Below are 65,684 nucleotides of genomic sequence, written 5' to 3' on the forward strand. Positions count from 1 at the left end.
TTACTGGGGAAAAACATGAATTCTTAATAGTGTTTGTTAGATTAAAAGCTCTCTTGGGTGAGAGGGATCCTTACAGAATGAAATGCGTTTTAAAAGGAGAAAGGCAAAAGTGAGCGAGAGTGGAAAATAATTGTACTCTATTTAAAATGGTTTTATCAAAGAATAGGAGTGTGGAGGTGTTAGGAGAAAAGGCTGCCCTTTTCATTCCAGGTGTTTCTAGATGGACGGATAAACTCACCTAAAGGTTTTGACACTGACAGCTTATACAGCGACTTAGAAATATATTCTGAAACTTACCTAATACTTACCTATTTTTTTTTTTTTTTTTTTTTTTTAATCAGCAGTATTTGCAAGAGATGGCCAGTTTTTACTTTGTGGGTTAGAACTCCTCAGTTATTATTGTGGGTAGTATTACAACCCGAATTCCGGAAAAGTTGGGACGTTTTTTAAATTTTAATAAAATGAAAACTAAAAGACTTTCAAATCACATGAGCCAATATTTTATTCACAATAGAACATAGATAACATAGCAAATGTTTAAACTGAGAAAGTTTACATTTTTATGCACAAAATGAGCTCATTTCTATTTTGATTTCTGCTACAGGTCTCAAAATAGTTGGGACGGGGCATGTTTACCATGGTGTAGCATCTCCTTTTCTTTTCAAAACCGTTTGAAGACGTCTGGGCATTGAGGCTATGAGTTGCTGGAGTTTTGCTGTTGGAATTTGGTCCCATTCTTGCCTTATATAGATTTCCAGCTGCTAAAGAGTTCGTGGTCATCTTTGACGTATTTTTCGTTTAATGATGCGCCAAATGTTCTCTATAGGTGAAAGATCTGGACTGCAGGTAGGCCAGGTTAGCACCCGGACTCTTCTACGACGAAGCCATGCTGTTGTTATAGCTGCAGTATGTGGTTTTGCATTGTCCTGCTGAAATAAACAAGGCCTTCCCTGAAATAGACGTTGTTTGGAGGGAAGCATATGTTGCTCTAAAACCTTTATATACCTTTCAGCATTCACAGAGCCTTCCAAAACATGCAAGCTGCCCATACCGTATGCACTTATGCACCCCCATACCATCAGAGATGCTGGCTTTTGAACTGAACGCTGATAACATGCTGGAAGGTCTCCCTCCTCTTTAGCCCGGAGGACACGGCGTCCGTGATTTCCAACAAGAATGTCAAATTTGGACTCGTCTGACCATAAAACACTATTCCACTTTGAAATAGTCCATTTTAAATTAGCCTTGGCCCACAGGACACGACGGCGCTTCTGGACCATGTTCACATATGGCTTCCTTTTTGCATGATAGAGCTTTAGTTGGCATCTGCTGATGGCACGGCGGATTGTGTTTACCGACATTGGTTTCTAAAAGTATTCCTGGGCCCATTTAGTAATGTCATTGACACAATCATGCCGATGAGTGATGCAGTGTCGTCTGAGAGCCCGAAGACCACGGGCATCCAATAAAGGTCTCCGGCCTTGTCCCTTACGCACAGAGATTTCTCCAGTTTCTCTGAATCTTTTGATGATGTTATGCACTGTAGATGATGAGATTTGCAAAGCCTTTGCAATTTGACGTTGAGGAACATTGTTTTTAAAGTTTTCCACAATTTTTTTACGCAGTCTTTCACAGATTGGAGAGCCTCTGCCCATCTTTACTTCTGAGAGACTCTGCTTCTCTAAGACAAAGCTTTTATAGCTAATCATGTTACAGACCTGATATCAATTAACTTAATTAATCACTAGATGTTCTCCCAGCTGAATCTTTTCAAAACTGCTTGCTTTTTTAGCCATTTGTTGCCCCCGTGCCAACTTTTTTGAGACCTGTAGCAGGCATTAAATTTTAAATGAGCTAATTAAGTGGATAAAAGTGTAAAATTTCTCAGTTTAAACATTTGCTACGTTATCTATGTTCTATTGTGAATAAAATATTGGCTCATGTGATTTGAAATTCCTTTAGTTTTCATTTTATTAAAATTTAAAAAACATCCCAACTTTTCCGGAATTCGGGTTGTATTACGCTGGAAAGCATGTCTGGAGAATGGCAAAAAAAGATTTTTTGACAGTCTCCACATCAGTAATCCCAAACACAGTCAAATTTACAAGGTTGCAGGTAAAAATAAATGATAAGATGGACTTGATAACATTGAGTCGATTTCAATCCCAATGAGATTCAGATCAGACATTATTCTATGCTAAAAAAAATAAATGGCATGGTATCTTTAAGTCTTTTAGGTTAAGATCAGCTTTACACAATTTTGCATTAGTGTTGCAAGAGAGGGACAATTTCTATTTATGATCGCAGGTGAAAACATGTGAAAGCATGTTCCAAATCAAAAAATTCCAAACTGAGTCAAATTAAAAAGGTCAAAATGACAAGATGGACTTCACTATTGAGCCAAACCCTTACTCTCAATCCAAATTAGATTCTTTGGTATTATTTTAACATTGCTGTACAAACCCGAACAACAGATTTTCCAAGAATAATGCATAATCACATCTGATATTTTCTAAAGTTATGTTTTTTTTTTTTTTTTACATTTTCATTAACAAAAATGAATAGTTCTCTCAGAAAAAAAGGTACAAAAGTTGTCACTGGGGTTTCAAAAGGCACAACTTTGTACCTAAAGTGTACATATTAGTGTCTAAAAGGTACAAATGTGTACCTTTTGAAAAGGTAGTGCCCCAGTAACAGCTTTGGAACCTTTTTTTCTGATAATGCACTTTATGTGAAAAAAAAAACAGAAGTATTTGACCCACAAAGTATGTATTGCTAGAAGGCCAATTTTTTAATGTTTTGATTACAACTCCTCAGTTGTTATTGCAGGAAATTGACATTGAAACATGTGAGTGCATGTCTGGAGAATGGAACTTATTTTGCCAAATCAATAATCCCAAAAACAAGGTCGAAGCCTTGATCTCAGTCCAAATGGGTTTGGTATTGCATTAGCATTGCAATACAAATCTGAAAAACAAATTTACCAAGAATGACACACAATAAAACCAGAGCAGGGTGCAATGCTGGTTTTATGAATAAAGAACAATGTCACATTAAAATAATTTGAGTGTCAATGCTTTTAAAATGTCAATGTCGAATTTGTAATTCAGCAAAATGAGAGAACCGTAAGAAGTCAAGTCTTTTAATGAAGAATTCACACCTCAAAAGCACAAATATCCAACACAACAGCAAACGCAGACTGAGTGCGAAGAAAAGACAGACTGAGTATGTGCAGAAAGAATGTCTTTTATTTCTTTCATAATTCAGTTTTGAATGCATGGGTCCTTGGTTTTTTTCATCGCACAGTTAACAGGGTTAATGCTTTATTCAGCTTCGTGACATTTACTTTAAACAGTTTCCAAGAGGCATCTGGCAGAAGGAAATAGGCGTTGAAGTTATACTTAGTTCAACATCACGTTTTGTATAAGTGCAGAAGGTCAGACTAAAAGACCCTCAAAACTCACTTTTCTTCCCATATAATGGACTCGGAAGCCTTAATGCGAGAGATTCTCTTCTCACGGTTCTGCTGAAGTCTCCGGAGCACTGGGGCACTTCCACTCTCCCCCGACCAGGGCAAAGAGCTCGAGACGGACACGGCTGCGGGTGGATCTTTGAGTGGGAGAGGAAACATTAACTTTAAGCTTTAGTTAAGTGGCTGCGTTATAATGCAGCTTGCACAAACATTCATAACCAACCAATAAATGAAGAAGCTGCTTTTAAGCACCAACGATATATTTCTTCTAAGTGCAACCAATTTGACCAATAAATCTGATTCTAAAAAAATAAAAATTGATTTCCTTTTCAATAAGCTAATAATGCTATCCCAAAATATATTTTTTTACAATAAAAAGACATGTCTACAAATTTTAAGGTAGTGTTCCTTGAGAAGCAAAATTGCATAAAACATTAAAACTTGTTTTCAGAGAGTGTATTTTCTTAAGCATAAACCTTGCTACATATTTGCCAAATATTCTATTTCTTATTTACTTAGACAGCTCTGCCTTTTGGAGGTTTAGTCTACTTATGAACAGTTAACGTAAAAATAGACAAATACACATGTTATGTATCTATAAAAAAAGAGATAAATTAATATGTTTTTTATGTTTTGTATACATGTATGTGAGTTGGTTGATCAGTTTTTTTTTTATTAATTCCTAAAAACATTTGTTAAATATTGTAATTTTTTAAAAACATTTATCAGTTCAGTCCCATTTTTTTATTTATACATTATATAGAAGCTTATATTTATATATATTTATATATATATACACACACACACAAGCTTGTATATAATGTTTAAGCTTGTATTTATTACAACACGGGGATAAAAGATGATTACAAATGTTAAATCTGGATAACAGAGAATTGAAAATACATGATAAATCTGCAAATAAATTCAGAATTCACTGTTTTAGCTTACAGTATGCTGATGTTTCCAATAATAAACTTTAGGGTTGACCAGTTTCATATAAGATGACGCACATTTAAATGCATCAGCAGTTTAAATGATGCTTTTCAGGCCTTTGATAGAGTAAAGGGAAAGATGGTACCTTTAGGATTGGATGGAGAAGGAGGGCTCCCTTTTTCATCACCCATGGCCCTTCTTCTTCTCTGGAGCACCATCTGAAGCTCCGCTTCCCCAACATTACGGCTGAAGCGCTTTTTAGATTCCACCCTTCGAGGGCCAGACCTCCTCATGCAATCCTGAGGTGAACCAGCCATTAAAGTTACATTAATACAATAAGCCATGAGAGATCATATATGATATTGATTTAACAGTGGTTAAGGGGTGTTTTCCCTAAAACTACCTTAACTGTGGTAAAAGTACTAGCACACAAGCCTATTATAAAATGGATGCAAACAGTAATATAATAAAACATTACCAGTGTTTAATAAATACAATTAACAGTAACAGGTATCACTAAAGACTGGAGTAATGATGCTGAAAATTCAGATTCGCATCACAGGAATAGATTACGTCTTAAAATACATTTAAATAGAAAACAGTTATTTTATATTGAAATAATATTCCACATTGTTTGTCTGTATTTCTGGTCAAATATATGCAGGCTTGACAAGACTCCAGAACTTTGAACTGATGTGTGTCAAAATATTTGCACCCAGATTTTATTTCCTTATCTGTCGACCTTGCAAACAGCTTGTCTGAGTATTAAAAGTAATCAGTAGTCCACATTTTAAGAGATCTTATTTTACCAGCATCCCCTGTAACTCCAGCACAGCTGATTTCCGGTTCTCAGACCTCTGCTCCTGTTAACGTCAATTATTTTGATTAATAATATTTTGTAATTTCTGAACAGTTACTCTATTAATATATAATTCACAAGCAATGTATGTATTTGGTTAGGCATGTCACCACGCACACACAGAACAGTAGTATAGAAATAGTGTAGTATCACTTACCTTCCATGCATTTTCATCCTCTGACACAGCCTGAAAGTAAAAATATTTAATTTTTTTTCTGTTTAAACAGGCCAATATTTAAGGAATCTTAAAAAGGTGTGTTTTATTAAATCACTGAAATTGATGTCCTACTGTGAGAACTGTATGTGATGCACACAAGCTCATGGGAATTTTTTCCATCACTCATTTGATTTTTGTCATACAGACAGTGTTGGCGAATAAATGTACAATTTATGTTCAGCAAAACATGTAATAAGTAGCAGACACACCTGTGGCGTTCTGAGAATAGGTTTGAGGATAATGCCTTTCTTGATCCTTTCCATCATTTCATCCACAGCTCTTGACTTCACATCCTCCGTAATTGCGGGATCTGTGAGAAAATGAGCACAGTATTCATTGAGGATGGAAGAGCAGCGCTTGTTGTCTTTTAAATTATTGTATTGTTTCTTTCTGTCAGCTGTTGATTCATCCTTTCACATAGTACGGATGTAAGGTATGACTGTCTTACTTGCAGTTTGAGTGGTGTTGTTTCCTCCCTTCTTTCTGTTCCTCAAAGCCGTTAATGGGCTAAAAATACAATGGATCTGCTTTTGATAAAGTTTTGGAGATGCTTCCAGTAATGTATTTTATGGTTGAAATTAACATAAAAATAAGGTGTTGAAGACTTACTCAGTGACAGCTGAAGATGAAGGAGGAGGTGGTGGAGGTGGTGGAGGAGGAGGAGGAGGTGGTGGTGGTGGTGGTGGCGGTGGCGGTAACAATGATGGAGGATCAGCTGAATTTTCGTTTGTCTCATTCAACTGGTTAGATTGGTTAGATTGGATGGAAGAAAGTTGCTCCATCTCTCTCTGTTTATTCTTGAGCAGCTTGACTAATTGCAAAATAAACAAGTAAAAATGTCTACTATTACTCCCCGGTGGGAACATTCAATTGCTTAGCAATGGCTCTTTCAAAGCTCTGAAGACATAACCGAGGTCTCAAGCATGTCTAATGTAGGCATCAGCTTATTTTACTCAAATTGTCTCTGGTTTCTCCTAAAACTTTGTGAGAAATGAATACGAGTCCATATTGAGACTTTGATTGCAGACTTTATTATTTAGGCCAATCTGAGTTGGAGACATTGTTGAAATCTCTTTTGAAGAGGGACATATGTGAGATCTTTTCCCTAGAGAAAAATCTGAGAATTCAGTCTCCACCTGCCCTACATTTCAACTCATCATCTTAGTGAAACAGCTGAGATCTCATGTGCGTTTTGTCTTTCCATTAAGGGTTCTCTCAAGAAATATAAGGTCCTAACACTTTTTCAGCATCATAATATAGATAACTTTGCAGATAAGACTTACTTTCCTCCTGAAGTGCATTAACAGATTGTTGCGAGTCTTTCAGCTGAATCTCAATCTCGCTCTTCTCTTTCTCGCTGATCTCCAGCTTTGTTCTTACTGCGGCCAGATCGGACAGAGAGTTGAGATCCTGAGCCGCTGTCTGAGAAATCTGTATAGACGGATACAATTAAAGCTAATTCAAATATCACATGACACTGGTTGATGTTTTAGGATAGTTTCAATTGAAAATCCACAAGCTACCTCCACACAAAAAAGTAATTATTCAATTATTATAATAATTATTTAAGTGCAAATAAAAAACTTGGTACAAGTATAGTGTAAATAAAAAAAAAAATCAATTATTTAAAGTGGTTTTTCACGGCTTTTATTTATACGTACAAGAAATGAAGTAAATAACTGGGGAAAACTGGATTGGGAATCGATGCAATGGTTTGCCAACCACATCAGCATCACAACTCCACATCTCTGATATGAACACCTGTATACATTGACACACTCACCTGGTTTTGGTAACAGAGTCGTATCTCTTCCAGAGCTTTACTGATTTCAGTCACTTGACTTAGAGCCTGTTTTAGTTGTTTCTCAGTCTCTGCGTTCTGAATCTGTCTCTGGATTTCCTGCTGTTTCACCAGCATCTGTAAGGAAAAACCAATCTTGATCAATCAGTCTATCTATCTATCTATCTATCTATCTATCTATCTATCTATCTATCCATCCATCCATCCATCCATCCATCCATCACCATGCCAAACCTCAAATCTCTCTTCAAATTTTCACACTTACACTACAGAAGGTCTAAACATCCTTCAGACTCATTTTTATACGTCAACATCCAAATTTCATTTCAAAGACCTTTCCAGCATTTTATTTTATTTGTTGAGCTCAGTGGGCATGTTAATTATTCATGTGAATTATCAGAAAGTTTTCATTCAGCACAAAACCTCAACAGAATCAGTTCAGTTTGGGAAACCAAAAATCATCCATTATCTCCCTGAAATTGTAGATAACAAGAAGCGTACTTGTTGAAAAGCAGAAATGGCGATCAGGAAAGGGAAGTGGAAGTTCGTCATGTGTTGGACTGTTTGGACTCTCACTTCTCATCTCCATTCACTGCCCTTTCGTTCAGCTCGCAAGAAGAGCAGACCTAAACCACCAAGTGTGACCCCTGTGGAGGTGCAATTACAAGGAAAAGTGCATGTGCTTGGCGAGTAAACGGACGCATCTCTTTGTGCGATGACGGCCTGTATTTTCTCCCTTTCGAATTAGTCCGTCATTAGGCTCTCTATGATGGGAAAAAAAAACACTGAACGTGATAAAGATGAATGTGTTTTCAAAACACAAATGGAAGGAGTGGCGATAAAGAATGTCATTCAAGCTGTGTGGTGTGTGGCCGCACATTCAGAATGAGTTTGAGTGGTGCGCAAACCGTCGGGGTCCCTTTCACAGGTGAAGGCCCCCTGTTGGGACCCCATTATGTCTGTGTCTGCAAATGGGGAACAATATACACAAAGCTGACAAAAGAGATGTCGGATAGGAAGTGTCTAACAAGGACAGGGGTTTAAAGAGCTGCCGAATTTCAAACTGCTATCTTGATGGGTGCTAATTAACGCAGGAAGAGACGAGGGATGCAAAGACAGATGCCACCTTTATGCGGAGATGCTCATTTAGACTGAATGAACACTAAATGGACTAGTATTAACAGAGCCAGCTGGACTGGAATGGTCAAAGAGTGTGTGCTATCCCAATCCAGTGTTTTCTCTTCTTTGTTTCGTGTTTGTTTCATTAATGAAGGTTCAACCAAGGTTCAAGACAACCCACTACATCCATTCTACTCTCTATTGATTCAGATATTGACATGTTGTCTGCCAGGGCATGTAGGCCTTTGGGCGAGAAGTGTGTTTTTATGTCCAGATTAACTAAACTGTTAGGTAGGCTAACTATCAAACGATTATGTATCATATGTTTCTTGCATTTTTAACAATTTGTTTAATTATGAGTTTATTTCCTTATGCTTCTGTTATAATTATTTTTATTTTTTAACATGTATAAATAAAGCACACTTTGAATTCCAATTTGAAATGTTCTATACAGATAAAGTTGTTCTGACTCAAAAAAAGTCACTTTTTTTCACCAAACTTTGTGGCAAAATCCAGTCAATCGTGTGATCAGAGGAGTTTTGCTAGTGTTGGCCCCTTTAAATTGTTATTTAGTAACCAGAAGTATGTCGAGCCTTTGATTGATTGATTGAATAATTTGATATAATAATTTATTACAATAAATTATACATATATATATGAAATGCCCGCTTTTGAAAGATCCAATTCAAACACACTTCCGCGGCGCATGAGCGTCAGTTGAGGTTAAATAAGAGTCCAACGTTTTTCCGGAAAGTGGTTTCCGCTCCATTTTCACTAACAGACACAAATAAAGCTGTTATCGCCTCGAAAGCGGTTATCACTGAGAATTTGTTACAAACTTTATCATCAAGAAACTTAAAGTAGCCTACATGAGGAAAAGGGTTCGTATTTACATCTGGATGGAAATGAAGCTACGCGGAATTGAACCCAAAGACCAAAGTAGGCTATATAACTTACTAAATTTAAATTTTGTAAGATTTGCCGAATAGACAGTTTTAATTTGTCTGTCACTGCTTCTGGATTGTGGAATTGACAGACGTCCGTCAACGGGTGAGTAACATTATTTGCGCTATTGTTGTTTGCTGCTTTATGAAAGCCAAATTGGTAAAATAATGTTTTTATAACGTATTTTCAGTCAACGCGGTAAACAAAAGGCGACAGACCACATGTCAAAACGTTAAAGGTAAGGCTTCAAGTCGAGACGTGTCACAGTCCAACGTTTGCGTAATATCTTGTCTGTTAAACATGCAGATGTTTGCTTCTCCACTTTTAATATCCCATGAGCCTCTGTGAGGTTTGCGGTTGCTTGAAAGAATCAAATGGCTTCTCAAAGGGCATTTGAAAAGGAGTAAATTCATTCAACGAAACGAAAAGCGTTCGTTTTTTAACCAATGGTGTGGCGTTTTGTCTTTTTTCTGTGTTTTGCTACCTTGTTAGTTTTTACTGTGCACTTTGTTTATGATAAAGAATCAACAGTTTAAATGGCAGATCTGCAAATATAGTTTTTTTTTTTACATTTTATTTTCATGCTCAAATGAGTTGTTGACTACTGTCTTCATAATTTACAACTGAACTGCATGAAAAAATTGCACTCACTACTTCTGACAACTGTGATGGTTTGATGTTAATATATATATATATATATATATATATATATATATATATATATATATATATATATATATATATATTATATGGAAGTGTTCATCGAGTTTGTACAGTGTGATCATGATAGATTTGTATGGAAACGCATGATTATTGGAAAAAAAGCAAGCACAAAGGTCCACCCCTAGCATCAGTAGGGATGTAAGCAGATTGTAAGAAAATTTAAGAATAGGATCCTTGCCTGAGATTGTGTTGGACCTCGTATGTCAGAGCGTCCTAAACTTGTACATGCTCAAACCATTAACTTTTATGGCTGTGTTCATACATAACACAGAACTTTTCACAAGTAAGAAAACTTGAGCTGCAGCTGATTTGCTGGCATTTTGGCAACTAAACAAAAAAGAAATTGTAATTTATAGATGAGGGGTATACTGTATGTGACAAAGCACCCATTCAATGACTGAAGTAAGAAGTTTTTGCAGCTTTATTTATCTAAAATCTGTTGTCATTTTTTGAAGTTTTGCCAAATTATATATTCATTATTTGAGATTTTTACATCTGTAATTCAAAGAGTACCTGGTGTGCAAAAACTTCAGCATGCTGCCTTAGTCCTTGCTCTATTTCAAGTTTCTGAGACATCTCTGTAAACTCTTCTGTAACCAGCTGGGACACTGGGGTATGAACACACAGAGAAACTGCCATCAACCTGTTGTTCTGTAGGTGCTCATTAATGGTGAAATATATTCGGCTAACTCACCTCTCTTCATTTTATTCACAGTCCTGCTCTGCTTACTGAACTTCCTCAGAAGGGCCTCTTTCTCGCCGACCTCCAACACCAACTTAAGAATAAAATAAGAGTTTGAAGTTTCTTGAATTCAGTGTCTTAGAATTTCAACCCACATATAAATGAAAGTAGGGCATTGACGAGACCCATAAAGATACCTAAATTAAAGTAACATTGGTAACATAGTTTCCATTGCAATTTTGGGGCTAATTGTTAATTGTTTTCTCAGACATTTCTGACCACATGCAGGCACCTGGCCATTATACCTTGTCCTTCAAATCTTCCTTCTCTTTCTTAAGAAGCTCCACCTGTGCAGTGAGTTGAATTTTTTCCCCGAGTAACCGGTCTACAGATGACTGAAGTTCTGTACAAACACATTGGAGATTTTTAACTGTTTAACTGTTTCTATTCTTAGACAAGTTTATGCATATTTCAACTGCTTTTGAGGCTTGTTAAATATAGAAATTAGAATACCTCTAATTTGATTCTGACTCATGAGAAGTGGATCTTCACCGCTCTCTTCCTCAGAGACCAGCTCAGAGCTGGGATCAGCCTCGGGGTCCAGGTTCAGGATGGAGAAGTTTTCTGGCATTTCTGGAATCAGGGGAAGTATAGCCTGGCTTTGCCTCTTTAATACCTTGAAATCTTTATTCACCTGTGGGTTCAAAAGTGTTACCATGTTAAGCATCAAAATCCCTTGCCCCTTTATTTATTAATCCAATAAGAACAATATACTATACAATTTATAATGGTGAATGGCGAGTGACTAAATTTGGGAAAAATGTACACTGCCTCAGGCCATCCAAAAATGAGTTTGTTTATTCATGGGAACAGATTTGGAGAAACATAGCATTGCATCACTTGCTCACCAGTGGATCCATTTGGAGTGAATGGGTGCCGTCAGAATGAGAGTTTATAAAAGCTGATAAAAACATCACAAAAATCCACACAACTCCAGTCCATCATTTAACGTTTTGTGAAGCCAAAAGATGTGTGTTTGTATTAAACAAATCGATCAAGAAATTGTAAACTTCAAACCACTGCTTCCGGGTAAAATACGAGTCCCCTATCAATAAAAAAGCCAAAGCAGTTCTAAAACAAATGTGTGTGGATTTAATTATTTAAAAAAAATAAAAATTAAATCTTTTTTTTTCTCAACATGTTAACTGATGGACTGGAGTGGTATGGATTTCTTATATGGATTTTGTGGGTAATTGTGATGTTTTTATCAGCTTTTATAAACTCTCATTCTGACGGCACCCATTCCCTGCAATGGATCCATTGGTGAGCAAATGTTGTAATGCTAAATTTCTTTAAATCTGTTCTGACAAAGAAACAAACTCATGTACATCTTAGATTGCATAAGGGTGAATATATTTTTTTTAGCAAATTTTAATTTTTGAGTTAACTATTAACTAGTTTGGAGAACATCATAGCTTGTAATTAATATAGGGGATGTGAAATAATCAGCAAAGCCGTTAGATTTGTGAGAAAAGGGAAGTGTGGCTACCTTCAGTGCAAAGGCCTCTGCGGTCTCCCGGCATGATCGCTCAATCTGAAACTGCATCTCTAACACATCCAGCTCCTTGAGCAGTTGAGCAGAGGCTGCAAGTAGTTATATAAATCAAATTGACACATTTTCAGTGACACTTAGTAGTTATGGCAAGGTGATAGTTAGTTCAATAACAGTTAAGTTCTCAGAATATCTTCCATTGTGAGACTACTGTTTTTCCTTCTGTAGATGAGTTGAAATATAAGGATATTGCCAAAACACTCCCGCAGATATCTCACCCTCCTCCATCCTTGACAACTTTTCATTCGCCTCATCTCGCTCTTTCTCCAGAATGTCACACTGTATAACAGATTATACAATGACAAATAGTTATTTTAATACTTAAATCCATTACTGAAATATTGAGCAAAACACTTAAGCAAGTATTCAAGTGTTTGTGGACAATTATTGCATACTAGCATAACAGGACAGAAAATTAACCATTATGTGCAACTTTATATTGTATTTAAGACTCTCACAGTTGAAAATGTATTTCCCGCAATTGTGATATCAGTTATTTAGCCATTGCATCTTGTAGCTGTAACAAGAAGGGGCCTCCAAAGAGGCTGGTTTTATTTGCTTCCACAATGCTTTTGAAACTTCTATAATTTACAGTAAGAATTTCGTACACAGCTAATTTTCTGCATTAGCCGATGACCAAAACGTGTGGCATACAGAAGATCGCACTGTGTAGAATATCATATCCCATAATGCATTCTTATCAACATTGACTTAAGCATGCAACAATGTCATTTGACATTAACGTAGTATACTGCTGTTTAAAACATTTATCATTGCATGTTAAATGTTGTTTTACATACTTTTTTTTTTAATAGTGTACACTAAAAGTGTGAACACAGCCACTCTCGGATTTAAGCAGAAATTACCTCAATGTCTCTTTCATCTTCTGAAGACAGGATGTTCTCCTCTTCAACATCTAAGAGGCAACAGATGAAGTTTTCACACTGTTCATCTGTTTCATACACTATATTTACAGTATTAGTAAAAGGCAACCCTTTTGTTCTGTAAGTAAAGTAATTACATCACTGTGTTAGGATCACTGGACTGACTAGCTGACTTTTATCAAACATATTTTATTACCCAGCTCATCCAATAGACTAAAAATCTATTTTGAGAGTTTAGAATGTTTAGGCAATTTTTAAAGTGAGAAATAGTGAATGTATCCAACCTGAAATTCTTTCGTCTGCTTCAAGATTCCACATTATTTCTCAAGCTTCTTTTTCACGTCTGATCTTCTAGATCCTTCTGTGTTTCTGTGTCTGTCACTCTGTGTTTGACCATGCAGTCAGGAGGAAGAACTGAAACTAACTTTAGTGTACTCCTCTGCTTTTACTTCTTCCCATTTTATTACGTAAATTGATACAAAAGTCCATTCTGCTTTGCCCTTTATGGTTAACAGAGTCAACAATGGCTATTTAGAAAGGATATGATAAAGTAACAATCATCTTTTGTCTGTAGATGTCCTCGACCCTTGGTGAACCTTGGAGCCTTGGTTTAAGGACCGTGCAATTTTTTTTAAAACAAAATACATTTATGCATTTAGATGATTATTTGGCTTTTGCACTTGCAATTTCTCGAAATGGGTGCATTTTACAGTGTAGAACTGATTGTTTGAATGAAGCTGCAAAAAACTGATTAAAGAATTCAGTTGCAATGCAAAGAGTGACTAATTCATGCCATTACCATTGCTTCCGTTACACCTTTAGACCGGAGACTTGGAGAAGATGTGTGAAAAACTTTCCTAACTGCTCCCCGGGCGCCGCAGCAAAAATGGCTGCCCACTGCTCCGGGTGTGTGTTCAGGGTTTGTGTGTGTTCACTGCTGTGTTTGTGTGCACTTTGGATGGGTTAAATGCAGAGCATGAATTCTGAGTATTGGTCACCATACTTGGCTGAATGTCACATCACTTTCACTATATTTTCTCTCACATATAAAGAACACATTTGTCTTCTATTTTGGAATGTGTTGATAGTTTCATGGTGGAGCTGTTTTATATCTGTACAATACCTAAATGGGATTGCATATTGGATAATTTTAAATTCAGCAGTTCCTCTGTTCATCATATACTTTGTTCCGAAGCAAAAGCAAAATCCGTATTCTTTTGATAATCTGTTCCATAAAAATATATATATATATATATATATATATATATATATTAGTCAAACATTGTGACCTTGAAAGTCCAAGCCAATATGAATGCAAAGGGCAGCAAGAGAAGTCGATGCAGTCTGACTTGTAACATTAAAACTGAGCTTATTCAGTTAGTTTGGTCTTAGAATTATGCTAAATCTAAAAGATAATCAAAAGCTTGCCTACACATTCAGTGTGTCTTGTGAATACCAAAAGTACATCTAGATATCAACCTTCTACGCACACCTTGACAGAATCTAGTAAATTCTTTAGTTTACTCGCCAGACTGATATATTATTTTATATACAGTATGATTTCACCAAATCAGCTTATCTTTGTAAAATTACACAGCTTCTTAAATCTTAGCTTCTATTATGATTTTATGATAATTAAGCACTATTTAATCTTAGAACTATAGTAATTAGAACTAAAACTTGGTAACCATTTATGAATGAATATTTGTTAATCTAAAGGCACAATAAACACTTTTCACAGTGATGTCAGCTAACTTCCACTTTCCTGCACATTTGTATTATCTGTACTTCCGTTATATCTTTAGACCAGAGACTTGGAGAAAATGTGTGAAAAACTTTAGGCGTTAGTTAAGAGTTAAGACTAATAATGTGAATGATTCGGGTGCAAAGATTTTTATATACTTTTTTTTTTTTTGCATTTAATTTAGATGGGTGGCTTGCTTGCCGCAACTGCTTGCTTTCAAATTTGTATGACAACGATTATGTGTCTACACAAAATACATACTTGAAACCTTTTCATTTGTTATTTTAAGCTTATGTTGAACTATTCTTGTACATACAGTACATTGGACATACATTACTGAATGAAAAGGCTTTCTGTAACCACATGTACATGTCTAAAACAGTTTATTTGAGAAATATATCTAACCAACTTAATCTAACTGCAATAAAGACAGTAAACAATGCGTGAGAGTCGCAGTGCTCTGTTTTCAACTCCTCCCTTGACTTCAAGCGGCAAATCTCGATGATCGGTATTCGATATTCGGTAAGACGCACAGTATGCTTCCTTTACATATTTAGTATTTTGTACAAGCTACACCTTTAGGTATATTTTAAATTATGAATTAAGACATGTAGTGCCTTTATGATCCCTTTTTTTGTTTGTTTTATTTTTCTTGTGAGGACATCCCCACTTCTTCTGATCTGTTCGGAAATTTTGCCTCCAGGTTCCCAGAAGCACACATACTCAGAGTGCAACATTACAGAAATGAGAGTACATTAGGATTAAACGTGACGTAAAGAGGCTGACTGATAGGGTGTCACGACTGGGTCATATCATCATACCACGCGAGGGGTCCGATTTATCGACTGTTTACCCGAACACAAACATACAGCGAACATTGATTAAATCAGTTAATGTGTGCTTTACAACATAAAGGGCCAGGGTTTTCTCTTGTTTCGATATGCATAAAAAACGGGACAGAAGGCAGAGCGAGAGGGAGGAAGAGGATGGGTCAGATTCAGGGCTGTAAGATGCGATGCGATGTGATGTGATGTGACAGGGCAGCCTGGAAGATACGAGTGGCCCCTCAGTGACTTCACTGCGCTTTGCAAACAAACCTAAATTTGGTGAAGCCAGAAGGGCAGGTTTTTATAAAAGTAGAATCACACTTTCTGTTCAGCAATAGAAGCTTGTTTATGAGCTGTTTGTCAAAAATAACTATTCATAATTAATAATTAGTCATAAATTCATCTTCAGCTGTTGATGTCAGAAGGGTCTCCTTTCTGTTTTCTTCCCCTTTACTGAATCATAACTACATTTCTTATTCTTTTGCTCTCTTTCAAGCACTGCTATTTTCTTTAGGAAATACAAATCTAGCTGCTATTGGTTGGCTGTATGGGCATTGTCAATGAGATGATTAGGGTATTGGCTCTTCATTGGTCATGATTGCACTTGGCCTGTAGGTGGCGCTCTGGCCTTGTGTGAACGGAAACCTGTTGCTTGTGTCTCCCCTCATGAGTCTGATTCTTCTCGCCATGATTCTTTCAGCATGAAGTGCTTGATTTTAAGAAAACCGCAGTGGTATTGAGTTGGTTGATGCTTGTTTACTTCTTGAGCTGTTCACATGATTTACTCAGTTCTCACTTAATAGTGTTCAGTTTCACTAAAACCACCCATAAATATTCCTTTATTTACATCAGTTTAAAAGAATAGGGCACATATTTGGTGCCCTGGTATTTGCACAGCTACTATACACTAAAAATCCCATTAGAAGGAATTATTATATGTTTCATAAACAATATCAAACATAAAAAGGCAAATCCAAATTTATTACAAAATCACCCCTGCCTACAAACCAACATTTGATCATAAAATGTAATATAGGCTTAATTTACAATCCTGTTTTCATTATTATTATTATTATTATTATTATTATTATTATTATTTTATTTTAAGCGATTTAAATTAGGATTTTCTTGAAGATTTTCAAACCATATTTTGCACCCTGTTTATGTAAAGTGTCTTCCTGTCAAGTGTTGTACAAAAATCAAACTAGAGCTTGGCAGTCACCGATGGGATGCGATTGGGATTTTGTTGTGCACGCAATGGTACAGACAGTATGTCACAGTCTTTAAAAGATGCTGGCTGGGACAGAGGAAGATATCTAGACAGGGACAGACCGGCCCTGTGTCCCGATGGCAACGTCACAGGAAGCAACGTCTGGCCCGGCACGCAGTGGTACACTCACCAGACAGCTGTGACTCATGAGAGAAAGAGACATAGACACACAGTGAGCAGGTGATGGATGAAAAATATTGTCATGTTAACTGTGATTTATTGTGATTCTCAATAGGGAACAAAACAGGAAGTCCCAGCCGACTAGGTTTTTTTTTTAGTGAGTGTGATTTTTCCCTGCAGGGTATCAACACCAGTCTGCCACCTGTTTCAGTCCATGTCTAAGCCCCTTTAAGACCTTTGTCTCCTCCTCCGTCCCGACATCCGTTCACTGAGCAGGATGAGGATGTAGCCCCATATCAGCGGGAGTGAATGTATGTAATCCAGCCCTATTGCTCACCCTCTTGTTCTTCCCTTTTTCTAGATTTCTTTCGTATCTGTTCTCACTTTGTTCTCTGTGCTCTGTTCTCACTCAGTTTCAGTTCACATTCTTTATCTGTGTAACAAATAATCATTCATTCATATTGGTGAGGCATTTGCTGCTTAGTAGTGTGTGTACAAAGAAAATAATAATGTAAAACAAAAACATTCTTCAGTACAACCCTACTTCAATAAAGATACAGAGAAAAGGTAAAAAAAAAAAAAAAAAAAAAAGTATTTTCTACTTTTAAAAAAAGTTAGAAATAAAGTTATTATAATTTTGTAAATATTTTTTAGTACCTACTGTTAAAAATTATTTTAAATAAATTATTTTATTCAGCAAGGATGCATTAAATTGATCAAAAGTGAGTGTAAAGACATTATAACATTACAAAATATTTTGATTTTAAATAAATGCTGTTCTTTTGAACTTTTCATTTATGAAAAGAATCCTGAAAATAAAATATATTATGTTTTTTCCACAAAAATATGGAGCAGCACAACTGTATTGAAAAATTTTATAATAATCAGAAATATTTTCTGAGCAGCAAACCAGCATTTTAGAATAATTTCTGAAGGATCATGGGACACTGAAGACTGGAGTAATGATGCTGAAAATTCAGCTTTGCGTCATATAAATAAATTAAAATTTTAAATATATCCACATATAAAACAGTTATTTAAAATTGTAATAATATTTTGCAATTTTTCTGTTTTTACTGTATTTGTGATCAAATAAATGCAGCATTGGTGATTATAAGTTTATAAGACTCAAAAACATTAAATCTGTCATTTTGTTAAATTATGTCTTTACCTTCCATCATTTAGTTTACATTGTTTTGGACTGTTTTATTTGTACACATACAAGTGTAATTTTGTTCAATTTTTGAAAATGTTTGAAAAAAAAAGTGTAAAATATCGTTAATTGTGCATATAAATGATAAACACAAAAAGTATTGATATGGAGTATATTTATGGTATATTAAAGGGATAGTTCACCCCCCAAAATATTGTCATTTACATAATTATAACGTTTGAATATTATATAATATTTTGAATACTGTTGTAAACAAAACAGTTGTTGTAATCCATTTACATCCATAGTATTTTTCTCCCCTGAGTCTGTTTGGTTACCAACATTTTATAAAATATCTTCTTTTGTGTTCAGAACAGAAGAAATACACGTATACAGGTTTGGAACAATTTAAGGGTGAGTAAATCATGACAAAATTCCTTTTCGGATGAACTATTCCTCTAAATTCTAGATTTGAAATGAGCTTTAGCCAGTAAAAAGAGGATTTTTTATAAATAAATAAATACATTAAAAAAAATCAAATGATAGTGATTTCAGCACATAACTCACTTCTAACTGGTTAAACTAACAATGCAGCACTGCCCTCTTTTAATACAGAAGAGCAATAATAATGCTGCCCAGATGTTTAGTGAGAATAGAGACTCTCTCTCTCTCTCTCTCTCTCTCTCCGGTCTCTGTTGGGACTCTCTCAAACCTCCATTAGTTCTGACGTGCAGGACCACTGATTGTGTAAAGGTCAGGACCCCGCGCTCCAGGTCTTGGCAGGGTTTCAGAGCAGCATAATCACACATCTGCGTGCGAGAGTCCAGTGCTGCCCACTGAGTTCCTCATCTTCTTCTCTGCCGCTACGCGACATGCTTTCACACCCAACAACTCACCGACCGGCTCTCAGATTCTCTTTTGTGCGTGTTTTGTTTTTGTTTTGTATTATTGTGAAATTTTAATAGCAATTTCTGAGTGCATTCAGTGTAAGTGGTGTTTTCTCAGAATGCTGAGTTATTGTAGTTGCCAGGCAGGTCCTGTTTGGTTTCTCTGCTGTTCTGGGTAATTTCTGGTGTTTGCTTGGGTATACTCGTGGTGGTTTAGGGAGGTATCCAGGGTGTTCTGGGTGATTGCTGTTTGCTTCTTCCCAACTACCTAGGCAGCCTAAGTTGGGGTGTGCAATATTTATTCTCTAACATAATATCGTAATTGTTGTTTTAGATATCTTACATATTAATGTAAATGCATTAACTTTGTATTGACTGCTCATAGTTCTAATAATAATCACCATAACTAAACCATTTTCTCTTCTCTCAGCTTCCTTAACTTCCTGAAGCTTCCCATGCTGCTCCTGGAGTGCTGTAGCCCATCTTTCCTCTCTGACCAGGCAGCAGCTCTCGGCTGTTAATGCCTGCCAGGCCTTCTTGCCTATTCTTGGGGTTTGCACTAAGGGGGCCGTTGCCCTCTCACAGGCTACGTTACAGTCTGTCACATGAGGCGGACACTCTAGTCCTGCCGTGCTTTATTTGCTGTGGCACTGCAGATTACTTCCACAGTCTCTGTCTGTGCTGCACATCCAATTCAATTAGAGCCCATTAGTGCTTCCCCCGCCTCGCTGTACAGCCCCTTCTCGCTGCGTCTGTTCATATATCTGAAGAGCACATCGCTAAGCTCAAAATGTGTTACTCTAATAAGCACTGAATTTTGAGTGACTGATTTTATAATACTTTTCAGTATTCAAAGGTTTTAAGTTTATGAGTATAGTATTGCAATGCCTTTAGTAATGTTTGCTTAGAATTTGCCCAATAACAAAGTATCTTTTGAAGCAACATAATGTTGATTTTTGCTTTTTTGAAAAGTCTATGCTTCGGGACAAATGACCATGTTGCCTAAATAATAATGAAACAGAGCTATAGCATCATATGTTGAAAAAACTTTCGATGGAAGACTGAAATGCCTGTGCAAACAAAAAACATAATGCAGTGTTTATAGATGATCACATACTAGATTTTTACATTTAAGTAAATCTGTATGTTTTTATCCTCTAAACAAACTCTGATCACTTAGAAAAGTACAAGAAAACAAGATTTTAAACATGCACATTTTACAAATTATGTTGTGCAAGATATGCACCAAAGTTATTAATTTTTTTGTTGTATTCATACTCAAATAATGATGAAATGTTTGGCTCTGGTCTGTTCCATCCCCCAAACTCAGCCTAGGGATGTTCATCACTGCTTCCTGGCATGATTTTCTGATGACTCTTGCAATCTTTCCTCTAGTTCACTGCACGCCCCCTCCGCCCAGCCTCTGCACACCTTGTCCTGGCAAATCAGTGCGTAAGAGAGGGGGCTGCTTGGGTCTTTAAGCATTCCAACAGAGCAAGAAGTTAATGATGGGTGTTTCAGTTCAGCTGATGGCGGAAAAAAAAGAAAATCGACGACAAAAGAAATTCTGGTTCTTTACTTGCTTCCATAGTTCCATGAAGAACCTTTAATACCTTTAGAACCTTTACATTCCAAAAAAGATTCTTTATAGTGAAAATAAGTTTTTCAAATGTTTATAAAACTTAGAATAAAATGTGGTTTCTTTTAAGAACTGTTCACTGAAAGGTTCTTTAGGGAACCCAAAATGGTTCTTTAATTGCATCGCTGCGAAAACCTCCTTTTGGAGGTTTTATTTTTAAAAGGGAGAGCTTCTGAATGTCCTTTTTACTTAGTTTGACACTGAGCTTCCTCTTCTATCCATAGCTATTTGGTATTCAGTGAATTATGTCTAACAGTGATAGAATTAATGTGAGACAAGCTAAATCAAAAACTGGTTTTAGTAATTTTACGTCTAGATAATTGAAATTTGCACCACATTTTCCCCTTCCTATCCTTCTTTTTTTGTCCTCTAATAAAAGCAGTTTATATGCCCGCCTTCTCTGCAGGGTCTAATCTAGCCTGACAGCTTCCTCTCGTAATTGGTGCTAACACCCAGATGGACGGGGCTCTAATTTGCAGTTCCCAATAAAGAGTGGCGGCTGAGGGTGCGGTGGAGAGGGGGGAGGCCTTGATTTGTTGGTTACAGATACAGAAGCAGTAAACACCCCAGGCCTCTGGGCCGACAGTTTGAGCAGGCTTTTGTTCACTCGTTTGTTCAAAAGAAGCGCTCTCTTCCCAACCTCCCCCTCCTCCGGCTGCCTTTCTCTCTTTTGCTCACACACACACATACAGTCTATTTCCTCGAACCTGTGTGTCTTTGTCGGTGTGTAGATGGGTGACAATAACCTGATCATTTTTCAGGGCAACTTTTTGACATCTCGCTATTAATGAAGCCACAGACAATGAGCTCTGGGTCAACGGTTAGGTAAAGAGAAGATATGAGGTGTTTCTTTGACAGCAGACATATAATTGAGCTGCCGTCACACTCTTTGTTTATCAGCTTATCTATCTATCTATCTATCTATTTGTAGTATCTGTAGTTTTGTCTATCATTTTATCTGTCGATTCATCCATCCATTTCCCAATACATTCAAAGTTTGTCTTGAATTAGTCATAATAATTTCTTCAAATTTCATTCCATTTGAATTCATTTCCTTAGGCTCAGATTCAAATTACAGTTCTGAATTCTGTTTGCTTACTTCAATTCAAATTCCAGAATTGGATATTAAAGTTCGCTGCACCACCCTGCTGTGTCAGATGAAGTTTAAGGAACATGAAACTGCTTGATCAAACCGACATTAACTTTCATGCACAAATTCTAGAAAGTTTAACCGAAATTGATGTTAGTTGGGTGACTTCAATGTGTTCGTTCAGTAGGCAACTCTTAAAGAAAACAGTTTGATCAGTTCATAGTACCGTTGATCACAGGAAACTGTTTAAACAGTTATTATAGAGTAACACGAAGACTGCACTATGAAATCACAGCCTAGCTTTTGAAGTACTGTTGTGTGAGGGCCGCGGTTCAGTAGTGCATCACACTGCACTGTGCAAAAGAAGCTGGAAATAATACAGAGATTCAAGGTTTAATTGATTTTGAACAAATGTTACAGGACACAAAGCAAATTCATAGTCTCTGTGGAGGAGACTTGATCACACAGATGGAGAAAACGTCCTTGGCTTTTATAGTAGAGCTTCATGTAAAATTGGGGTCATTGGGTCTAAAAAAATGGGTGGATTTAGGTGAGGAATTGACTTGTTTTCATAGAAAAGGTGACAATCAACATTTTATTCAGCACACTGATGTTTCCATTTGCAGAAAACCAAGAACAATCTTTTTTTTATTCTACAAATTAATTAATCATTGTAATATTGTGGGCTAGATGTGAGAAGCATTAAAGCAGCATATGCTTATATAATACACACCTTAAAAAAATATGAAAGGTTAAAGAGTAAAATATATATTTCCAGGATAAACAGTACATGAATGTACCAACATTTTTAAGTGAAGGTTTTACACATTTCTTCCCATTGGTAGGAAATTTGAGCCATCAATATGAGAAACTACTTTGTTTGTTCAGTAACAGAGAAACTAATGACACTCCTCTTCTTTTCAGCAGGTGCTCTTCGTTTTAATGCCGTCAACTCTCTTCAGCTCTCAGGAAATATCTGTGTTGTTGTAAGAGCCGCTGTGTGTTCTCAAACCCAAACGTTTGTTTCTCATTCTGGCCGTCTGTGAAAGGGCTTCAGGTTTGGAGTGGTGCTCATCTCACTGTGAACCAAACCTTTCAACTCAACCCAGTCCAAACATGTACACACACATCTCCTGTGTCTTAAAGAGCCCCCAAAAAAAGAGTTTCAAAAGAAACGAGGAAACAAGAACACAATTTTTTACTTTAATTTGCTGAAGAAAATGGCAGTGGTGCTTACGTGAATCTCACTGCCACAATGCTGGGGTGATGCTGGTCATTTGAGGTGTTGCTAGGATGATGGAATGCGGTAGCTAAGCTTTGAGATTTTTTTATCACATTAATAATTAGATGTTTACTGATTGATCGGTTTTGTCAATTAATCAGATCCGATAACCAATTGCCGGAACAATTGGTTATCAACAAAAAATCATGCAAAAAGTTTTTAAAGATTATGTTCATTGCTGGAGCAGCTGAGAAGGATCCAGTGTTGTGCCATAATCTGCCAGGAGTGAAAGAAAATTTGGCAAAACACCGGTACCTTTATACAGTGCGAGATCGGCCACTAGAGGTGGAATCACTGACACCATGTGATGAATGTTTTGACTATTGAGTGAAAGTGAAAAGTGACGTGACATTCAGCCAAGTATGGTGACCCATACTCAGAATTCGTCCTCTGCATTTAACCCATCCAAAGTGCGTGCACACACACACACACACACACTGTGAACACACACCAGGAGCAGTGGGCAGACATTTATGCTGTGGTGCCCGGGGAGCAGTTGGGGGTTCGATGCCTTGCTCAAGGGCACCCAAGTCGTGGTATTGCCGGCCCGAGATTCGAACCCACAACCCAATTGAGGCTGCGCCCTGCACAGAATGGGGAGTTTCAGATGTGGATTTAAAGGGGTCATGAATTGAGAAATCCACTTTTACTTGAGCTTTTGATTATATAAGAGGTCATCATACTAAAATATGAAGTTTAAAAATTGAAAACGCCATTGTTACTGAAAACAAAAGCTTTTATTCCCACCAGGCCCAGCACACACCAGATCCTGGAATCTAGATAGATTAAACAACACCTCCACAGAAGAATATCAATGCCTAATTATGTAGCCCCGCCCACTTTTTTGCTAATGACATAGTAGGGAAATAATGTAAGAGGCACTAAACAGGATTGAGCAACCAAGCAATAAACATGCTGTTTAAGACCGCAAAATATTTGCAATGTTATAATAAAGTTCAGCATTGTTTAATTTGAAATGTTATTTGTTTTCATTCAGTATCCATTGTAAAAACTATCGGTTATCGGTTAGTGTTGTCCAGCCTAGTTAGCGTTATCGGTAAAATAAGTTGACCTCTAATTACTATACAGTTTCTAAGAAGTTTTGAATGGTTGCTAGGGTGAAGGAATGCAGTTGTTATGGTTTCAGAGTTATCTTTATCACATCACTATACAGTTTCTAAGGTGTTTTAAGCACTTGCCCTATACCAGATAGTTTCTACAAATGGTCCGTGTTGCTCTTTTTATTATCCGCCATGTGAACATCATAACTTTGATTGATTAGAAATGCAACAGCAAACCTTTTCTAAACCAAGCACACAATTTGATATTTCATTCAGGTAGCACAAATGAAGCAGGACAAGTCACATCCTGAAACTGAAGTTTAATACTTGGGGTTATGGGTTTGTTGGAAGGGATCATCTGATCATTCTCTCTCATTGTGTGCATGCCTTCCTCCTCCTCTGCTTCTTTCATGACAGGGTCGACCACTTGCGCAAAGTCTGTCAAAACAAGCAGCCTTCATCTTTCCTGAGCTGAAAAATTCGACCCTTATAGCGCACCCTCCTCTTGCTAATCTGAAACCTTTACAGCTGATTCGTACCCCCCTCCCCGTGACCTCCGACCCCACGCACCTCTCCCTGGGTCACATGACTGGTGCAGGTGTGGACCCCGGCCCCGTTGCCCCCCAATTAGCGACCCTAATTAGTGACAAAACCTCCTGCAGGGTCACTGAACAGGGTCTAGGGAGCGCAGACGGGAAGAGTGAGCGGAAGGAGGGAGTGAGAGAGAAAAGAATCACACAGGAAAAGGGAGGGTGGCGGTTGGACAGTAATGCCTGGTTAAAGGCGTGAAGGCCAAAATGGCTTTTACACTGAAAAGGAGAATATTGCAGATGCTGATGGACAAAGTTGCTTTAACATGGCTCTTTTTTTTTAAGCCAGGGTGGTGTTTGAATTGTTGCCAAGCTGCACTATTGAGTGTGGATAAATACAAAGTTTTTCTTTGAAATCAGTTCCTCATCCAATCATTTTATTTATTTTTTTAACTAAAACCACCAGGCCACCCATCCAGTCCCCGTTCCCTCCATCCGTCCACTCCCATGAAGAAAAGATGGCAAAGATTTTAATTGGCACCCTGGAGTTGATTGTCCAGGCGAGACTCTGAAAGGGAGAGCAGTGCAGGGAGGCGATCGAGGGGACTAAACATGCGATTAAACATATTGTGGCCGCTTGTCTACCATTTCCTGAAAAATAACCATGCCACCCCCTCGTCTGGAGAAAAGAGCTGGAGGTTTTGAGAAAGAAGAACTTAATACCTAAACAGCCTAAACTGATATAATAAATATCAAGAGCGATGTAAATATTTGCATAATGCTGTTTTGAAACCTGAAAAAGCTTTTACTGATGGTGTCTCATATATATATATATATATATATATATATATATATATATATATATATATATATATATATATATATATATATATATATATATAATAGTGTTGTCAAAAGACCCGGTACTTCGGTACCAAGTCGGTACTAAAAAAAAATTTATGTGACGGTACCAGGTTTCATTAAGTACCGGTAGTACCGAGGTCCCGTTCAAACCCGGTTCAGCGCTATGATTTCCGCGCTATGTGTTCTGCGTGTCTCTGTGTGAATTAATGAATGGCAGAGACGTGCGGGTTTGTTTACTACATAGACTGAAACGCATGACGCTTGCATTAATTTCAGCATCTGAGCTTCAGAGTTCTCTCTCCATCAAGCGATCTGAACTTTTCAGTTCATCTCAATGGACGCACAGCGCACCTGTAATTGATGCTCTGTTAACTCTGTGTGAAGGCACTCGACTCTCCGTTGCTTTACTGATAGAGCTGTTTCTCACACATGCAAAGAGAGAGAGAGCGAGAGTCTTACCACGCTGAATCGACACGCTATATGTATTCTATTCTTTGTTGTCTTCTCCAGTCAAAATAATGGAGTTCATATAGAATTATTCATATTCATTTTCGAACAAGCAGAAGACATAACGGTTTCTCCGGTAGTGGGCGGAGCTAATGCGCAAATGGCAATTTCATTGGCTGGCGCTGATTTCTTACCGTCCCTGTTTTGATTTCAGCAAATCATTTTGAACGAACGCAGACAACGTGATTAATATTCATGAACCCAGCAGCTCATCATTTCATAGTGCATTGTATATACATTAGTATGATAGTAGAATTAGTAGTAGTATTGTCTTTTAATAATAATTAATATGATCTATTACTATTTTTTTACAGAAACCCTCAATGACCAAAAACATCTTAAGCATCACCACCAGTCTTAAGTTCAGTTAAAATGACAAATATGCATTCATTAGCTAGGCCTAAAAGTTAATTTTTACATAAAGGCATTGTGCTAGAAATATTACTATTATTTAGTAAAATGTATGTGATGCTGCTACTACTGTTGAAAAAAATTATAAAACTTTATTTTTTAGAGAAATAAATCACAATATTTCTTCCTTGTTTTAATTTTAATAGCAAATCCCCTTTATTTACCAAAAATAAAATGTGTTTAAATTTCAAAAAAATAAAAGACAAATTAAATTTGTGTGAAACTTGTTTACTGTTTTTCATAATTATATAACTTGTAGAAAAACTTTAAACACAGTTGTAAATAAGTATAAAGAATGGCATTGGTTTTATTTTTAGTGCTAAAAAGTTATTTTTATTTTTAATTAGCATATTTTTGTGTTTTGCTTTGGTACCGAAATTGGTACCGAGAACCGTGGATTTTCACTGGTATCGGTACCGAATACTGAAATTTTGGTACCGTGACAACACTAATATATAATATGCGTGTATGTGTGTGTGTGTTTAATTATTAGGGGAAAAAATTAATCTATCGTTTTATGTATATATTTAGGTGTGTGTGTGTGTGTGTGTGTGTGTGTGTGTGTGTGTCTTTAGCAGCAACTGAGAGAGTCATAAAAATGGCACACAAGTAGGCAAATTAAATAGACATATATTTATATGCACATGAATAAAAACACATGTACATATTGTACAATATCTTGGCTTTTTAGCCAAACCATGAGAAAGGCTCTTTTGCCACAGAACACAAACTTCTTTAAATAAGTGCAAAGAGTTAATGAGACAAAGAATTTGTCAGCATTTATATAGTTTTTTTCCATTAATTTGTTTCTGCAAGATCACATAATACAACATGAAAATACTGTGCAAAGACTCATAGATTTACATAATGTTTAAGTGTTTGATTATTTGTGGGAAGCTGGTGCCATTATGTAATTTTTTATTCTTATTTTTTAACACGGTCACACAAATGCTGTACTGCCAAAAACCTTATGGCTTACTTACACATAATCTTTGTGCCAGGACAAGAGCACTGACCCTTTAACAATGGAAGGAAATATGGAAGTAAGTATAATAAAATAAAAAATAAAATCTTTCCACACACTCACAGTAAACTCAAACCACATTTTGCAATAATATCTGTGGCAATGTTATTTATATATACAGTCTTTGCTTGTTTAACATACTGTGAAAACATATTTCAGGCATATGGTTCAAATAATTCAAAGGGTAGAATTTTTTAGTGATGGTGAAGAAAATCAGTACTCTTAAGTACTCGTTCTTGTGAAAAAAATAATCAATACATTATCATTTTAGGAAACTGTTTGAGAGATGTCACTATAAAACAGAGAGTGAGAAAAGAAAAGTGCAATGTTCACAGGTTTGTTGTTCTCTTAAGCCTGGACTGTTATGAGCCAGTGTCTGTCGCTGTGCTTCAGGTTAAATGATGCTGCAGTGAATTATACATGATGCTTATAAGAAACAACAGTGTTTGACACCACCACCACTGCAACGAGAACTTTTATGCACAAGTTACAATCCATTTGCAATCATATACTAGATGTATAAAAAGTTTAAACCATGTAAGCCTACATGTATTCTTTTGAAAGCAAAGTCCACCCAAACATGAAATTTCTGTGTTCATTCACTCGCCTAAATTATTCTTGCAAAGACTTTCTTGCTCTTCCCATGCAAGCAAAATGAATAGGGACTAGAGGTTTCAAGCCTCAGAAAGCAACTTAAATGTTGTTTTTAATCTGATACTCTCCCAAAATGACCATATGACTTTCAGAAGATTTGGAATTGTGTATCAGTCATTGCTTCTGTACCTTTAATGTTTCTCTTTTGTGTTTCACAGAAGAACCGCCATTCCATAGAAGTCAATACGTGTTTGAAACAAACAAGGGTGAGTAAATGACACACTTTTCAGTTTAGCTTTAACCATCCCTTCAAAGTCCAACCTAGGATACTGTCAGAGGATAGAAATAGAGAAAGGATGAAAGTACAGTGTTGTAGCTATGGAAATGTATTTTTGCCACAGAATAATAATACAAAATAGGCAATTGCAACTTTCTCAATATCATTACTCTGACTTTTTCCCCCTCACAGTTTCCAAGTTTATATCTTACAATTTAGACACTATTTTTTAAACACATATCACTATTTACTTATTTTCTTGAATTATGAGATTATACAGGTACATCTAAATAAATAAGAATGTTGTGGAAAAGTTAATTTATTTCAGTAATTCAACTCCAATTGTGAAACCTGTGTAATAAATAAATTCATTTCACACAGACTGAAGTAGTTTAAGTCTTCGGTTCTTTTAATTGTGATGATTTTGTCTCACATGTAATAAAAACCCATCAATTTACGATCTCAACAAATTAGAATATGGTGACATGGCAATCGACTAATCAACTCAAAACACCTGCAAATGTTTCCTGAGCCTTCAAAATGGTCTCTCAGTTTGGTTCAGTAGTCTACACAATCATGGGGAAGACTGCTGATCTGACAGTTGTCCAGAAGACAATCATTGACACCCTTCACAAGGAGCCACAAACATTCATTGTCAAAGAAGAGTGCTGTATCCAATCATGTTAACAGAAAGTTGAGTGGAAGGAAAAAGTGTTGAAGAAAAAGATGCACCACCAACTGAGAGAACCACAGCTTTATGAGGATTGTCAAGCAAACTGGATTCAAGAATTTGAGTGAACTTCACAAGGAATGGACTGAGGCTGGGCTCAAGGTATATAGACGTGTCAAAGAATTAAGCTACAGTTGTTGTATTCCTCTTGTTAAGCCACTCCTGAACCACAGACAACGTCAGAGGCATCTTACCTGGGCTAAGAGAAGAAGAACTGGACTGTTGCCCAGTGGTCCAAAGTCCTCTTTTCAGATGAGAGAAAGTTTTGTATTTCATTTGGAAACCAAGGTCCTAGAGTCTGGAGAAAGGGTGGAGAAGCTCCAAGTTTATGGCTTGAAGTCCAGTGTTAAGTTTCCACAGTCTGTGATGATTTGGGGTGCAGTGTCATCTGCTGGTGTTCGTCCACTGTGTTTTTTGAAAATCAAAGTCACTGCACCCATTTACCAAGTAATTTTGTAGCACTTCATGCTTCCTTCTTCTGACCAGCAGTTTGAAGATGCTGATTTCATTTTCCAGCAGGATTTGGGACCTGCCCACACTGCCAAAAGCACCAAAAGTTTGTTAAATGACCATGGTGTTGGTGTGCTTGACTGGCCAGCAAACTCACCAGACCTGAATCCCAGAGAGAATCTATGGGCTATTGTCAAGAGGAAGATGAGAAACAAGAGACCAAACAATGCAGATGAGCTGAAGGCCACTGTCAAAGAAACCTGGGTTTCCAGACCACCTCAGCAGAGCCACAAGCGGATCACCTCCATACCAAGTATTGAATACATGCACAGTAAATGAACATACTTTCCAGAAGGCCAACAATTAACTAAAAATGTTTTTTTTTTTCTAATTTGTTGAATTGGTGGGGTTTTGTTAAACGTGAGCCAAAATCATCACATCATTAAAAGAACCAAAGCCTTAAACTACTTCAGTCTGTGTGCATTGAATTTATTTAATACACGAGTTTCACAATTTGAGTTGAATTAATGAAATAAATTAACTTTTCCACGACATTCTAATTTACTGAGATGCACCTGTATACCTCAATTGCAAGATTAAAAAAAAAAAAAGAATTGCAAGTTCTTATATTTTAAAATTTCAAGATATAAACTTGAATTTGTCAGAATTGTGAGATATAAACTTGCATTTGCAAGAAATAAGTCTGAACTGTGAGAATTATCTTTTATACAATTACCTTTTTTATATGTTTTATTCCACCATAGCAGTAAGCTTCCATATGAAGCTGATTGACTGAAAATGCCTATTCACATTAAAGGGGTATTCACACTGACAGCGACTGAGAGTTGGAGATTTAGGGGTGACATACTGTAACAAAAATTATTGAGCAATAAAGTTAAATGGAGTTCAACTTCATAAAAACAACAAGCTTTAAAATTATAAGCACTTTCAGCAACTTTCATAGACTGAAATTGTTGTCACTGTCACCTTAAGAACAAAACAAGTCTTTTTACTCAAAAGCAAAGCAGAAAAGCACTTCACATGCTTTAATGCAAAATACAACCCAGCTCACCCAACCCAAAACAGATTTCAGCTCAACCAGACAATAACGATTTCACTCAGCACAGATACGTCTATTTTACAACCCCAAATCTAATTTGTTGGTGGGTTTTTTGCCACACATAGGGAAAATTTTACTTACAGGACTCAAAACAAGTTGTCTGCCAAATTTCGTTCCAATGTGAAAAGCATTGTTTTGACTTATTCATGCAAAATGCTAAGGGTAAATAATCCTTTACTAGAAATCATATTTTAAATATGAAACTATAGCATGAGTCTGCATGTGTTAGCCTAGCTTTGGTGCAAGGCTTCATTAAATCAGTTTAGAGGTTGGGATGTAGTTGCAGTAGATGTCTGTAGCTACCATTCAACAAACGTAAACTGGGAATGTTTGGATAATTTTTAAAATTAAAGTATGCCATTCTTACCGATATGCATGGTAGGTTTTGAGTGAAGAAGACAAGGAAAATCCATAAACATAAAGTGCATCTGATTTGAGGTAATGAAAAAATGCTGATTAATTGTGGGTTGTAATTCTGAAGTCATATAAAGGATGAACTGACCTAAACCTTCTGACAAATATGGCTAAAACTAATACTGAAAGGGGAGGACAAAGGTTACAATTTTGGAAAGGTGAAAAAAAAATCTAGATTTCTCACAAAACAAAAAAGTACTACCATAGTATTCTTTAAAGCAATCCTTTTATCAAAGTACTTTTTAAAGTGTTTATTTGTTTTGATTCAGTCTCCAAGTCTATAGTATTGCAATAGCAAGCAGTAGTGCATGTAAACTGTAGTCGGTGTCTGAATTATGTGCACATAATGTGAAACTGATGCTATGAATGCTCAATCAATAATTGAGCATTGATTAAGATTCCACAAAATGAAACAAAGTGCTGAAAGACTTTGAAAGACGGATCATCTGGGAAGTCAAGAATTAGCCCTTTGCATTGATTTGGAAGAAACTCTTTGACAAGAGGAAGCATGTTAATTAGAGGCAGTGGACCATTTTCACATTTCTGGCATTATCAGAAGCGGAAGTTATCATAACTGGGTGAATTTCTATAGTAGTGAACGGAAACTACAAGAAATATAATTTTTGTTTTGTCATTTGCCCCAGTTGCGAAACAATGGTGTTTCTATGACTTCAAAAGAGGAGGAAATTATGTTGATTATTATGAAATGTATTATGTTGGTCTGAAGAGAGAAAGATGTCAAATTTGCTGTCACTCCCTCAGCTGTTATGTTAGAAACACTCTCACAGCAGCTTCAACCAGTTTTCTGAAATGTAAGATTAATGAAAATCTTGAAAGATTTACATTGTTAATAACTGGAAGCATGTCATCACAGTCTGTGAAAATGGTCTTTATATTGTTGTTGACCCAGTGAAGGCATCTTAACACTTTCCATTGAGAATTTCATGTGTTACCAAGAGAAGAAACATATTTTAAAGAGTTGTGCATTGCAACAACTTATCCTTGATGTATCCTTGATTATCCTTGTATTTTTAGATGCTATTATTTGCGTTTTGCTAAAGACCTGTATAATTTTCCACATGCCCAAATTTTATGTTGTATCACTCATATATGAATAATCAGGGGCGCTGCACAAGATCCCGGGCCCTATGCATAGGCAGTCCTAAAAGAATATATTGCACTATATTTTCCCTATATTTTCATTGTTTTTTATTTTATTTTATGTAAAATCATTTTCTAACTGTTTTAAATTCATTTTAAATAAGTAAATTTTTTTATAATTTTAAAAGTTTTAAAATTGCTTGTTTTATTCTTGTTATTATTTTTCTTCATTATTATTTTACTTTCTTTTATGTAAAGCACTTTGAATTACCATTGTGTACGAAATGTGCTATATAAATAAACTTGCCTTGCCTTAATGGGCCCCCACCCCTTGAAAATATATATTCCAGACTTTTCAAGGGCCCTCTCTTCCTTTGGGGCCCTGGTAATCAGTACTGGTTTTACCCCCAGTCCGGCGCCCCTGTGAATAATCACTCTGTCCATTGAACTCTCATTAGTACCAAGGTCCAGTGCGAAATAAATGCCACAAAATTTGTCAGTGCCTTGTTATAGTTACTGTACCTACTCAATCACCTAATGCTCTCATTCTTATACTTTCACACAGACTCACATTTATATCGACAAATAGCTCCCCAAAGTCAATTAATTTAGAGCAGCATAAAACCATATCACAATGTTGATTATTTTTTTCATAATTTTTCTAATTTCTTTTTTTTTTTTTTTTGGAAACAAACTTGAGAAATTATTAAGCCTTTTACAATTACAGTTACATTTATGCCATTCTCCATCGTTCACAAAGAATAAGTTCCTTAACACACACGTAATGCAAAAATGGAAGGAAACGTGTGGACGACACAATTGACCAAACACAGCGATGCTTAATTACAGGCTTCGTCCCAAACGCTCACCTCCACTTGAACGATGGAGTCCAACTCGCCTTGGTTTGGTTATAGGCACTAGTGCAAGAGAGGCCATTATTCAATCGCTTTCTGTTAGTTTGCAAAACTTTCGGTTGTTCACGGCACAGGTGAGACCCCTGAGACAGGAAGAAGTGAGAAGGTACCAGCAGATTGGGAACGTTTTTAGGAAACTGTCTTCTTCCCATTTAACTCTCCGTCCTTCCTCTCTATCCTCATGTAGGGCTCAAACGCTGAGGATCCACACCCATATCCCGATGGCAGTTCGTGATAGGTGCTGCCCAAGAGAGGCATGGTAAAGCAAAGGGAGGGCGGTGGGACCCCGAGGCATGGCGAGGATGGGGTGCCACCTAAAGAAGAAAGTGACAGTCCAAATGTCCCGCCCGCTGCTGTGGTGGTGCTGCTATTCACCCCAGAGGAAGTGGATATGGACGAGCTGCCCAGGAGCGAGCTGTTGCCCGGGTGTGAGTGAACCAGCGCCGGGTTGGGTGGAGGCGCAGGCACAGATAAAAGCCGCCCCTGTTCAAGCAGCCGCAAGATGTTGCATGTGGCAAGCGATTCGGTAGTGGATGACGACCGTTTGTCAGTGTCCTTGGTCTGGTCCTTCTTCTGTTTGGTGCGGCGGTTTTGAAACCACACTTTCACCTGCCAAACGAGAGAAAAAGTTGTAAGAGAAATTGATACACCAATGTGGAAAACAGATGAAGAGAGAGACTAGACTTGACTAGATTCATTAGCTTCATAAATACATTTTATATAGCCAACTATCGTACTATAGTGCCACATAGGAAATATAGTGCTATCAGGTTATTCCTAAAATGAAGGAATTAAATGGTCTCTTCTTCACTCTAAATTACACATTTTCAGTCAAAATTTGGCATTTTCCCCTCAAAGGTTTCTACAACACCGCTTCATTTTACACTGGACAAGACTACAGGAAACAGATGATTCTTCTGCACAATCTGACTTTGCTGCAGCCTGGAATTGAACTACTGGTTTCGTCTGGTCAGAGGAGAACTGGCCCCCCAACTGAGCCTGGTTTCTCCCAAGGTTTTTTTCTCCATTCTGTCACCGATGGAGTTTCGGTTCCTTGCCGCTGTCGCCTCTGGCTTGCTTAGTTGGGGACACTTCATCTACAGCGATATCGTTGACTTGATTGCAAATAAATGCACAGACACTATTTAACTGAACAGAGATGACATCACTGAATTCAATGATGAACTGCCTTTAACTATCATTTTTGCATTATTGACACTGTTTTCCTAATGAATGTTGTTCAGTTGCTTTGACGCGATGTATTTTGTTTAAAGCGCTATATAAATAAAGGTGACTTTGACTTTGACTGTAGAAGAGCAGGGTTTCATAACCCCAGGTAAAAAAGTATTTGGACACTTAGGACACAATTAAAAATGTCTCAAAGTGGCTTCACATTAATTCACAGCAAAATAACTGTTAACATTGCAAAATTATGAAACATGTCTATAGTCAAGTCATTGTGAGTGTCAAGTTAAATTTTTGGGTAAGGTGTTTGGAAAAACGTACCTTAGCAAGCACCATTAATTACCACAAAAACAGGGATTTGTCTTTTTAGCAGCATTGGCACACCAAGACTTTGCCTTGTGGCTTCCTCATAAGCAAAAATCAATGAAGCATGTTCAGAAGTGAGCTGAACTTGAGTTAAAGTGCTGCTGACCTCAGGTTAATAAGTGCACTGAACTGTCTTTGTCCTGCATGCTTTATTGATACAGTGCTGTTTTTTGCAGAGTATTCTGGGGTCGACGATGAGTCGAGATAAAGCTCTACTCATAAACATAGAGAAAATGAAACATGCATTTCATCCTGAGCGGGGTTTTATCTGTTACTTGTCGCTTTGTCTCACCCTGGGGACCATGAAGAAAGAATGGCAATGTGAAAATCTGAAAGGCAATGTGAACCAATATTTGCAGCCTGTTTTACTTCTGTGATGCATTTTACAGTGAAATAGGATATTTAACAAGAAAAACCTAAGGTGGGACTTCACTTTATTCATTAGGACTTGACTGGATTTAAAAAAAGGGTTGAAGCACAACCATCAACCACTGGTTGAAACTAAAGAGGCCTTGATGACATTATATTAAGTAGGATTAGACAAGTATTAAGCAGTACAACTGTTATTAGCATTTCATAATAATAAGAAATGTTTCTTGAGTCGTGAATCAGCATATTTGATTACTGGAGAATCATGTAACACTGAAAACTGGAGTAACGAGGGTTTCACATTAACCTTTAAATGCCTGGATGTGGCAGGTACTGACAGCTACTCTAAGGTATTTCAACCGTGTCACACAGATTCAGTCTTTCTCATGGGTACAAACTCCATTCATTAGGAGTCTCTAAGCAGGGCCGGCCCTGACCAATTTGCTGCCCTAGGCAAGATTTTACCTGGCGCCCCATGCATCACAGCCCATTTCACCCTGTCATTGTGTTCATGATTTAGCATATATATATATATATATATATATATATATATATATATATATATATATATATATATATATATATACACACACACACACACACACATTACAGCAGAACTGTTTCCAACACTCATAATAATGATTTCATAGAATGATTTCTAAAGGATCATGTGATAGACCGGATGTCACATGTGACACTGAAGAATGGAGTAATGATGCTGAAAATTCAGCTTTGCATCACAGAAATAAATGATAATTTAAAGTATAATAAATTGAAAACAAATTATTTTAAATTGTAATAATATATCACAATATTAAAAAAAAATTTCCTGTATTTTTGATCAAATAAATGCAGGCTTGATGAGCAGAAGAAACTTCTTTCAAAAACATTAAAAATAGTAATGTTTCCAAACTTTTGGCCTGTACTGTATCCCCCCAAAACTGCACAACTGTAGAGTAAAACATTAATAAAAAGTGATAATAAAAAATGTATCTTAAAACTGACATGATTGTACAAAATCACAGTCTGGGGACTCAGAACTCAGAACAACTGCTAACATTAAGTTTCAGGTAAAAATAACTGCCATGAAATTATAGTATCTTACTCCTATGCAATAAATTGTTCTTTCACTACATCTCTTTACCTCTGTCTTTATCCTCTTCTCTTCTTTTTGGCACTGTATCTATCGCAGACTATGCTCATTTATAATGTGTCATGTAAATTTGGCCTTCCGTCACAATCAGGAAACTTTCACCGTGTCTAAAACTTTTTTCTTTTTTTTTTGCTTTATTTGGTAGTATTTCGAATTAATGGTTTTTAAATAGTAGCCTATTATAAAAAAAAAAAATGTAAAAAACAAACAAAAACAAATTCACTCTTTCACTCATTCTGGCGCCCCTATGGATGAGTGGCGCCCTTAGCATTTGCCTATACCGCGGGCCGGCTCTGTCTCTAAGAATGTATGACCCTGACCTGTATTGTTGGTGTTGAACAGCTCACGAACACACTTCGGAAATTAATTTCAATCGTAAACCCGGCAGGACGCTAGTAACAGCTGAATAAAACCTGGGCCAAACACTATTGCAAACTGAGGTCTATAACACTGAGATCATGGACTCGATGTGGCCATTAGTGTGAGGATAATGAGATTGTGGAGTGATCCCTTCAAGCTTACACAAGCATGATGATGCTATCTGTTCATGAAAAGTATGTGTAGTATGGGAAGTATGTATTTACATGCTCAGTATATTGAAAGCTTTTTCATACTTCAAGGCTGTAATCTGTGCTTTGCAACTTTTTTTCAGGCCCTATAGTGGGCGAAGCTCATCCTGTTTTAGATTACACAACCTCACAGAGCGTAAAAGAAAAAAAAAAGGAAAAGATGGGAGTCGATAAGTGAAAATACAAAAGCAAATATCTTCCATTGTACATCTACACTATTGGAATGAAATCCTCTTAGATTATATTAATTTAGATCGAGGGTTCACCGCTGGGGCAGAGATTACTAAATGCAGGATCTGCATGACCTGGATTTGCTCCCTCGCCTGCGGCATCCCAATTCACTCCACTCTCGTTCTTCAGCGAACTCAGAATCAGCACAAAGCACTGGTGCAGAACGATCTCCAGTACGTCAATTCATCAGATACCTTCGCTGTCCTACTGAAATTGTATCAGTCCTGCTGTAATTGTAGTTCCAACATTCTTCACCAAAATCTCCTCTGTTCATGACGTTGTTCTGTGTATGTGGGCATGAATGATGGTGAAACAACTATTTTCAACACTTCTGTTGACCCCATCCAGAAGTTTAACTGCCCCGCTAACTGTGCTCTCATTCCTACACATGTGATAATGGTGTGCATAGTGGAACGCAATGAGGCATTCTGGTTATTCAGTTATCCCCCTGAGACCTCCCTTCTTTAAAGAGCTTGTAGGTCATTAATCTCATGCATCTATACAGAGACTTATTTTTGATTTAGCTGAGGCCTGAGTTGATGTCTTTAGAAACTCTCTTGGCACATATGCCACAACATATGGTTTGACATGAACATACTTGTGCTGTTATGTCCAGTTAGATGTTGTACACACATTTTGTAACACGCAGCACACCTGTATTGTAATGTGGAAGGGAAAAGTGGGGAAAAAAAGACTTATATTGCAAACATCTAAATTCTTTATTCCTCACTGCGTACATGATCATCTTAGCCAATTACAACCATTTACCCTCTTTCCCTCGTACACTGACCATTGTTTTCTAGTTTTACCGAAGTACATGTTCGTGTAGGTTCAGCCAAGGGTCAACCCTGTCTTACCGAGGGCTGATAGATAGGGCTCTATAATCTTCCTAACAGCAAAAGCATTTGGACTATTATTAGTTCCCTTCCCCCAGCACTACTGGATGACACGTCCCGCGTGTATATGTGATCAGGCAATTAGGCTTACAGAGTGTGGGCAGATACTGATTTGTGCCACCCAATGGATTAAAAGGCATCCCTGCTGAACCACAGCGCCTTTAGAGGTCAACCTTCAACAGCACAGTCTAAAAGACATTTTCACTGTGATGATGCATTTCCACCTTAAATATTTTTTTTATATTTAAATTATTTTAAATTATTTAATGTACATTTAAAACACTGTACTTTGTTATATTAATATAATGATACAGTCAATTTTTTTAAAATTATATTTTATATAACAATTATTATAATTAATTACAATTTCAATTGTTTAATGTACATTTAAACACTACTGGTTTATCTGCATATAATATCGTTATATATAATTTATATTTTAATTATTTTTAATGATTTAAATTATATTTAAATCACTATAGTTTGTTCAATTACTATAATAATATCGTAATATTAAACCATTTTGGAATATATATATATACAGTACAGACCAAAAGTTTGGAAACATTACTATTTTTAATGTTTTTGAAAGAAGTTTCTTCTGCTCATCAAGCCTGCATTTATTTGATCAAAAATACAGAACAAAAATATAATATTGTGATGTATTATTACAATTTATATATATATATACAGTATATATGACAAAATGTATATAAATAGCTGGCATTTCTATCCATCTCAATGTATCAAGCACAACTAATTATTCACTGGACCGGTGAGTGTTCAGATCTGGGGCTCTTAAATCATTGTTGAGTGTTGTACTCTTCTGTTCTCTCTGGTCCTATCAAATAATTACAGTACAGTCTAGCCAACAAATGACAAACCACATACTTGCATGAAAAGATTGCTGGCCCCTCAATCTTATCAACCTTTCTGCTCCTCTGAGGCTTGACCCGTGCATGCTGGTTAAAGTCCTGACTCATACTTTCTGCTCCTAAAATGTTCTCACAGACGGTGGTCAGCAAAGCAAACTAAACTGTAAAATGAAAATGAAATTGACCTGCTAACTCTGCCACCTTTAAGCACTCAGATTGTCTGAACTGTTATCTTTCTTTCTTTCTTTGCCTCTTCGAGATTTCATCTCTTCTCTTCATCCCAGACGTTACATTACTTTACATGCTGTCTGGATGTAGAAGAGACCAATGAACAACTAACATGTTTGTTAGGTCACCAGTTCAGCAGCAACAGAGCAAGACACTATAATCGGTGAGTAAAAAGCTACAGAGATAGATAGATGGATGGATGGATGGATAGATAATATATTCTTCCAATTTCCTTTGTAAAAAAACTTTGAATTTGTTCATGGCTTACACAATCTTTTGTCCATTTAATCCATGGGTTTCGCAAGGATGAACTGAAAGCAACAAAAGGAATGGTATAATGTGTTTAGCTAAGACCAGGGATCTTGCGAATAAAGACCACACAGCAGAGCCACCAGTTGTTACATTTAAGCACATGATATTCAGACAAATAAAAGCTGTATTCATTTAATAAATGTTCACCTATTCGTTCTAAAGTCTTTTTAATAATATCAAACACAAATGCATCAAATGTGTTCTCTGAATTGGTTACTCATTCAAGGTTAATACTCCTTGGTCGTTAAAAAGTTCTCATATTATGCTGTGACTGGAATTGGCTATTCTTAACTAAACAATGCTACCCCCATTTAGAATCAAACAAAACCATTTCCTATGTGGCAAGAAAGTGTGTTTGTGTCCTTGACTGAGATATTTTATTTCAAAAGGCAAAGAAAAAAAAATTGCAAGGCTCTGGCTTGATTAACACAAAATCACTGAGAACGATTGGACAGTGTTGAAGTCAACAACATCCCACTTTTCATTAAATGTACTGTATTCCTAAGTGAAACAGGGTGTTTCTGTACCCAAATAATTACTGTAAACCTCAAGAGAACAAAAGAGTCAAAGTTCAACTCTAACCAAAGAAAAAATGTTTGAGTATATCTGCTTGTCATGCCTTCCAGCAACATGCAAAATCATTTTATATGTGGCAAACAAGAATCATTCTGTCCTTGCCTGATATATTTTATTTAGAAAGGCAAAGAAAATAAAAATTGCCAGGCTTTTTGCTTGGTTAGCACAAAACCCATTGAGGAAGAAATGGCCAGCGTTGAAGTCAGCAACAATCCTAACACATGTAATCTAACATGTTTCTAAATGAAACAGGTTGTTTTTCTACACAAAACATTACTGTAAACCCTGATTTAAAGGCACATTCTTAAAAGTTCCTAAAGGAACACAATGATGCGTTAGAAGAAGATTTTTTTATAGTTTGAAGAGCATTCTAAAAATAAAGAAACTTTTGTGGAACGGAAAGATTCCATGGATGTTAAAAGTGAAAAAAAAATCATTAACACCAATACAGAACCTTTATTTTTAAGAGTGTAAAGACAAACACACACCCAAAATGTGACCCACCCAAAATATAACTGTAAACTTGAAGGGGAAACACAAAAGGCTCAAAATATTGAAACCCAATTATAGCAACAAAAAAAAACCCACACATTCCTGTATCATTAGCACAAGACTTTTTGTTTGTGTTAATGTGAGACCGTCTGTGTGTTGTGATTTGCGGCAACATGCTGCTGGCTGTATTGATAAAAAGATCGCACACACTGACTCACTCAAGGCTTTCAGAACTGCCAATTTAATTCTGTTAAAGCTGCTGTTTATCATTGCGAGGACCTGCGAATTCAGACTAAATGTTTGTCAGCTTTGTTTGTACATAACCCTCACCCCAAAACCCAAATGTTTCTTCAATCCAACATACTGTTGCCTTTGATTAAAGGGTCTGTTGAAGTCAAATCCTGTGTTCTGCGTTCTGCTTAAGGTCACACTGATAGAAGAGAATCATTGTGCTCAAATAGAGAAATACTGAGAAGAACTGTCACTCACTCGACTAATAAAAAGCTCTCCCTTTAATAAAAACAAGTGCTTCACAAAACCTGTTTATTTCCTCATGCTTTAAGCAGACCGGTCAGGATGCTGCGGCTCATGCATTCTTGTTCTTCAGTTTATTTGTGCACAAGCCTCTCTATTTTGTGGGCTTTCATTCAGTGACGCCAAGCCATCAATCCACAGCTGATATAAAAGTTAACAGTTGAACTAAAGCCTGAATAAAGCCTCCCCATTCAGTCTGTAAGCAAATTAACAGCAGCATCTCAGATAATAAATATCTAGCAAACATGGGATCTACTCCATGATCGATGAGTCTATGGGACCTGTCATGTGCGGTTTGGATCCCTGCTGTGTTACTCTGGAGCGGGGAGCCACCTGCTGGGGACAGGGTCTGACAGAAACCCTGTATTTTGATGTAAAGGAACAGGGAATTCCTATAACTTTGAAATGCATTACATTTAGCCAATCATTTCGCCCTAATGTGCACTCCAACACACTAAACTGATCCTCTGAGAAGCTGCAGTCATCTTCATCCATCCATGATACTGAAATGTAGTTTATCTAAACTAAAAGTTTATCATGGTACAGTGATGGTGTCATGTGGTAATGCTATGGTGTATAATGAGTATCATACTCATGCAACATGCTATCCTCTCTAAACGTCATAAAAAATATAGCTATATATCTATCTATCCAATGACAGTAAGATCTCGTGCCTTAGAGTTGAATTCGATCCAGTTTGAAGATAATTTGAAGCTCTTTTGTCTGCTTTCGCAAGACTGGCGAAATTTTTTATTCTTATTAAAACATCACGAGGGAACGAAATCAATTATATATGAATATGCAAATATAGAGCTTGGACTTTATTATTCCATTCGAATTAAAACCACAACTGAAGAAATAACGGCTATCAAAATAATAATAATAATGATAATAAAACAACTTTAAAAAGGAATCTTAATGTTATTAACTTTTTTAAAACGAGTCCTCGAGGTCATTTAAAGCCATATTGATTGGGTTTGAAGCAAAGACAGTCAAATACAGCTTTCGTCGTTTATTTTCCATAGTCTAACCATTGGCGTTATTATAGGCGGGGGAGAAGCACAAATATAAAGACTGAAAAGTTTAGATCTGGTCGTGTTATCTGCCGAAATTCGAAAGGAATTCACAGCCATCGCAAATGTTTTCACAACTGAGGCGCAACAGTCGCGTGCGCGCGCATGACAGGAGATGTTAGTTTCTTTTTGTCCTCTGGTTAAATACATGGGTGTCTCCTAACTAGCTTAAGTTGTGCAAAACAAGTCCAAACTCGGGAGCTTTCGACTACATATTTCTGAGTTTAAATGTAAATCATTACCATGCTATTTTTGATTAAATGGACTTCGATAAAGGTGTATAATACTGGAATAATTTATTGAATATTGTGAAGTAGTTCAATATTGTAACAGTAGAAACATAGAAACACCTACATATGCTACTGTGATGCCAAATTATATAAAATAATTGCTGATTAATTTTAAATATATATTTTTAATTTCTATGTACGCGATTATCCAAAGGCTCAAAATACTGTATGTGCATAAAGACTCTAAGTTAGGTTAGCTTAATCTTATGTTATTCATGTTTCCAAAAATATATTTAAATTATATAAATAGATACAGATTTACAAATATTAATATTGGAATGAAGTAAACTTGGGCTAAATGCACATATTTTGAATTTTGCACACGTCGAAATTCTGTTTCAAAAGCCATAATTTGATCACTTTGGTGACTAGCTGGTTCACAGTTTTACTAGAAACAACGGAAATGATTTCAGAGCTGATTATGATTACAGCTTCACGAAATAAGCTGTAGGCTATAGGCCTATATTATTTTATTTAGACTATTTATTTTTTGGAAGTTCAATTAAAAGTTAATGAAAGATAAATTGGATTATTTTCGTTTAAACGAAGTTTATGCTGCTTTAACAAAACTTTTGACACGATTTAAGACTCCATTTTACACTGACCGCGAGAAACAATATGGTTTTCAGTAAACTTCTTTTAAAAAGCCTAGTTTTAATTTAAATGAAATTATAAAAAATATATGAATATTAGTGGTCATAAGAATTCTAGAAATATTGCATACGATAATGTTATTTTATATATTTGTGAGAGCCAGTGAAATGGAGTGTTAAAAGATGAATGAAGTTCTTGAATGATTTGATTAATTGCATTTAGTTTTTGGTTGACGCATGTCGTATTTATTTTGTTTTGAAAATTATTATTATTAATCGAGATAGCTTTGTATTGGTAACTGGTCACTATTTCTTACTTTTTTACCTAGTTTTTAGTTGCTTTGGAATGGTCCTGGAGAGTGTGGGAAAAACATTAAGAACACATATTTAATGTAATGTAATCTCAATTTATATTAGCTAAAAAAAACTGAATGCATTATACAATTTAATTTTAGATGGTCTATAGCAGGGGTCTTCAGCATTAAACGATAGAGACATGGAGCAGGGACCCCGATACAAGATGTGTCAAGCGGAGCTACATATTATTAATAATAGCAACTAACCATATTATGATTAAAAATAAATTATAATATATGTTAGATGGATATTATGTTATGTTATGACAGTAGATCAGAACTTTTCACATTATTGCTGTTGCACATGCATCACTGCATTACTTGTTAAATGCATCACAAACAACATGTTGAGATTTAAAAAAAAACTTACTTAAACTTAACACTTTAATTTTACTGTGAGATGGAGAATTAAGAATCAATTCACTGCGTGAGGGTTTTTTAATAAATTGCAGATATAATGTGTAAGCAAGGGCTCCACCATGACAAAAATAGCAATTAGACATTTACGAATATTTATAAGGTAGGCTATCACTTTCACACACACAAAAAAAATAAAAGGATTTTAAAAACAGACTGATACGAATTTTTTTCTAGTAATCTTTCATGCATTTACATTATATTGTAATCCATATTTTTGTACTGTGCTGTCATAGGCCTTTCACAATGTCAATTGTATCTTCAGAGTGAATCACGCATTTATTAGTCATTTCCAAAACTTTGCAGCGTGTAATAGGCCGTCGGTTCTCTTAGCAGCATGAAAAATAATAGTTGTATTTAACGCAGTGTAGTTATAAAGGCTCGTAAGTGTGAAGGACCACTCCCTTCACAATCGCTGAAAAGCTGTCACTCAATTCAGTTCGCGATCTCACAACATTCCATTAAAATCAATAAAGTTGTCTACACTACATAATAGGCTAATGAATCTTACATTGTGCAGTTGAATGTTAAAGAGAGGCTTTGTGAAAGCGCATAATTCGAGAAGGGTCTGGCTGCAGACTTGCACTTGCACTCTCAGACTTTCATTCTCAGACTTGCATTCTCACACATTGTGCTTCCGCTAGCGACGTCACTTGCAGTCTTTATTTTTTTTTTATTTTGTTCTATTTATTGATAACTTTTTGTTTGGATCTCTCAACATTTTACAACAGAATCCAGGTGGTGAAGACAAGAAAAAAGAAACTAAACTACAATGTCACTTGCAATCGCTACTTGGACTCTCCGCTACCTGTGACGTCACTTGTTGCAATCAACACAAATCGTGCATGTTGCCAATGGAGACAAGACGCTGTGGTGGTGATTAAATGATTAAAACTAAATTAGTAGGCCTACTAGTATAATGTACAGGGTCCTGCAAGAAAAAGACAAGACCGGCAAATCCGTGGCCACAGAACAGCAGAATATGAACGCAATGCACAAAGTCTTTCGTTAAGCGTTTTCCTCCTGTAGAAAAAACAAACACTTAATATGGCATAATGTATTAGGATACGTTAAGTTCAATTAAAAGACCTAATTCGATATATAGTTATTTTTTAATGTCCTACAAGGCAAGCAGATGACTATGAACACAATGCGAACGCTTAATGTGGCCTAATAACAAGATGATAAAGACAATTCAGTAGGCCTAGCCTATATGTCTTGTTGACTCAACGTATATACAGACCAGCAAATATGAACGTGCATTATGAAATGCATTAAGTGATTTTAAAAGTATCAGCTCCGTACAGGCAAGCAGACGAGTACAGAACGTTCGCCACCTGGCTACTGTTATAAAATGTTGGGAAATTCAAACAAAAATTTAAAAAAAAAATTCAATAAAATAAAAAATGAAGACTGCAAGTGATGTCACTAGCGGAAGTGCAAGTGTCCGAGAGTGCAAGTCTGAGAGTGTAAGTGCAAGTCTGCAGCCAGACCCTCTTGGATAATTCACCACTCAATAAAAACTGGCGTTTTGAGCGGTGAGCAGATTCTGACTTAAAGGGGTCATATGATGCGATTTAACCTTTTTCTTTCTCTTTGGACTGTTACAAGCTCTTGGTGCATGAAGAAGATCTGTAAAGTTGCAAAGAATAAAGTTTCAAATCCAAAGTGATATTCTTTATAAAAGTTAAGCATACCTACCTAAAACAGCTCTTTCTAACACGCCCCACATCTCTATGTCATGATGTGAGGAGATTTTCAAATGCCGATCAATTGTTCAAGGAAAGAAAGAAGGTGTAACTTTTATTCTCTGTTGCTGCAGGCATGTTACATTGTGAAAGCGAAGCTACTTTGTATGTTTGGTCTTCCAAAAAAGGAAACAACTATAGAAATCAATGGTTAAGCTGCATTTACAACACTGTTCCAGAACAGTCCAACCGAAATATTCAGATGTGTGCAGCGCATTTAATGGAGGACAAGGACAGTGTCCTTTGAGAGTAGCCTACAAACAGGGTGTCTGTTTCTATAGTGGGGCAATTACAACTTTGCAAGGACTCACCTTTGCAAGGTCTGTAAGTACCTTTTCATATGTAAACGATTTACCACTGATGATTAAATTAAATTTATGCATTTAACAGACTCGACTTACAGTGCATTCAGGCTATCAATCTTTACCTATCATGTGTTCCCGGAAATCGAACCCCCAACCTTGCGCTTGATAGCGCAATGCTCTACCAGTTGAGCTACAGGAACACTACACTGTTCAAAACTGCATTTGAATCATAGTAATAGAGTAGCACTTCTTGTTTCTCCGATCACAAATGCAGACAATATGCAACGTGTAAAAATACACTATAAGTCATTATAATCAGTAATTATGTCCCCACTGGATGCAACAAATGCCTCATTTGTAATGGGGTTTTACTGGTTTTGTTTCATTGCCCCGGGACACACAGCATCACAGTATGGTAAGGGGCTTATCATTTCTGTCACACATTTGGCCAATCACAACACACTGCATAGCTGGCCAATCAGCATACACCTGCTTTTCAGAATTATGAGCTTTGTAAAAATCGATGCGTTTCAGAAAGGTGGGACATAGAGGAGAAACAATAATGTACAGTATGTGGAAAAGAATGTGTTTTTTATCCTTAAACCACATAAACGCATTGCATTACACCAAATACACCAAATAATTTCATTTTTAGCAACGTCATATGACCCCTGTAAAGTATTAAGAATTTACGCACATTGTTTTTAGGAAAACAGATTTATATACAGTATGCAGCAGATCGAAAAGAATTTTAAATTGGGCAATTAGACCTATTAATTTATCAATTAGTTTCATTAATTCATTCATTTCGAATTTGGTAACAATGTATTAATGTTTTCCTTTGATCAGATTTTTAAAATAATAACAGACGGGTAAGAAGCAAGGTTTGAAAACTGCAAACATCATAAATAGCTCCATTAACCATTTAATGGCACAGTGGTCTGTGCAGATAATATTGACATTTCTTGGAAATTACTCCATCATTGCCTGCTATATATATATATATATAAATATAGCAGGCAATGATGGAGTAATTTCAAAGAAATGTCAATATTAATATTATACAGCATTTATATAGGCTATTACATAACATATTAGAGTGATTTTTTTATTAAATTTACATTTAGCAGACGCTTTTGTCCAAAGCGACTTACAGTGCATTCAGGCTATCAATTTTTACATATCATGTGTTCCCGGAGAATCGAACCCCCAACATTGTGCTTGATAGCGCATTGCTCTATACCAATTGAGCTACAGGAACACTAATAACAATAATATACTATTAAGAAAGATAATAAAGGATATTCTCTGTGTGATAGTTTATAATGAAAACTGAGTCTGGTAAAGTAAGCCAGATCCGCGAATAATGGAATAGCGTCGTTTAATCGTCTGAATTTCATAGTTGTTATCCGGTTGTTTTTTTTGTTTTGTTTTATCACTTGGATGACACCGTTTTACTAAATCGAACTTTAAAATTACCATTTTAAATTACGACAACTTAAAAAAGAGATAATAAAATAAATCTGAAGTGACGCCAGCAGAGTGCACGAATGATGACTGGACAACTGGGCCCCCTTTTATTTATTTTTGTATAAATTTTTTTTCCACGTCTGGATAAAGAAATGCGCCTCCCACTAACGCCCACTGTGCGAATACTAATTATGAGTATTGTGTTCATAACAATGGAGGCTGACATGCAGCATTTGCAGAGAGGACACTGGCAACTCTAGCACACGATTTGACATCTACACTCGTTACAATTTTTTTTTTTTTTGCTGTTTGCTATACCATCTGACCAACCATTGACTGCTATGACGAAACAAATAGTATTCATTTATTTGTTTATCCGTCCGTTAGACCATTGCTGTATTTACATTTACTTATTTCCCGTTTCACATCGATAAATATTTTTATATTCAGCGACAGAACAGGTCAACCAAAACAGGTCGTTTTTATATCAGTTTTATTGGGATATTAATAACTATATAACTATTTATTTATTTATTGCAATTTAAGATTGCATTAGGCTCATTTACTGTATTTTTACATGGTATTATCATTGAGGATATCATGTAAAAGATTTATTTAGTTTATAAGCCAGTAAATTGTTTTGTTGTAAATACACTGTGAAATTCAATTTTAAAATAACAGGCAGTCTCTAAAAGAAATGTTGAGGTAGTTTGCGGACTCTTAAAAAAACACATCTGACGTAAATACTTATTTTCCACACTGCACTAGAGTTAATCTAATCGAATCGAATCTCATTTATCGAGCTATACCTCACAGTGCTATAATAAAAATCAAACACTAGAAAAATCGAAGAAATAACTCCGATGTCATCAAAACAAAATCACATGAAAAGGAATTTTGGAGAATTTAAAGGGACAACCAAGTTGCAAACAGAACTGTACTAATTAATATAATTGTAAAATAGCCTACAAAATGTGTAATAATAATAATAATAACAACAACACGTACACCAACCATGCAACTAAATATTTTATAGGCTATTAAATTATATATTGCATTAAAAAGCAGCATCGCATTCAAAAGCGAAGCTCACTATTATCATGTCTAACAAGCATGAATGCGTTTCATACCTGAGTTTCTGAAAGATTGAGCTGTCTGGCGAGCTCCGTGCGCTCGCGCCCGACCACATACTGGCATCGCTGGAACTCGAGCTCCAGCCGGTAGAGCTGCTCCGCCGTGAACGAGGTCCGCGTGCGCTTCGGCCGGTCTAGATCCAGGCCTTTTGGCAAAACAATCTCCCGAATAGTGCCCTTGGCGTCTGTTTAGGACACAAACACATGTTTTGAAATAAGTAGATTTTTACAATATTAGGCGTGGGAGAAAATCTAATTGATTAATATATTGTAAGGTAGGCCATTTAAAAACATAGTATAGGCCTATATCTAAGACAATAAGAGTGTGTACATGTATTTTAGATCATTTTTACATCACAGAAAAAAATGAGATAATTTGTACACATTTTGAGTTAAACATGAGCTTAGCTCAATAAAGCCGGGTAGTAGTTTAATAGCGATTTGATTTTGTCAGTACATCATACGAAACACAAATAAGTTGCCAAAGAGGAGCTTTAAACTCCAGTGTCCTGTGTTTTTAAGCTGTGTGTAGCAGAAAACTCCAAAAGTGAGCAAGCTTTTAGTTTGCAGTCAGTTGAAGATTATTATTTGTCACCATAAAACATGATTATCAACAGTAACACAACATTTTATTGATATTATACTTACAATTCATACATACAATTCAATTTCATGTCACTTTAAAATTAAATATCCAAGTGGTTTTGAGTCTTTGAGCATAAACAGTGCAATTGAATTGATTAATTTGAGAAAGATTTCCACTCTTAGTTCTTATTCCACATTTTCCTAGAAACCAAACATAATGAATATATTTTTTACAGATAATACAGAAATTAATATATTTCAACTACTTTAAACTTATATATTCAGCTTATGAAGCTGAATAACATTTTTATAGTAACTTTTTTCATGTTGACTGATGCATCACCATCATTAAACCTTAGAAAATATTTAATAAAGGTAAAAGTAAAGAAATACTAATACTTATGTCTCAAACCAAAACGTGCACTATTTCGAGAAAAAAAAAAGGTAAACCTTAATTTTAATAAGGTCATATTGCAATGGCTTATAGCTGTCAGATTGTGACCACAGGAAGATACTTATTGTCGCTTTGCTGTTGTTGTTTTTTTTTTCAGAACTTCAAAAATGGTAACTGTTAAATCATATTAATGTGATATGATGTTATTAGAATTGGTTTAATTAGATGTGTTGCAATGTTGTGGCAAATTATTAATGTATAGAATGACAATCTGTACATCTGTAGCTCTGCCTATGTGAATGTCTGCCTGGCAACTAAACTCAGTATTTTAGGATCACACTTGGTTGAACTAAGATTAATGGTGATATAAAGAAGAAAAGAAAAGCGGTCGAATGTTAATGGCAAACCTTTTTTAATTGCTTTTTTCCTCACTGTTGCAAATCAACGCAAGTCTATGGGTCTATGACTCAGGCCTGCTGACCTTTCAGTGACCCCGGCTATCAGGAGGACTCGGCCGCAGTCAATCGTCAGCTTTAAAAACAAATAGTGACGCCGGGGATTGTGGGCTTACTGCGTATTTCTTACTTTTTGTTCTAACATTTGTTCCCTTTTCTCAATTGTATAATGTTTTTAGAAATATTTTACCCCTGTAAATGAAGTGTGTTCTGTCAAAAAATAAATCAAATGGATTTTGATAAATCAAATGGAAGTTTTTATATTCTTTTTGTTTTTGTTTCCTAAACAATTTAAAGAACCGCTTTCGATTATGGGTAATGTTTGCTTGTTTAAGTCCTTGTTTGTTTTAGGCTCTCAAATTTAACAACATTTGCGGATTCACACACAAACTATGCTCAACACTCATGTTTAATGGTTATAGTTTTTATTACATTAAATGTATAACCCCTTTCATCAATTTAAAGCACTACATAAAAAAATACACCCTTCGAAAACACGTATAGGCTATTTTATTTATATTTAGAATATTTGATAAATTGTTGAGGTTTTAAATATTTGTAAAGTTTCAGATATTGATGTATTTTTTTTTTTTAAATGTATTCAATGAGCATCATTTTAAGATTTTGGGGTCGCCTTTTGGCAGATAATACCTACAATTGTGTGCATACATTTTTGTATCAATGTTGGTCATAAACCGTAATTTGTAAATACTGTGAACTAATCTCAGATATTTATGGTTTGCATATTATAATAATCACGACCACAAGAACAAAATACACTAAAAAACGAAAGGGAGTCTGTTTGATATATTTCTAAAGTGGCTACTTTTGTTTTATATTTGAATGACAATGAAATGAAACGGAGTCTGATTGAGATATTGTAAATATATATATATATATATATTAATGATTTTGTTTTTAAACAAATAGGAAACTATTTAATAACACATTTACGATAAATAGTCGCTCACTCACCTCTGACCAGAATCCTTCGACAGTAGTCCGGATCGACTCCTAAAAGTTTATCGTGTCCATCCTCGCTCGATGAAGTCGGTGTGGAGGCCGAAGTCCCGGGTGTGTCGGAAGAACTCTGCACAGGTGACCGGTTCCCCACTTCCGCCCGGGTTTTGGAGTCTCTGCCGCGGTCACGGCACAACGAATCGCATCCACAGTGGTTTCGGTCCTCGGCGATTCCATCGCCCATACTCGTGGCTTGATCAAACATGTAATAATTTATCTGTTTGTGTGTTCGCTTATTTTCCTGAGCGGTCTCTGAGGTTGAATAAATAGTCAGCGTAAATTCTTTCCTGTCAGAAATTGGAAGATTATTCCCATTAAAACAACAAATTAGAATCCAGCTACAGACTCCAGCGACGGAACCGAGCTTCTTCCCAAATATTTTAGCATGTCCGGGCATCGGGCGTCCATGCAGGAGGAGTGTATAAAGAAGGGAGGGTAGGTTGAGGTGGAGGGGGCCCTGTGTGCAAGTGGAAGGACCCTCCTCAGCTATAGGAGCGCGCTCAACCCAAATACATTCTGGATATATGCGCTGGGTTTCAAGGTCTATGACCGAGACACTGGGAGGCGCTTCACTGCTTAACCACGTAGAAGTAATTCAACACAACCAACATGGATCCAAGATACACAAACTTTCCTTTTTTCTCTCCTTTATGACTTATAGGCTATATAGTCGATTTACTCGTTGTCTACACTGGGTGTGTTTTTGTATCTGCTCTGGGCTCTACAGAAGCTCTGGGGAAAGAGCCGACTGATTTCTTCATTATATTTTGGACCAAATTCAAGAACGTCCTATAATAGACAATAGAATACAAATTTGTGAGTGTGATTAGAATATTTTGAACACAGTCTAGAGGCAACAGCCGTAGTGTTAACATATCATTTCTAGAGTAAGAGCATATATTTGTTAGGTTGACTGACAGCGTCGACGTCACTTCCGGACCGTAATCCATCAAATCCATTGGTAAACAGAGACGAGTAAAAGCATGTGGTGGGTAGCGTTCAGCCAAATGGGAATGAAACGATTCCCGTTGTAGTTATGCTACGCTAGAAGAGTGTAATGTATTACAGTTAGATGTAACTTTTTATTCACAGCAGCTTTTAAACCACAGTTTCTTAATTTGCTCTTTTGTAATAATGGGTAAGCAGTGGAGGAGAGCTTTATACATGTAACTCCAGTCCAACCTAAGGTTAAAATCCGATCTGGCATTTTAAAAAAAAGTATGAATAAATCCTACGATTGCTGATTATTACTACACATTACCACAAATTAGCTACACAATCCTACCAAAACTTTAAATGTCTTTAGGAACTTATTTCTCTTATTCATCTGATTAATCAGCGGTTGGAGCAAAATATCTAACATTAACTTATACACTGAATTTAGTAAATAACTGTCAAACTAAAATTTAATAACACGATTTTGCCCATTTCCCTGCTTTAACACCTTTGTTAATACCGTTGTTTAAATTCTTTATGTTTGAAGACAAACCAGATCTCATGAAAGTGCGTATAAATAGTAGGCCTACACCAAATAAAAACGAAAACTCGTGGTATATGCAAAAATGGACTTTGGCGTGCTAAGCGTGATGGTTAGGTTTAGGGTTAGAAGCATGCATCTCAATTAATTAGATTGTCTTGGAAAAGTTCCTTTATTTCGGTAATTCAACTCGAATTGTGAAACTCGTGTATGAAATAAATTCAGTTCTCACAGACTGAAGCAGTTTAAGTCTTTGGTACTTTTAATTGAGATGATTTTGGCTCACATTTAACAAAAAGCCACCAATTCACTTCTCAACAAATTAGAATACTTCATAAGACCAATAAAAATGATAAAAAAAAATTGGCCTTCTGGAAAGTATGTTCATTTCAGTGTTGTAGTCGAGTCACCAACTGTCAAGTCCGAGTCGAGTCTCGAGTCCCCAGTGTTCGAGTCCGAGTCCAAGTCCGAGTCACCAAAGAAGAGTCCAAGTCGAGTCCCCATTACCAGAGTTCGAGTCCGAGTCAAGTCTCGAGTCCCGTATTGGAATTTTTTTTACTTTTTTTGAAGAAACAATAGCAACCAACTGAGTTGGTAGGCATTGAAGTCCATTATATGAAGAAAACATCCTGAAATGTTTTCCTTAAAAAACATTATTTAAGAAAAAACGCCATGGATATCCTGGATGGCATTGGGAGGAGTAGGCCTAAATGATTAGGAAATTTTCATTTTTGTGTGAACTAATCCTTTAACACTTCTTTTTTTGGCGAAAAAAAGAAATGTGCATTTTACAGCACACTGTATTTTAAAGATACTTAAAACATAAAAATCAATATGAGAGAGAGAGAGAGAAAGAGAGCATTTGTGTGTGAGTGACCGAATGATTTAGCGTGAGTGCGTTTTCAATTGAATGTGTGTGTGTGAGGCACGCGACTGGTCAGAAATCAATGTGTAACGATAAGGGCAGTTCACATATCGCGTCTTTTGCGCACTCAAGTTCGTAATTTCCAATGTAGCGGTATGAGCGCTCATAATGGAAGCGTATGCGCGCTCATAATGGAAGCGACGCACTCGTTTTTTCCAGGCGCGTCCGAACGCATCGAGTTAAAAACATCTCAACTTTTCAGAATGCCGCAAGCGCATGTGACAAGAACTAACCAATCAGCTTCATCCTTTCCCACAAGTGCCCGAGCACTTTGGAAAAAAAGTAAAGTGAAAGTAAAGTGAGTGACGTCAGTGAGTGTGTTGTCAAGCAAAGAGAGCGAGCGGTAGCAGTCTCTGTGAGGGAAAAGAATAGATCCCAGCCGGTCTTGGGCACGAAACAGGAAAAGTGTAACACCTTATATAATTTTTTTCAATAACATTTTTAGTCAAAAACAAAGTGATGAATGCTCAAGTCCGATTTTATATATCCTCGAGTTCGAGTCCAAGTACGAGTCATCAGTCAGCGAGTCCAAGTCGAGTCACGAGTCCAGAGAATGGAGTGTCGAGTCGGACTCGAGTCCAAAGAATAGTGACTCGAGTCGGACTCGAGTCCGAGTCCAGGACTCGAGTACTCCATCACTGGTTCATTTACTGTACTTGTACTCAATACTTGGTAGGGGCTCCTTTTACTTTAAATACTGCCTCAGTTCAGCGTGGCATGGAGGTGACCAGTTTGTGGCACTGCTAAGGTGGTATGGACTCCCAGGTTTCTTTGACAGTGGCTTTCAGCTCATCTGTATTTTTTGGTCTATAGATTCTCCATGGGGTTCAGATCTGGTGAGTTTGCTGGCCAGTCAAGCACAACAACACCATAGTCATTTAACAAACTTTTGGTGCTTTTTTCCAGTGTGGGCAGGTCCCAAATCCTGCTGGAAAATGAAATTAGCATCTTCAAAAAGCTGGTCAGCAGAAGTGCTTAAAGATTTCTTGGTAAACGGGTGCAGTGACTTTGGTTTTTTTTAAAAACACAATGGACCAACACTAGCAGATGACATTGCACCCCAAATCATCACAGACTGTGGAAACTAAACACTGGACTTCAAGCAGCTTTGGCTATGAGCTTCTCCACCCTTCCTGCAGACTCTAGGACCTTGGTTTCCAAATCGAATACAAAACTTGCTATCATCTGAAAAGAGAACTTTGGACCACTGGGCAACAGTCCAGTTCTTCTTCTCCTTACCCCAGGTAAGATGCCTCTGACGTTGTCTGTGGTTTAGGAGTAAATGTCTGTGTGTGGTGGCTCTTGCTGCCTTGACCCAGCCCCAGTCCACTCCTTGTTAAGTTCACTCAAATTCTTGAATCAATTTTGCTTGACAATTCTAAACAATAAAGCTGTGGTTCTCTCAGTTGGTTGTGCATCTTTTTCTTCAACACTTTTTCCTTGCACTCAACTTTCTGTTAACATGCTTGGATACAGCACTCTGTATACAGCCTGCTTCTTTGGCAATTAATGTTTGTAGCTTACCCTCCCTGTGAAGGGTGTCAATGATTGTCCTCTGGACAACTGTCGGATCAGTAGTCTTCCCCATGATTGTGTAGACTACTGAACCAAACTGAGAGACCATTTTGAAGGCTCAGGAAACCTTTGCAGGGGTTTTGAGTTGATAAGTTGATTGGCATGTAATCATTTTCTAATTTGTTGAGATAGTAAATGGGTGGGTTTTTATTAAATGTGAGACAAAATCATCACAATTAAAAGAACCAAAGACTTAAACTACTTCAGTCTGTGTGCACTGATTTTTTTTAATACACGAGTTTCACAATTTGAGTTGAATTACTGAGATAAATGAACTTTTCCATGACATTCTTATTCATGGAGTCTGGAGATGTACCTGTATGTATGCGAAACCTGCGTAACATACACGCCAAAGTCAATTTTTGCGTATCAATACCACGAGTTTACATTTTTTATTTGGCGTACTATTTATACGCATTTTCATGAGACTGAGCTCTTTTTGACTAAATATTGACAGACGTTCAGCTAACTTCAGCATAACCTTTCAATGTACATCCACATGAATAGACAGAAGGGATAGGGTTTCGGTTTGTAAGATGCATTGTAGTCATTCTTGTATGAAGGAGAGGTTTATTTGTGTTTACCTCGCGGTTGTGTACCTTCATTACATTTACTTGAGTAATTTTTTGGGGTAACTAATACTTTTTGGAGTATATTTAAAGATATGAAAAAAAGAAAGAAAGAAAAATATGTACTTTTACTTCGTTAGTGTGGGCAACGCTCCACTCGTTAATGCAATAAATGTTATAAATGCTTCAGTTTATTCCAAACGCGCCGTCTACTTTTCTCTGGACAATGAACGATGCCCATTTGCGGATGATTCATTCTTTTGAGTCAATTCTGTTCAAAGGCTTGATCAAACCAATTGGCAAACGAGTGAATTGGTTCATGAATCAGTTTGAATGATTCGTTCAGTTTCCTGCCGCATGCGCTGAGCGTCTGAAGCGGTTCACTCGGAGTTGTAACGTTTAAGAACATCAGCAGCGTTGAAAACGTGGCTGGAACTGCACTGAATAGAAAGCAAATCTGCAAAGGCTATTATTTACTTGCGATGGAGATCCTTACTAGATGAACACCCGTGTGCTGTCTACTGTTTAACAAGTAATAACTCATTCGAAATAAATTCGATTACAGTACACGATACCACTGTGACATTAGTTTGTTGTACGTGTGTGGCTTATAACAGAGGGGAGTCAAGTTGAATGCAGCTTCCAAAAGACAAAAAATAGCCAATTAAGTTTTTATTAATATTAATACAATCACACCGGTGCGAGTACGTTCAGCAACTCATATCATCAGCTGCTAAATTCAGATCTGTGATCGCTTGCTGGCGCTGAGCCAGAGATAGATGTGTTTTTACAGCACTTCAAATTATAACCAATCACACAAGATTCTGTTGAGCTTTTGAATGCAATGGCCAATCAGAAGCGTTCAGAAGAGTCATCGCTAAAATGCCGGTGCTTCTTTCACTCGCTTGCTGACTGAATACCTCTTTCTGGTGAAGTCTCCCAAGAGGGCCTGGTTGCAGACTTGCACTTGCATTCTCAGACTTGCACTCTCAGACACTTGCACTTTCGCTAGTGACATCACTTGCAGTCATTATTTTTTATTTTGTTGAATTATTTTATTACTTTTTGTTTGAATTTCCCAACATTTTATAACAGTAGCCAGGTGGCGAAGACAAGAAAAAAGAAACTAAATTACAATGTCACTTGCAATCGCTACTTGCACTCTCTGCTACCTGTGACGTCACTTGCAATCAACACAAATCGTGCATGTTATAGTCCATATACAGTCATGGCCAAAAGTTTTGAGAATTACATAAATATTAGTTTTCAAAAAGTTTGCTGCTAAACTGCTTTTAGATCTTTGTTTCAGTTGTTTCTGTGATGTACTGAAATATAATTACAAGCACTTCATACATTTCAAAGGCTTTTATCGACAATTACATGCCATTTATGCAAAGAATCAGTATTTGCAGTGTTGGCCCTTCTTTTTCAGGACCTCTGCAATTCAACTGGGCATGCTCTCAATCAACTTCTGGGCCAAATCCTGACTGATAGCAACCCATTCTTTCATAATCACTTCTTGGAGTTTGTCAGAATTAGTGGGTATTTGTTTGTCCACCCGCCTCTTGAGGATTGACCACAAGTTCTCAATGGGATTAAGATCTGGGGAGTTTCCAGGCCATGGACCCAAAATTTCAACATTCTGGTCCCCGAGCCACTTAGTTATCACTTTTGCCTTATGGCACGATGCTAAATCGTGCTGGAAAATGCATTGTTCTTAACCAAACTGTTGTTGGATTGTAGGAAGAAGTTGCTGTTGGAGGGTGTTTTGGTACCATTCTTTATTCATGGCTGTGTTTTTGGGCAGAATTGTGAGTGAGCCCACTCCCTTGGATGAGAAGCAACCCCACACATGAATGGTGTCAGGATGCTTTACTGTTGGCATGACACAGGACTGATGGTAGCGCTCACCTTTTCTTCTCCGGACAAGCCTTTTTCCAGATGCCCCAAACAATCGGAAAGGGGCTTCATCAGAGAATATGACTTTGCCCCAGTCCTCAGCAGTCCATTCACTATACTTTCTGCAGAAGATCAATCTGTCCCTGATGTTTTTTTTGGAGAGAAGTGGCTTCTTTGCTGCCCTTCTTGACACCAGGCCATCTTCCAAAAGTCTTGGCCTCACTGTGCGTGCAGATGCGCTCACACCTGCCTGCTGCCATTCCTGAGCAAGCTCTGCACTGGTGGCACTCCGATCCCGCAGCTGAATCCTCTTTAGGAGACCATCCTGGCGCTTGCTGGACTTTCTTGGACGCCCTGAAACCTTCTTTACAAGAATTGAACCTCTTTCCTTGAAGTTCTTGATGATCCTATAAATTGTTGATTTAGGTGCAATCTTAGTAGCCACAATATCCTTGCCTGTGAAGCCATTTTTATGCAACGCAATGATGGCTGCACGCGTTTCTTTGCAGGTCACCATGGTTAACAATGGAAGAACAATGATTTCAAGCATCACCCTCCTTTTAACATGTCAAGTCTGCCATTCTAACCCAATCAGCCTGACAATGATCTCCAGCCTTGTGCTCGTCAACATTCTCACCAGAGTTAACAAGACGATTACTGAAAGGATCTCAGCAGGTCCTTTAATGACAGTATTGAAATGCAGTGGAAAGGTTTTTTTGGGATTAAGTAAATTTTCATGGCAAAGAAGGACTATGCAATTTATCTGATCACTCTTCATAACATTCTGGAGTATATTCAAATTGCTATTATAAAAACTTTAATAACTATTATAAAGCAACTTTTCCAATTTCCAATATTTATGTAATTCTCAAAACTTTTGGCCACGACTGTAGAATAAACTGTCTACAACTTGTTTATATCACTGTCTTTGTCTATTAAGCTACATTATGTGTTTTATTTAAAATGATTTTTATAGGAGGAATAAGTTTAGTGTACAATTTAACGCACTGCGTTCTGTACTCGTCTGCCTGCCTGTATGGAGTTGATCCTTTTAAAATCACTTAATGCATTTCATAATGCACGTTCATATTTGCTGGTCTGTGTATATGTTGAGTCAACAACAAGACATATAGGCTAGGCCTACTGAATTGTCTTTTTCAATTGTCATCTTAGTCTGTTATTAGGCCACATTAATAAATCACAAAGAGTCTAATGGTTTTTACAGACAGTTTATTGGTAATTTAAACGATACAGCTCTGTGGTATTGTTTGTACTTACCCGTTGATTTCTGCTCTGCTCTGCTCGTTCCGGTAGCGCGCGTAACCCAGAACGCGCTTATAATAGCAGCGGTCATACCATTTTTCACAACTGGGGGGAGATAACCTAGGTTGGGATTGTGATGTTTGTTTTGTTTAAAGTTTAATGTATGTTTGTAACATTATTTTGCTTAAGCTGCACTAACGGTATTTATTTGGTTAAGTAAGATGATGTTGTTTTAATGTCATTGATGTAATAGACATTATTGAAACAAAGGTTCCTCTGTGCAAATGGTGCTTTCCATTTCTGTTTGGCGGGAAGTTGTTTAGTTTTAATCGTTTAATCACCACGTCTTGTCTCCATTGGCAACATGCATGATTTGTGTTGATTGCAAGTGACGTCACAGGTAGCGGAGAGTGCAAGCAGGGCTGGACTGGGACAAAAAATCGGCCCGGGCATTTTTGCCCAGACCGGCCCACTATATGATCATAAACACCACCCATCTTTGCACGCCCTTAATTATATGCATACCAACTCCTATTCATTAAAACCACTAATGCCATGTAATGAGTGAGTATAGGAACGAGTGAGAGTTAACAGATGAAATAAGTCAAAATTTTATATCTATTAATACAGTTGAACTATACTCCACAGCGGTGAATCCTAAAACAAGCTATAAGCGGCTCTGGCATAGCAATACCAGTGTTTCTTACAGGATTTTTGTTATAACTATGGTGGTGTGTCCTCGGTCCTTCTAGGGGGGTTCGGGGGCATGCCGCCCCGTGAGAAAATTTTGTGCATTTTAATGTTAAATTCATTAATCTGGTGCACTTTGAGAGTTCAAAATTAAAAGCTCCAACCCATATTCAGTGTGCAAATTAAACAAAGAAAAATTCAAACCTCTTTTAGTTACAGTGTCTATTTACATTACACCTATACATAATAATAGTTATAATATTAATCCATTGACAGTAATAGCCATATTTTGTAAAACAATTGCACAAAAAAATAAAGGAAACTTTCTTAATTAGTTGTACCAATTTCTATACTTGAAAGAGATAAGCACATGATCTTTTATTTTGACGCAAACTGCATCAAGCTTTTATTTTGGCGGAAAACATGGTTTACAAACGCCTTTTATTAAATTTCTAGTGAATTGCGGTAATCGTCAACTATGCAGATGTGGAAATAATCTACACTCATGACATGGCCTAAGTGTTTTGAAAGTAGTTATGCTTAGCCTACCGCAGGCTCTACACTTTCTCATCTCTCTCCTGATCCTCCGTCCTCACTATCATCATCTGCCACAGGAGCTGATGAAGGTCAGAAAACATATATTTTGACACAGTTTACAGTGTCTGCTTTAAGGGCCTGGTTCTATTTTTTCACGCTATTTATCTGCACATTCCTTGCGTTTCTTCTCCATCTTTTTTACAGATACACACTGACACTGCTGCCGCTCGCTCACTCGTTTAAAGTTGTGATTGGGCCAGCCCAGTGTCAATCAAGAAAAGAGCCAATGGGCCACTGATCTACGTGTTTCATGGGCCGGTCTGTCAGAAAAAAAAAACGAACACTGACTTTGACCAATGCATTACACCGGCACAAACCCAGCGCCGCCAATTAAGCAAAACAAAATAAAACGAATGGGCCGCCGATGTACAAATTTTATGGGCCGTTTAAAAAAAAAAAAATATGAGTATGAGATATATCGGCCCAAAAAGCACGTCGGCCCACCGGGCAAATGCCCGGTATGCCCAATGGCCAGTCCAGCCATGTGTGCAAGTAGCGATTGCAAGTGACATTGTAATTTAATTTTTTTTCTTGTCTTCACCACCTGGCTACGGTTGTAAAATATTGAGAGATTCAAACAAACAGTTATCAATAAATAGAAAAAAAATTAAAAAATAATGACTGCAAGTGATGTCACTAGCGGAAGTGCAAGTGTCTGAGAGTGCAAGTCTGCAGCCAGACCCTTCTCAATTCTCTCGTCAGAAACAACAAAGTGCAGATGTGTGTACGAATCTATAATTACCGTAAGATATTGATTTCACAGTGTTAACAGTTTCAGTGATTTTAATGGGAGTTTCTGAGAGTGATTGAAATCTAGACTGTCAGTGAAAATGATCTTTAATAATGTAAATGTTATTTGCTCTCTTTCTGAACAATGAAAGATTAGTAGCAATATTTAAATCACATTAACTTTCAATGTTAAATTCACATTTAATATAAAGTCAGTAGTTTTACAAATATGTTATGGCATGACACCTATATCTGTTACTTAAGTAAACAGACAGGGTTTTATAATAAATTACATACAATGGAGTAAAGGCTGATGAAATATATACATTTATACACGCACACATACATTACATACATTTTATCTATATATCTAAATAAAAATAGGCTCAGTATATATGACCCAAAGTAACTAGTAACTAACTACTTGAGTAGATTTTTTATCCGATACTCTTTTACTCTTACTCGAGTAACTATTCAGACTAGAACTTTTACTTTTACTTGAGTAAATATTTCTAGAAGTACTTTTACTTGAGTACAGTTTTTGGGTACTCTACCCACCTCTGACAACACATTTAGAATCTTTTATATGAGTGCGCAATCCCATTACGGAGGCCGCAATGACATAATTGCAGTTTTACCACTTTCAGCAGTGTTTATCATTCAGTGCTGAAATGGCTCATTATTGAATTCAGCTGCTCAGCACAGATTAAACCGAGAAGGTGATGAATGGAGCTGTCAGTCACTTCCTTAAACCAGCAGTACAGTCAAGAGAGGTCTAGTTACCTCTGCTCTCTGGCCCCTCAGTCTCACCCGGGCTATTTCATCCAACACACAAATGTTGCAAAACAGCAGATATACCATAAACACAGGTAAATAAATACAGAAACAGACCTTTCCCCCTCGGTTTTGGTTTTTACCCGACTAAGCCCACAACGTCAATCAAAAAATAAATGTAGATATATATATATATATATATATTTTTTTTTTTACAATTGTTCAGTTAACAATGGCTTATATGTGTTTATATAACTGAACTATGAAGACCGATTATAATTTTGTTAATTTTGTATTTCACACAAAAATTCCAGTATTAAATTTTTGTTAAAGGCCTAGGATTATGTAAACAAACACAATAAATGGTGAATGGAGTTCATGAGAGTACAGATAAAAGTTTATTCTTGTTCGGAACAAAGAACTTTAAAAGTTCGGAACAAGATGGCGCCGGTGTACATGGCAGGCCGTCAGTCTCAGAGCCTATTATTTGTATTGTTTGTTTTATTTTGTTTAATTTTAAAGGTAACGCAATGCACAAGATTGGTCTATGATAAATCAACTATTTTAAGCTATGATAATCAACTATCAGCTAAGAGCTGATCCGTGGGTTGACGATAACATACGCGCCTTGAGGCAGTCCTGCAGAAAAGCAGAACGTTTATGGAAGAAGGATAAGCTTCATGTTTCCTTTGAAATAGCTACTAAGTTCTTCGTTGTTAAAATACCAAAAGGCTTTGACAGCAGCCAGATCGGATTATTTCACAAAACTCATTACTAAAAATTATCACAGACCAAGAACTCTTTTTACTGTTTTTAACTCTGTTATTAATCCACCTGTTTATGAGTATCCTGATGTATCAATGACTTACATTTTTTTGTGAATAAGGTCAATGACATTAGATTGGGGATATGTTGTCCTTCTTTTGATCCGTCTACCTTGGTGGCTTGTTCCGTGGAGCTGAAGCAATTTGAACCTATTTCTCTAACCCATCTGCAAGAAATAGTCGGTCATTTAAAGCCGTCGGGCTCCTCTATGGACGCCATCCCTCCTTTTCTGTTGAAAAAAGTTATTGATGCTGTGGGGCCTTATTTGTTAAACATTATAAATCGATGTCTGGAAACCTCCATGGTACCAGAAGCACTGAAACATGCTATAGTTCGGCCAATGTTAAAGAAACCTAACTTAGACTTAAATGTTATGGACAATTATAGACCAGTTTCAAATCTGCCTTTTATTTCTAAGATTTTGGAGAAGATAGTTCTGAAACAATTGCAGAGTTTCCTGGATGAAAATAAGGTTTTAAAAAATTCCACTCAACAGAGACTGCACTTTTGAAAGTCCTAAACGATGTTTTAATAGCTGCCGACACTGGGGTTTCTACTGTATTATTACTACTAGATCTGAGTGCGGCCTTTGATACGGTGGATCATTCTATTCTTCTTGCTCGTCTGGAGCATTGGGTGGGTATCAAAGGTCCTGCCTTAGAATGGTTTAGGTCTTATTTGTCAAATAGGAAGTTTAGCGTTAACATTGGGGAATATTCGTCAAAGGCTGCGTTTCTGTCTTGTGGTGTTCCGCAGGGATCCATTTTAGCTCCCATTCTTTTTTCGCTATACATGCTTCCATTAGGGTCTATTTTTAGGAAACATGGGTTGTCGTTCCACTGCTATGCGGACGACACTCAAGTTTACTTACCCCTAAAATCAAATTGTGATGGACTGGAAAAAATTAGGGCCTGTATATCTGATGTGAAAGCTTGGTTATCTCTAAATTTTCTTAATTTTAATTAAAATAAAACCGAAATGATAGTGTTTGGCTCATCAAATACTCTTACGCAAATAACCCTAGGTAATGTAACACTGTCTGCAAAGACTTGTGTAAAGAACTTGGGTGTTGTGTTTGATGATGGTTTGAAATTTGACAAGCAGATAAGCTCAGTGGTCAAATCCTGCTTTTTCCAGCTCCGTCTTTTAGCCAGAGTAAAAACAATTATATCTTTTAATAACTTTGAAAGACTAATTCATGCATTTCTGACATCGAGACCTGACTATTGCAACTCATTGTATTATGGGATCAGCCAATCAACTTTATCCCGGTTGCAGATGGTACAAAATGCGGCGGCGAGACTTCTAACAGGTACTAAAAAACGGGACCATATTACTCCAGTATTACGTCATTTGCACTGGTTACCTGTACGATACCGTGTGGATTTTAAAATTCTTCTGTTGGTTTTTAAATCTTTAAATGGTGTGGCCCCTACTTATCTTTCGGATCTACTGGTAGAACAACGTCCAGCTATGTCTCTCCGGTCGTCAAACCAGAGATTATTGTGTATACCGAAATCAAAGCTGAAAAGCAGGGGTGATCGTGCATTTTCAGTGGCCGCTCCAAGACTGTGGAATGCTTTACCTTTTAGTATTAGATTTGCTCCATCCTTGTCTGTTTTTAAATCTAGGCTAAAAACCTATCTTTTTGATTTAGCATATGGCTAAAGATGAAATGTACTGTTTTTGTATTGTTTTTATATTTGTATTTTGTATTGATGTAAAGCACACTGGTCAACTGGTGTTGTGTTTAGTAGTGCTATAGAAATAAAATTGACATTGACATTTATTCATTTGTTTTTTAAATGTATTTATTAACAGTCAGTGCTTAAAATTTATCCCGTTCTTCCAGCTTATAATAAAAGCTTTCAAAAGTTCTCAAAGTTAATATGTTGGATATTTCATCTATGTTTCGTCAAGTAAAATCAAATGAGGCTTAATATATGATTCAAGTCATAAATATAACTGAATGTAGGCTAACTGTCTAATTTATTTGTAAGGGTCAAATCAAGACATACCATTTTCTTAGTTCTTCATTCTGATAGAAAAAAGTGGACCTTAACTGTCAGCATTACAAAAAAAATTACCCCCAGTATTATTAGTTGATAAGAAATCATAGAATCAGACGTGAACGTTATCATTTTAAAAGTGATCAATAGTGCAGCTACGAAAACGTTTAAACCGGGACGACAAATCCAATAGATAACTTTATATTATAGCATGGAAACTGCAATTAACTCGCATCAATTTAAGGCGTCATCGTGTGAACTATGACATCAGTATGAATAAACAGAAATTAATGTAGGCCATTTTATCAAAATAAAACTTAAAACCGACCATATACAGTCATTTACAAATCAAATAGATGTAATGAAAAAAATATCGAATTTGTGAATTTTACCTGAAATTACACAGACGCGGTTCTGCGATCTTATTTTCGCAAACACATTTCAGTAACCAAGAATAGTCAATTAACGAAATAGACAGTTACTAATTAAAATACACATTTTTTCGATCAATTTTCTGTACCATTTCTTAATGGAAACTTGTGTATTGTGTGTAGCCTGTTGAAGTCAGTTTAGTGTTTGTATCAATTGTAATAGTGTTCAAGAGTTTGAAAACACTCTGGCAGCTCAGTTAAACCATCACATGCTCTAACCAGCTGTGAAGATGTGGCACTGTCAAGAAGAAGCTGCCACATTTTCATAAAACTAAGATTAGGAGTGTTCATTTGGCTCTGAGCAGAGTTTTCTGCTTCAGTAGATCAGTGTCAGATGTCGCAGTGACACTCAAAGGTAGTGACACTCAGACATAGAGACAATACTCTTCCCTGAGGAGGAGATTCTGACACTGAATGACTGATATACAAACCACAAACCTTGACATACTGATTTGGGCTCACAGTAATCTGCTCACTATAGCGCGCTTTCTCATTAATGAAGTGAAAATTAGATAGAAGACGATACAGAAGACCATGCAATCTTTATACTGATAGACTACGCATGTATTTTTCTTTCAGGTTGTCAGTTTTGCATAGCACGGTTAAAAATGAAAATGTAAAAATCCCAAAAATTCTTGTGTATTTGTTAGCGATGAAAAATGAAAGCTACACGTGATGGATGTAGGAGGAATGCATGAAGTCAGTCAGAATCAATTTAAATAATATATGAAAATGAAGTTAAAATTTCTTCAGAAGTAATGCAAGTACCTCAAATCAACGATTATTTAATCTTCTGAAGACATCCATCTTTTCCATAGGAAAATGCTTGAGTGGACATGAAGACATATTCATAATTCATTTCATTATCAAACTTGTCATTTTATTGTACATTTATCAAATACCAAAAATGCAACCAGATGTCCAACCTTTATATTCCGGAAACTGTAAATATGTTCATTATTAATTTTATAATACACTCCTCACTAGTGGCTGTTCAATGCAATGATTCACAATTGTTTTATAACTCAAAAATTATAAAA

At 36.6% G+C, this 65,684-nt stretch overlaps 2 protein-coding genes and 1 long non-coding RNA gene across 3 annotated transcripts; 1 reads left to right on the forward strand and 2 right to left on the reverse strand.

The window, feature by feature from the left end:
* Positions 1-3,228: 3,228 nt before the first annotated feature.
* shtn2 (shootin 2) lies at positions 3,229-13,660 on the reverse strand. Its single transcript, XM_059505939.1, has 17 exons — positions 13,532-13,660; positions 13,230-13,279; positions 12,582-12,642; positions 12,301-12,395; positions 11,265-11,445; positions 11,057-11,154; positions 10,764-10,845; positions 10,583-10,677; positions 7,265-7,399; positions 6,765-6,912; positions 6,091-6,292; positions 5,930-5,988; positions 5,691-5,791; positions 5,422-5,451; positions 5,215-5,268; positions 4,551-4,704; positions 3,229-3,609 (listed from the first exon to the last, which is right to left on the reverse strand). The coding sequence occupies exons 1-17, from the start codon at positions 13,563-13,565 to the stop codon at positions 3,461-3,463; spliced, it is 1,728 nt and encodes a 575-aa protein (XP_059361922.1). The 5' UTR covers positions 13,566-13,660; the 3' UTR covers positions 3,229-3,460.
* On the forward strand, positions 9,215-33,980 carry LOC132101211 (uncharacterized). Its single transcript, XR_009423153.1, has 2 exons — positions 9,215-9,451; positions 33,444-33,980. It is a non-coding gene; the product is annotated as an uncharacterized LOC132101211 (long non-coding RNA).
* LOC132101207 (ventral anterior homeobox 2-like) lies at positions 32,773-51,535 on the reverse strand. Its single transcript, XM_059505953.1, has 3 exons — positions 50,837-51,535; positions 48,425-48,612; positions 32,773-33,865 (listed from the first exon to the last, which is right to left on the reverse strand). The coding sequence occupies exons 1-3, from the start codon at positions 51,276-51,278 to the stop codon at positions 33,386-33,388; spliced, it is 1,110 nt and encodes a 369-aa protein (XP_059361936.1). The 5' UTR covers positions 51,279-51,535; the 3' UTR covers positions 32,773-33,385.
* Between the last annotated feature and the right edge of the window lie 14,149 nt (positions 51,536-65,684).

Source organism: Carassius carassius, chromosome 2 (genome assembly GCF_963082965.1).
Source record: "Carassius carassius chromosome 2, fCarCar2.1, whole genome shotgun sequence".
In the NCBI taxonomy this organism is placed as follows: domain Eukaryota; kingdom Metazoa; phylum Chordata; class Actinopteri; order Cypriniformes; family Cyprinidae; genus Carassius; species Carassius carassius.

Excerpts from the sequence above, each read along its gene's own strand:
- shtn2 (XM_059505939.1), bottom strand. The coding sequence starts at position 13,565 with ATGTGGAATCTTGAAGCAGACGAAAGAATTTCAG. Across the intron at positions 12,643-13,229 it reads AAGATGAAAGAGACATTGAG|TGTGACATTCTGGAGAAAGA; the intron begins GTAATTTCTGCT and ends TCTGTTATACAG. Across the intron at positions 4,705-5,214 it reads TGGAGTTACAGGGGATGCTG|GATTGCATGAGGAGGTCTGG; the intron begins GTAAAATAAGAT and ends GGTTCACCTCAG.
- LOC132101207 (XM_059505953.1), bottom strand. The coding sequence starts at position 51,278 with ATGCCCGGACATGCTAAAATATTTGGGAAGAAGCTCGGTTCCGTCGCT. Across the intron at positions 48,613-50,836 it reads TCGAAGGATTCTGGTCAGAG|ACGCCAAGGGCACTATTCGG; the intron begins GTGAGTGAGCGA and ends TGTCCTAAACAG. Across the intron at positions 33,866-48,424 it reads TCAATCTTTCAGAAACTCAG|GTGAAAGTGTGGTTTCAAAA; the intron begins GTATGAAACGCA and ends CTCGTTTGGCAG.